Source organism: Ursus maritimus, unplaced genomic scaffold (assembly GCF_017311325.1).
Source record: "Ursus maritimus isolate PB19 unplaced genomic scaffold, ASM1731132v1 scaffold_3, whole genome shotgun sequence".
Classification (NCBI taxonomy): domain Eukaryota; kingdom Metazoa; phylum Chordata; class Mammalia; order Carnivora; family Ursidae; genus Ursus; species Ursus maritimus.
In genome coordinates, this window is record NW_024425563.1 from 92,989,159 (window position 1) to 93,060,945 (window position 71,787).

Here is a 71,787-nt window from a genome sequence, read left to right on the forward strand (position 1 = left end):
TGGGTGCCTGGGGGGCTCAGTCGGTTAAGCGTCTGCCTATGGCTCAGGTCATGAAGCCAGGGTCCTAGGATCAAGCCCCATATCAGGCTCCCTCCTCAGCGGGGAGCCTGCTTCTCCCTCCCCCTCTGCTCCTCTCTCCCCTGCTCATGCTTGCGTGCTCTCTCTAATGAAAGAGGAGACATTACAACTGATACTACAGAAATACATATCACCATAAACACTACTCTAACAATTATACAGCAACAAATTGAACAATCTAGAAAAAATGGGGTAAATTCCTGAAAACATATAACCTACCAAGACTGATTCATGAAGAAATAGAAAATCTGAACAGATCGATTACTAATAAAGTCATTGAATTAGTAATCAAAAATCTCCTGACAAAGAAAAGTCCAGAACCAGGGGGCTTCATTGGTGACTTCTACCAAATATTTAAAGAAGAATTAATACCAATCCCCATACTCTTCCAAAAAATTAAAGAGGAGGCAACACTTACAAACTCATCTTATGAAGCCAGCGTTATCCTGATACCAAAACCAGACAAAAACAACGCAAGGAAAGAAAATTATAAGCCAACATCTATGATGAACATAGACACGAGAATCTTCAACAAAATATAGCAAACCAAATTCAACAATACCTTAAAACAACACCATGATTAAGTAGGATTTATTCCAGGGATGCGAGGAGAGTCTAACATCCACAAATCAATCAATGTGATATGTCACATTAACAAAATGAAGAATAAAAATCCTAGGATTACCTCGATGGATGCAAAACAAGCATCTGACAAATTTCAACATTCATTCATGATTAAAAACTCTGAGACAACTGAGTTTGGAGGGAAGGTACCTCAACATAATATAGGCCATATACGGCAAGCCCACAGGCAACATCCTACTCAAAGGTGAAAAGCTACAAACTTCTCCTCTAAGATCAGGAATCAAACCACAATGAGATCACCTCACACCTGTCAGAATGGCAATCATCAAGAAGACAAGAGATAACAAGTGTTGGCAGGGATGAGGAGAAAAGGGACCCATGGTGCACGGTTGGTGGGAGTGCAAACTGGTGCAGCCACTACGGAAAGCAATATGGAAGTTCTTCAAAAAATAAAAAAATAAAAAAAGAGCTGCTCCAGCAATTTCATTTCTGGTAAATAACCAGAAGTTTGCAAATATATTTGCACCCCCATGTTCGCAGCTAGCAGCATTTTGTACAACAGCCAAGACACAGGAACAACCTGGGTGTCCGTCTATGGATAAACGAATCAAGAAAATGTGGCGTATTTACATGGAATGGGAGATTATTTAGTCATAAAAAAGAAGGAAATCCTGCCTGACCTTAATGGCAGTTAGAAATCAACTACATGTAGCCGTAAAGCCAAAGTGGCTTAAATAAATTGGAGTTTTATTTTTTCACACAGCAACAAATCCTGAAGGAAGCGTACGGCAATCAGCACCAAAGTCTACAAGATTCCATTGGTCTTTCTCTCGTCTCCTAAAGTTATTTAATTTAGAACGACAACATGGTGATGTCCCCAATTCTACCATCTCCTTTACATTTATTAGCTATCATTTTCCTGCAAGCGAGCCTGGCCATCGCCCACACTGACCAGGAAGAAGGCACGAGGGGGAGGAGGCAGCACAAACAGAGGTCCACTTCTGTCTCATGAGCAAGGAATTCAGGCACTTCTGGATAAAGGCACGAACGGGGGAATGAGGGTTTCCTGTCTCTACAGGACAGGCAGGCAGAGGAAGGGAGAACTGGGACCCGGCTCAGAGTGTCAGCCCATATCTGCTCTGACCCTTGCTGGACCTTTCTTTGTGTCCTCTGTGTCATCCTCTCACATTGTCCATCAGTTCACTTGTTTGCTGAGTTCTGGGAAATTTATAAAGATCGATATTTCAGTTCAGAATCTTTGCTTTAGCTTTTTCTAATCAACTCTTTAAAAGTTTGTTTCTCAGCTTTTACTTTAGTGATAGTTTTCCTATTTCTAGAAGCCCTGTTTGTACACTCTCTTTATCTTACGTTCTTTTATCATTTTTTTTATTTATGTGGAGACAGAAATGCCTTTTTCCTACTGTGATTTCCATGATGGGGGGGTGGTGGGGGCTCTCTGCCTCCCCCACCAGGACACTCCTGTCCCTTTTCTGCTACGGGAATAAAGGGTCATTTATGTGATCACCAACTTTGAGAAGACTGCCTGCGATGGGTGGCTCATCTCCGTCCTTTTTCCCCTTGGGAACAAGCTTCGCAAGGCTGAGGTGTTCTCTGCAGCTCTGCAGGGGACAAGCTCCCCTGTCACGTGGCCAGCACTACCTGGGACTGGGTAGGTAGCATCTCTCTAACCCTGGGGTTCTGCTCTCTTTCCGCAGATATAAACCACGTTCTCCAACTTAGCTATATGCCATGTTTTGTTGCAAGTGGTATTTTAGCCTCCATCTGCCACTGAATTATTCCTTTTTCTTCCCCCAAAAACATACATGTGGAACACATCAAAGACCCCAATATTGAGGAACTCACTCATGGTGGGTTTCTTCATATGTTTTTACCATGTCTCACTGAACAGCTCATCCAAGCAGAGTTTCATTTTTCCACTGGATTCTGTAAGGCTTGGGACACTGAAGTGTCCTCAAGTCCGGAATGATACCATGTATGTTTCTGTCCAGTGTCTGAGGGACCTTTTTTATATGAATAAAAATGCCTGGACATTTTTAATACTAATTTCACATCACCGGGTCTTCCCCAGGAAACAGATAATAGAATTTAGACTCTAAACCCATGCAGAGCATGAGCTGGGCTTGATTTCTCGCCTTTTCCTCCACTCAGAGCCACTAGAGTCAAATTCCCTTGCTGTCTCCCTGGGCAATGTTTACAAGATCTTCTTTCATGGGAGCTGCCCATTTTCGAAGGTTCTGGCTTCATGCAGGCCTCTCAGCATGGAAGTTAATCCCCAAGTCCCCAGGATTAAAGATGGAAACTCATCCCTGCCTTTCATCCTCCGGAAACGGGAAACGAAATTCCCACAGGGTGAGGTGTTCTCTGCCTGGGCTCCGTTTTAACTGGGATGCTTGTGCATATATTCTTAAACCGAAATTTTGCGGCAGCTTTCTTTTTTAGGTCACCATGTCAGGTTTTAGTATCGGAATTATGCTTATGTTCCATAAAATGAATTTGAAAACATTCCCGATACAGTAATGATCTGAGGTGACCAGGCTACTATTACACAAATGGGCTCCAATCCCCCACTGAGGCTCTGTCCTCAAGCTGGAGCAGGCCAGAGTTCTCCTCTTAGGACAGGGGCGGGGTGGTAAGAAGAACACCACAGCTACCATGTTGAAAACTGTCCGCCGCGCTTATGGTGTTGTGCTCCCTAGTACTTTTTAGGGCAAGAGCATTACTTGGTATTTAGAAGTAAGCAAAAACTTACCTAATGAAGCTAACTGGGCCTAGTCATTTTTTGGAGGTCATTAATTAATAACGTCAACAATTTTTTCAACAGCTATTATTTAGGTCTTCTATTTAACCCCTATTTCATTGAGATTTCCAAATTTATCCAAACAGTATATAGATACAGTGTATTTCCCTGTAATAATTTATCTTCTCCCCAGCTATTTTATATCCTTTTTGGTCTTATCTCTTATTTTATGCTTTCCGGTTTTTATGCTTCCTCGGGAACTCCTTTGACTTGTCTTTCCCCGTATGCACCGCATTTACTCTCCAAACTCACCCTTCATTTGAAAGCGAGTCAGCTTGGTTTAACTTGTACCATCAGTCACATTTCCTGTTCAACACCTCAAATTATATTGTGCTATTTTTCAATGGCAAAAATCACCAAGTTGCTGTCGATTCCCTTCTAAATAAGATGAGGATTTTTTAATATGCTTTTTCTTTCACCCACCGCTTCCAATTCTTGGTCTCAACCAGAGCTTTTACATTACACATCTTCACGTTTCATAATGTTTTGGACATTTGCTTTGCTTTATAACCATATGATTCCTTGGACTTGACAGTTTTTAACTGGTATTTAACAACATTCTCGTAACATTACACATTCTTTTTTACCTTTGCGCATATATATAATATATATATTATATATATAATTTTGCTCAGCTGGGGCGGGTCTAGGATACATGTAGGTCTTGAGTGCGTTTCTGGAGAAGGCACTACTCCTTACTTTATAGTCCAGGATCCAGTGCCCCACCACGTGTCTGTATCCACTGCCTGCATTATCGATTATATTGTTAGGAACTGTAATCACTGAATGTCTAGAAAAAGAAAGTGATCATGGCAGAACCACAGCTATGATCCCTTCAGAAGTCAGGTTCTTCAAAGAGTACTGTGGCTGTATACATTCTGGTTGGCAAGGATTCAAGTTCTTTGGTATCAATTCCTAGTGGAAAGGGATAGAAATCTACCTTCTTCCTGCTACTCCTTGAAAGCTCAGCCCTTCGTACTATGACGACACTCAATAAATTAATTACACTTCAGTTGTTCAACTCCATTTCAGACTAAGAATTCCTTGGAGCAAAGACCAATTATTCATTTTTTTTAGACCAAACTATTATAATGCTTGGTACCAAGCACCTCAGTACCTTAATAGGTGCTCAAAAAGGCCTAAGCTTAATTTTTAAGACTATACAATTTCAGTTGCAATACAAGTTAAATCCACCTCTCTAAATTGGAATCCCAACCACAGCCTTTTCCCCTAGGAAATGTGTTGAGTTAGTAATGGAATCTCTCCCAAGAGAAACATCCCCAAGTTTGCTTTTGCATTTCATTTCAGTGTTCATGGACATCCTATAATCAAATTCTACCCCCACTCCTCCCCCCCCCAAAAAAACACTGTGGCTGGAAACTGAGTTCCCTTCTCACAAAACAGTAAAGTCGGCCCAAAAGAAGAGGTCAGGCTGTGGCAATGTGTTCTAATACTTAGACTTAATGTCCCAATTTTTAAAATACGGTCAGTACGTATGTCCTTTGCTAATCAATTTTGTTTTGTTGCAAATAAAGCACCTAGGGCAACGTGGACATAAAAATTTATTTTTAATCACAACTTGTGTCGTGCAACAGGCATGGAATCTCCCACCACCATTTCACAAGAGTGAAGTAATGCAGTTGTCACTTGCCACTTGCAAAAGGAAAAGTAAAGGCAGTATTTATAAGTCAAATACTTTCAATATGGGAACTATTTGTATTTAAAAGAAAAATTTGAATTCTTTTAAAATGATTCTTATAATTCTTTTACAATTTATTCAAATTAACATTTTACATTCAATGTCCCAGGTGTATAGTAGTGGGACTTTCTTTTCACAAAGGTGTATACACAGGTTCATGGGACGCACATGACCAGTATTCACTTTATTTTCTTCTCCGTTAATGGACTCTTTGTAAACGCACCCACCAGAGTATGCTTGACATACAGCAATCAAGGAAGTTTCTTTTCATTAATAATGGCCATAACTTTATAACTGAAAACTAATTATAAACTTCGCAGTCTCAAACCACATGAACTGATGAACCAATATAACGAAAAACGAGCTTCAGCTTCCTCCAGCTATTTTACGCGAGACGCAGTATAGCCATATCCCATGAAATGCTGATTACCACTAGGGGGTTGTTACCCAACTGAATCGAATAAAAGGACTGCAACATAGCTAAAAGCTTTATATAGACGTATTTCTGTTCTCACTTGCTAGAATGTAGGCAGTTTGAGAAATCAGCTTGTCTCTTGTGCTTTTTCTACTTTAGGTTATATATTTTATAGATGACACATACAATCAACTCTACTGGTTTAAGAGTTCTAAGTCTGACTTTTACTATAGACCTTTTCTTCCTCCCCATGTAAGATGGGAAGACCCAGCCTTTGGTATCAATAACTTATTTCCATGACAATATTTAAAGGGTGTCATTAGTGTTCACTGTCAGTTGTGTAGTCTTTTGGTAAGGGGGTGGCTAGAGCCTCTTTGCTCTCAGTTAGTGCCCTGGGCTGATGGATAAACACACTAAACTTAACACCCTGGTTGTTGGCAGCTCTGACAAAACCACTATTGGCAGTCATTGTGATGGCTTTTAGTGTGTCTCCTGTCCCAAAAATTGTTAGTGAGCGGCTATTGATTTTGGAACTGGCCACTAGTCTCAAGGCACGCTCAGAAGGCTGGTCTGGCACCACATTAATTTGCTTAATCAGCATAGTGGCCCTCTCTCTCTCCCCAGGTCCTCCTAAGGTATCTAGAATAGACTGGAAGTCCTTGACAGCAGATTCACAAGCGAACAATTCCTTGTCCTTCATAAACGCCTCCAGCTGTGGTAAAACCTGCTCTTTCCTCTCTTGCTCTGCTTGTTCCGTAAGCACTTTCTCTTTGAAGATAAAGTGGCAGCCTCCATAGCTGAGAGCAGATACATAGGTGATTAAAGTAGTAATGTCCAGATTTACTCTTTTGCACACATCGACCTTAATTTCCGTTGGAAACGCAACACTCGCTAGAATATTGTCTCGGTCCACTCTGGTCACCTGCAAAAGTTCAGGGCCCTCGTCATCCGACTCACTCTCACTCGGTTGGAGCTCTTCGGGGTGATCTAACAGAGAGTTAACTGCTACTATGTCTCCTCTCACAGAAATGCCCATTTCTCGGAGCTTCTCTGCCATGGGGCTGGAGACACTGTTGTAAAATGCAAAGATGATGTGAGGGTTGCTGTACTGCACTGGCTGCTGGTGACTGGCCTGGAGGAAGTCTTCAGCCTGCTCGATGATACTTTTGTCACCATACTGGCCCCTGCCGAGCCAAATGTTATGGAGAGCTTCAGCCTTTCGGCCAATGGCTTTCACCCACGTATGGCCACCATTTGCAACTACATCCACCACAAGGGTCTGCTTTTCTCCCAAGGTATCTGTGTAACCAAAGACATGAAGAACACTGACAACTTCTTCCAAGTTTTCTGCGGATTCCACAATGGCTCTTAGGTGTGTTAGATTGGTGCTCTGTAAATGGGATTCCTTAATAGCTACTTTCCCGGCTTCCACTTTCTGTAAGAATTTTAATTCTGCCTTCAATTTGCTGCACAGCTTTGCACCACCTTCTATGCCACCTTTTCTTGATCTAGAAAGTGATTCTGCTCTCTTGATCAGTTCCTTGGCTATGGCGATTCGTTCACAGAGCATGGAGTGTGCAGACATGCTGACAGCATTATTCCTTTCCTATGAAAAGAAAAGAAACAAGGCAAATCGAAACAGTCCTCAAAAATTATGGAAATCAATTTTTCACTGAGGATTATAAAACTTCGATCTAGCAACAAAGCTTATGGAGGCAGAATTTATGAACCCAGACTTCTGCATGGCTGATTTCGGAGGGACTCCCTCCTGTGACCACTAAGGAAAGGATGCTACCTATATTTCTGAATTCGTTCTTTTGGTATGTTGGATTCTGACACACTTTTCAGACTTTCATTTCTTCAGTTCGAAGGTCATGTTCAACATGTCCCAGGTCGGGATAAAATGCAGGTGTTCGGCAATCTACGATGTAAGGAATTCCCTTATCAGCAGCTTTACTGTTTGGCTGTAGAACAATTTCAATAAAAGGCTCGGAAAGGGAAGAGAACGGGATTAAATTAAACATATCCACACGGACTAGCTGGTTAGCAAACTGTCCAAACCAAAAGTGTCTCCTAAAATGACCACTCTAATTCTTTCTAACCATTTCCTCCTTCGTGAGTGGGTCTCCTTTACCCGACTGCCTCGTGCTATCCCACGGGCACACGGTACACCCGCCAAGGAATCAAGACTGCCTCGTTCCTGCATTTGACGTCAATCCCCTATATTTTATAAGATCGAAGAGGCGCACCAACTGGCTTCCCGCTCGCAGGAGAAGAAAAAGCGCGAAGATAAACTAGACGCCCGAGTGCAGCCCGCAGCGACCCGGAGGTCGGCTGGGCCTTCCGGGCGGGCATCGGGCCCTGCAGCCGTACCGGGTCCGCCCGCACAGCTGGGCCCGGCCACGCACACTCGGGCTCCATACGCCCCCGAGACGAGCGCTGGGCGTGGAGGCCAGGACGGAGGGCGCGCGGCCGCCCGGAGCCGGCTCCCTCCCGGCCAGGCCCGCCGGCCCAGCCCCCTCCCGGCCTCGGAAGTGGCGCCCCCGCTCCCTCCCTCCCTCCCTCCGCCTCCCGGGCTCCTCACCGGCAGCGCCAGGACCGCGAACGCGAGCAGGCAGACACGTGCGCGTGCGAGGCCGGGACCCGCCGGGAAACCTCGCCGGGCAGACCCCACCCCACTCTAGCCGCCGCGGCGGCTCAGCCAGCGCGAGCGCCGCCGCCTCCGGAGCCTCCTGCGTCACGTGGTCCCGCGCCGGGTGACGCCGAGTCCGCGAGTCCCAGGCGGCGGCGTGGCCTCCCGAGCGTGGCTGACGCTAGCGCGGCCGCCATGTTTGTTGAGGGCACCCGGCTTCTCCTACTCTCGCAGCAGGAAGAGCAGGCGAATTCGTGGCCGCCTCGCCCCGGGGAAGCAGAGGTGGAGCTCTCGGGGCCGGGCATTACTCCCAGTAGGGCGCAGGCCACTCGGTCTGGCAGGCTGACCCCGCGCCCTAAACCTTAGGCTCAGTTTGGACTTTTCCTGGGGCGGAAGTCGTGCATTTTGGTGGAGAATATCTGCCGGCAGCGCCCAACTACCTTATTTCTGCGATCAAGCTCAAACCCCTACCGAGTGGCAGGTAGTGGTTGGCTTGGAAAAACTTTCGGCTCATTTTAAAAGAAGAGGAAACAGGCTGAAAGTTTGTCAGAGGTTTCACAGGCGTTAAGTGCTAAAGCTGGGGCTCCTGATTCCAAGCCAAAGCACTTTCTACTGCGCAACTCTGGCTCTCCATAGAAAGTGGACCAGAGATGGCTTTCGGGAGGGCAAATGATCGAATGGCTTCTGAGGGAGAAACTTGTATTCGCCTAGTAAGTGTCCAAAGTCAACCAAGAGGTTAGGACTTTTGATAAGGTAAAGCTAATTTTTAAAAAAAATCTTAAAAGGACTCCAAATTAACATTAATCCTATCTATCTCTGTTCCCAAATCTTGACAGCCTTAGGAAAGGAAAAGGAATAAACCCACAGAAGTAACAAGAACAAGAAACGACTGCACATGAGATGTCAACACATTTTTGGAAGACGAGTAATAGTAACACTTATTCCATGCTTATTATATGGCAGGCGTTATTCTAAGTGCTTTTCACGTACTAACTTAATTAATCCTCGTCACAAATATTTTAAAGCTAAGTCCACCACAAAGAGGTTATTTAACCCAGGCAGCCTCTCTGTAAATGGAGGAGTTTGCACAGTGGAGAAAAGTGTCTGCAGCAATGACTCACAAAGCAGAACCCCAGCAAGGCTTTGGAACTGCAGGTGCCTAGAACGCAGAAGGGAGGGGAGCAGTGAGGCAGGACTGAAAATGGGCTCTGCTTACAAGTCTGTAAGAAAAAACATCCAAGTCCTCTGTCAGGTCCAATGCAGTTGGGCAGTGAGCCACCCCTCCCCTGGCCAAAAACTAGAGTTCACTACGCTGAAGGGAGAGTCAGAGGGGCTCCAGACACATTATGAAGACTGAGTTTTCTGTGGAATGTGAAATACTTTTAGTTCCTTCCCTGCCCCTCCCAGAATACTGACATTCTTTTCCCCGAGCCCTATTTTTCTCTGGGGAAACTGAGCAAATGAAAGACCACAGAGAAATGGTTTACAGCAACATCCCCCAGTAAGGAGGTTTGGGACTCACAAACACAGCACTTCCAAACCTTCTTCTGTTTGGATTTTGAGTAAACCAGAAAGCAGAACAAAATGGTTTCCAACAGCATTATGTAACTAGCATCCTCAGATAAAAGGTATTTCATTTATGAAACATGAGGACTTTAGGACTTTTTTAAGGGGAGGTGATAGAGTAAAACAAAGAGTTTTTCAAAATTAAAAATGATAACCCCAATTTTAAAATATCAATCAGAGTAAGAAAGGGTGGGTAAAACTGTATTAAAATGTACAATAAAGACAAAAAATACAGCAAAAACAAAAAGGAAATTTCTCAAACACTAGGAAATTTACCGAAACGGAAAGATCTTAGTTTCTACAGTGAAAGGGCCTACTGAATACTCAGCACAATGTTAAGAAACCCCCAGAAAAGGACATGTCACTGTGAAATTTCAGAATGTTGCAAATAAAAGAAAAGGTCCTGAGAACTGCAGAGGGGAAAAAAAGTTCTAAAGAAAGGATTTGGCACACATACACAAGAGCATTACGTTTCTCACCAGCAACACTGGAATCTCGGAGTGATACCTGCAAAATGTGGAGATCGTTTCTGACCTACAGTTCTTAAACCCAGCTGACTGAGACAGAATATAGTTTCAAACCTGCAACTAGCTTGGAGCAGAGTAGAAAGAGGACTCTAAGCGAGAAACTTCTAGAGGTGTTTGGAAGGGAGGAAGGGCATTGGAGGATTAGGGAGAGAACCATTAAGATCAGGTGACATGATATACTGAGGAACACTATGCAAAAGGTTTTACAATCCTGCTGGGGGAATCCAGGAAGAACTGGTGACAACTACACAGAATACAAAAAAGTGAAGCAATTATCACCTCCAGGAAAATTATTTAGGAAATGTACTAACAGTATACTTACAAAGCCATAATAAACACTTTTAAACTGAACATTGTGATCTAATTAAACTGAGGCAGAAAGCGGAGATGCTATTAAGTGTTCTAAATTCTCATCTTGCAGAATATAAAGTGTATATAGTGGCTAGCCCTCAGGGATCCAGAGGTAAGCCTACTATTTAAAATATGGAGGAGTCGGGGCACCCGGGTGGCTCAGTCAGTTAAGCGTCTGCCTTCGGCTCAGATCACGATCCCAGGGTTCTGGGATTGAGCCCCGCATCGGGCTCCCTGCTCAGCAGAGAGCCTGCTTCTCCCTCTGCCTCTGCCTGCGGCTCCCCCTGCTTGTGCTCTCTCTGACAAATAATAAATATTTTTAAAAAATAATAAAAATAAATAAAATATGGAGGAATACCTAAAAAAATTAAAAGTAATGCAACTCGGAGGCATGGCCTCAAATGAAGTGTTAAAATTATCTAACTTTTTAAAATACGCTCATGCTTTGGAAGCTATCACTCGCTTGGATATCTGATAAAGCGGTGAGATTTAAGGACTGAGTCGGCAGTTTTGGTTCAACGAACATCACTGAACAGATGAAAACCCCTTTGATCCACCTTATCCTCCAGTTAGAGACCAGTGAACGGGCACTCGATAATTATAAAAATCAGTATTACTCTTTTTCCCTATTCCCCTTTTCCAGCTCCTTCCTGCCCCCACAGGTGAATTTTAAACATTTTCCATGTTTCATAACTAATAATTATTTTGCAAACTTAAATTCGTGGTTCATTGAGGAACTAGAAAAGAGAAAGGACAGAACAAGTAGAGGCAAACTTTTTAAGAGCGGGAAGATAAAAAATGAACCAAGATCGGAGAGGGGCTATGACCATTAGGAGCACTGTGATAAAACTGAAGGTTGAAAGCAGCTCAACTCCACAAGCTAGAATGACTGAAGAGTTTTGAGACATTCAGGGATGCAGTGGGTTGCAAGACCAAAGAACTGAGTTCCCCAAGAACTGGGACAGAAAGGAATGGCTTAATTTTAAGGTCAATGAAAAGAATCAACTGAGAACAAAGGTTCAATTGAATAAGGCTTTGCATTTCATGGGGCAAGAGCCACACAACAGAATATGGACACAGATCTGCTTCCGTAAATTCTTCCTCCTTTTAATCTGTGGACTTACTCGGTCAGCCCTCAGTAGGAATCTACACACTTTTCCCCTTAATATGCCTGCCTTTACCTTTCTGTTCTTTGACTTACAGAATTTTGGTATTCCTCTGGGTTTTGAATATTGGACATTAGAGAGGGCTTAAACAAATCCAAAGGCAGCTAAACCTTACAGAGTACTTGACCATGAACCCTGCAGACCTTTCATTTTCATCATCAAATTTTGTCCTTAGAAAACCCTCTAAGGCAACAAGTGGGAGAGTGAAGACCTGACCCGAAAACCACTCCTTTCCACTACTGTGTTCTCTTTCTAGTGTGCCAGAGTCTCAATTAGACCAAGAGCCCATAGGAGAGATGATCAGATACGGCCTTCAATGCAAACATCTTGACGTGAGAGGTCAAGTTGCCGTCTCTCATCTCCCATAATAAAGCTGCTGCCTACACTAAGATACAGAGCTGTCATGACGGTGAGGAGCAGAACTGCAAACCCGCGAAGGTAAGACTCTTTTCTCCTACACTCAGCTAAATCTTAAAACCTTTTGAGCCACATTCGAATCATGGAACTGCTTACTACATGTTTATTGGTAAGAAATGATGATATTCATACACTCTGTTCCGCGGGCCAGACTAATGATGATTTCTCTTATCCTAAATGCCTTAAAAACGAACAAATTCAGCAGTATGTATAATGAAAACAGAGTTCACATTATTTGCCTACTTGTATGAGCCTTAATTTGCAGCAAAGGTTCTGATTACATGAGATTACATGAATGAGGGAGACCCTTAAGCCATAGCTCAAAGTATTATGATTTTATTTCCAGCACTTATGTCCATCCTCGAGTTTAAGAAGTCTAGTAGAATCTAGGGGCGCCTGGGTGGCTCAGTCGTTAAGCGTCTGCCTTCGGCTCAGGGCGTGAACCCAGCGTTCTGGGATCGAGCCCCACATCAGGCTCCTCCACTGGGAGCCTGCTTCTCCCTCTCCCACTCCCCCTGCTGTGTTCCCTCTCTCGCTGGCTGTCTCTCTCTCTGTCAAAGAAATAAATAAAATCTTCAAAAAAAAAAAAAAAGCTTTAAAAAAAAAAAAAAAGACGTCTAGTAGAATCTAAGGGACTGCTTTTAAATACATTTACCTACTTGGGATGGAGAAACCAACAGGAGCCAGTGCACCATTTTTTATTTACTTGCATCACGGATTTCCTGTGGGAGATTCTTCGGCCTAGCACCCTTCACGGCTCCAGTGCAACCTCAGCGTCCGAGGGTTTCACTGATGCACACCTAACAGTGCCTACCAAACACCCATGTTTCCTATTGTCTCAGGAACCCAGGAAAGCCTGCAGATTCTCGCAGCTCTAAATGCAGTGGTGTTTGCCAAAATCAGCATTTTGCTTTACTGACACACAGACAACGTCTGACAAGTGTAACAAGATTTGACTGAACCAAAATTGCATGAAGACTAAAAGCGTGATTTCACCATTCTGCTCTGCAATGTAGTTTGCAGAAGTCAACTGTGATAAAAAGCAGGGAATAACTATTTTAAAATTTTACTAACTCCTAAAAAGCTGGAAGTTGGATTTAACAGTTTATTATGATTTATAAGTGTCATTTTAAAAACATCAGTCCATTAAACCATGTAGAAATAAGTATGCAAAAAGTCTGCAAAACAAAACATACTTTAAACATGTTTAAGTAGAGGGATTATCTGAAATTCCGGATTTTTCAGTCACTTGGTTATTATGCTATGGCTGCCAAGTAATCCTTAACTTCAGTCGGAGTGAGCCTCCTGAATCCGGCTTCATTGCAGATTCCAACCTCTATGTTGTCTTCTGTCATTTGCCCTTCAAAGCTTTCCTATTGAAGAGAGAGGGCAAAAGGTCAATTTTGCAAGCACTTAATTATAAACTCATTATAAATCCCACTGTTAGAAATTGTGCTAACCTTTAGGGTTAATATGGCTGTATGAATGGCATCTTCAAGTTCCAGGTCTTCATTATATCTAAAGAATTTTTTGAAAAAACAATGATTTATGGCACGACTTACATTATTTATGATTCTTTAAACCTGATAGCAGCAGCATAAGAATTTTTAAAAATCTGAAACGCTCCTAAAAATATTAAGTACAGATTAATTCTTTTAGTCCACTCATTGCAATAGCTGTCCCCAAATAAGAATTATTTGGCATGCATTCCTAACATCATGAAGTTTGTAACCCTAACAGGAGTATAAATATTTTAATATAACCAGAATATAGTGGCAATATTATAATTTTCTAAATAAAGAAATCAGACCTTTGCTAAAATTTCTTATGTTTGTTCTTACAAGGTTTAACTTCATGTGAAATGTTTGAAGACTCACTATTAATATGTAAAAGGAAAGCACTTTAAGAAAGATCTTAAAATTATTTAAGGTTACCAATTAACCCCAGGTTTAAGATTTTTAGTAATCTTCACATTATGTGAAAAACGTACTGAGATGGTTCATCTGTTGGTTCTAGTCAATTACAAACTTCTGCCATTCAAAATGTACGACATACTTTGGTGGACTAATGCTGAGTCCAGAATACAGCTGGAAATAAAAGCAGTTTGTTGTGCTGGGGTAGTGACAGCAGACTTTTACACAGTACTCCACTGTTCATCAGGCACATACATCATACACTCAATCTACCATCCATACCAGGTATTTGGCTTCACCATCTTTTTCTGTAATTGTCATAATGTAAACTGTTGTCACTTGACTCAAAACTTTCGTCCCAAATTTCTTACTCCAAATCCAAAGATTTTTAATTTTTTTTAGATTGTAGGAGGAGAAACCACGTAAAAAAAAGAAACAACATTTAGGAAACAACTGTAAGAATGTAGAAAGAAAAGTTCTTAGGAAATATATAATATTACCACTTAATACACTGAAGGCTAGGAAGCCAGGGTGGAGAGAAGTTTTTGTTTATTTTCTTTGTGACCAGGCTACACAAATGGGTATTTGATTACAAAGTAATAAAACAAACATGTTTAGATTCATGATATTGATGATTTAAAAAGAGCTGAGAACCATGAAGTAAGCTTGCTAAATCTAGTTACAGTTAGCCTACCTTTTTTCGAGGAAAGTCTTCCCATTCACATAGTTTTTTCCCATTGCTGTGGCTTTCCAGGCAAAGTAAGCTCCCTAATCAGGAAGAGAAGAGGATAAACCATATTTTAAATCATTACTCTGAATATAACACCCTGCCATTTCTTTTTTAGTTCTATAAATTTGTCTCTGACTTCTAAATTCACAGAATATTTACTGGAATGCGATGGCTTATGTCACAAAACAGGCTATTTTTAGAAAAGGTAAGTAACAAGGAGGCGTTAAAGACACTCCTGGAGGTTATGGAGAGGTTCAGTATTTTGATTGTGGTGACAGCTTTCTCAGGTATTTACACCCACCAAGACTCACCAAATTGTACACTTTGAATATGTGTAATTTATGGTATACAATTTATGTGAAAAGGTTGGTTAAAGGAAATAAGTTAGCTCCAGGCAAATAAGCAAAAGTATTATTTCAGCTTACTAGGATGGAAGGGCTCGAAAAATCTATCATATATGTGCGATAAATGGTGAGCAAGTCTTTATTATTATTGAATAAATTAAAAAGGGCATTTCGTTAAAAATATTTTATAGTTCTGATATTTTAACCTAATGTTAAATGAAAGCAGCAATATATCGTATACAACACGGCCTCATCTGTTGTAAGACATACATATGTACACACACAAGAAAAATACTGAAAGAAACATACCAAACATACTTTAAAAGAAACAACTGCCTTTAGGTAAAACAGGGAAGAAAAGGGCAAAAAATGAAACCTGGATCCCAGTGATGGTGGCTTCTGCTACCCCAGTGGAAGGAAGGGAAGGGGGCTTGTCACTCAGCTTCAGCAGCTCAGAGACGGGGTACCGTTACCTCTCAAAGTACTTAAGTTTTCTCATTTAAGTAACAACCAACCAAAATATTTTTCTTTTGCTTTTTTAGATGACAAGAGTGTGAGCTTGACACTGAGTGAACCTGCCGTTATGTAATGATCCACAAACTTGGAAAGACCTGTTCCTAATCATGAATTCTTTTCTTCCAGTTGTCCTCACAGCAAATGAGATGGTTGCAGAACAGCAGTGGCATCTGCACACACCTTCTGACTCAGAGATCAGCTTCCGCTTTAGACGAGACAAACTCACCCACTTTGCAAAACCCTGGCTTCAAGAGTTACGTCTGTGTTTGTGCAGGAAGAGTCACACGCAAGTCAGCCCCAGGATTAAACAGATGGCAAGGGGTACAGCTCTGTCCTCTAGACTCACATCTTTCGTCACATTTGTCAAGGTGACAAAATTCCACCGACTTGAAGAGACTTGATAACAACCATTTAAACAAATCGCTCAAGCATGTGAAGTTCAGGAATAAGAGAAGGCGAACAACAGAGGGCAGAACTCACGTACCCTCTGCATCAGAAGACTGTATTACCAACATTTTACATGTGCCAAGGATTATGCACTACTCCGCTCATTCTAAAGCCCCAGTGGAAAAGAGAAAAGAACCTCCTTCTAAATTTCTAACCCTCTGTGGTTACTGTCTTTATTAGGTGTTCAAACAGTACTTTAATAAATCCCTCCAACATGTCTGACGATACTTACAGATGGATCTGACTGAAATAAATACGGTCGCCCCTCATTCCAACCACAAATTAGTAGGGAAACTCCAAATGGACGAACACCACTGAAGAAGAGAAAAATGGAATGACTTGGCATCTTCACGTTGTTAAAGGCAACCTAAGGTAAGGATTTATTACTACTCTTAGGTATTAATAAAGCATATCATCAGGTAAAATGAATTAGACTCGTAAGTTCCTTAAAAAGTATTTCATACCCTTCTGAACAAATCAGTTCAAAACGAATTCTCTTTATGGTACTAAGGAACACTAATCAAATCATTTTGGTAAATGGAGAGACACAAATATTGGGGTTAATAAGTATGGAGTAACATTCTGTGTCTTAACAAAATGACAACTTTCAAAAAATGCAGCTTCTCCACTAGCTTTACACAGCAGCGACTACCTTTACACTACTTCATCCACACGCACGCACAGATTCCAGAGAATTCAAAGAACATGGATGCGTCAAAGAGTTTCTTGCTTTCATCACGTGCTTACAATCATTTCTGGTTGGAAAGATAAATTTGGAAGCAGCAGTAATTGCCTGCCCACAAAGAAGTGTTTTAATCACTGGCAAAAGAAATTATCTAGAAGCTGCTTTTGCAATTCTATCAACGGCAAGAAACCACTCTAATTTTTTCCTTAAGAAAATACTCTAGTTCCAATTAAGATCAGAAATATCCATCATAGTGATTTTCTCTACCTATTAAATAAATACAGGAATAGTAAGTCCTCTTTTTAAATACATCCACTCTTCTAAAATTGTCTTTTTTCTAATCCGTGACACATTTCAAATAACAAAATCAACTTACCCTGACTGAGTGTATTCTTGCATCACTGAAGCTACTCTCTGTACCAGCTGAGCTGTGGGAATGGGTTCTTGGTAAACGAGATAGTATTGCTGAGCTAGTTTCCGAGCTCTGTGCACGAGCACTCTGACACACAAGGAAGAAAGAAGACTTCATTAAGATCTCGACACTCTGCTATTTAACGACTCTTCTCTTCCTACAGGCATATACCTACAGCACAAGTCTTAAGTGTATCTGTGTGATAGTAACGGTCAGCTCAAAGCTAGTCTTGCTCTGACATCTGATTCCAGTGAACTTACAAGACGACACCGGAGCAACACAGAGGAGCTGAGCCACAGGGGATGGGACAAGCATAAGACGAAAGGAAGAAAATTAGGGCCGAGGGGTACCAGTCAGCTCAGCAGTAATAGATTTAGTGTATACCATGCGAGCTTCACCTCCCTCCATGGCTTCTTCAAGACTGTGTCCCCTTTCCCGAGGGCAGTCAACCCAAAACACACAAAAGGCCACACGACAGTACACGTATGTACATAAGTACGTATGTACACACACGCACACACACACACACACAACTTAGAGCATATTCTTCTCACTCTGCTTCAATCCTTTCCACAGACTGCACTTCAAAGAGTACCCTTCAGAGATTAAGGAACAGCAAGAAACTATTCATAACTTAAAAAAAATTATTAAAAAATAGTAAGAATATTCTATAGGATAATCAAATACATTAGCAAGATAAACAGATGTACCTTGTCCTGCACTGCGGGTCGGAAGCATGCACATTACCCCTCTGTGTAAGACTCAGTTTATCCTCAGCGGTCCTGTCCTCTCCGTGTATGCCACGGAGGCATCCCTTCCACACAATGGTAACAGGATCTACTGTAGAAGCCTAACCTCATCCCAGCAACACTGTTGCTTTTTCTGATTCATTAAAGTGAAACTCTGGTTCTACCTGTGTTGTTTCCCAAAAATCAGGAATGAGGTAATAATACCCCTTTTACTTGTTAAATGACAAACATAGAAAGCTGCCAGTCTCTTTCAACTTGCTGGTACCCTGATATAACAAGGGCCCTGATGTGAAACATCAGTGGCCTTTGAGAATTCTGTCCCTCTGCTAAGAACACAAATAAATATAATGGGGCTAACTCTGAATGGTAATGCTTTCTTTTGCTGCCTGATAACTTTTTAAAAATCTAGTTTATTATAACTTGTATTGCTTTTGTTTTAAAAATGCATTAGAGAACAGCCTAGCCCGTGGATAGAAGAAGAGGGGCTGTGAGAGGAAGGGAAAGATCACTAAACGGAGGTTAAGAGAGGTCTGGATCTCCTCTTTTACAACGGAGTGGCACTGAGTTATCCTCCAAGCGACCCTTAGTGTACTCCATGCGGGCCAGCTCAAAATTCAGCTGCCAATGATGCTGCTGTTGTGAAACAAAGTCCAAAAATAAAGGGTTGGGAGAGTAAAGGAAAACCATCTCTTAATTTTTCTCCTCAAGGTACAAATTACAAACACTTTGCAAAATGGTGAAAAACACAACAAAGAGTATAAAAGTACCTGTAATCTGGGCCCATGCCACTATACACCAGGCCTATATGCTTGGTAATTGGTTCCACTTTGTGCACACTTCGCTCGTCGTACAGAATGGATTTCTGTTTCTTCTCGGTTGCTAATACCACACCATTTGCAGCTTAAAAAAAAAAAAAAAAGGTGCTAAATGTTTCATCACTTAAAGACTCTGCTTCAACAGTTTTCTAATTATGGATGCAATTCACCCAAACTCCTTTATTTCCTCTTATTTATAAAACCTTTTCCATATTAAAATCACCTAAGAAATGGTAAACCCATTTTCCCCTCACTGGTCATCTATATTGTGCTAAGGAATCCCTACAGCTAAAGGCATTACCCAACATCTCTTAAAGTATTCCAGGACACCTAAGGGTCCATACATTTTAAAATAATGGACTTCTGCCTACTTGGCTACTGTTCTTATGAATTTAATCAATGATACAGGCTTTAAAAAAAAGGGGGGGTATCTTTAGATTAAAATTTATCATTAACTTTTTCTAAATTATAGAAAGAATAAAAACTATATAATTAGTGGAAAAACAAAAAAATATTCAGTTTTCTCAATGGGAAAGACTATTTGTGCGTTATTACAACTAAGAGATAAAGGAGCTACATTTATTTTGAAAAAAAATTGTAATCATCTTCTTAGATGATTACTGGCTTATTCCTTTTCTTAAACTTCAAAATACTGTAAATCAACAGAAAGAATTGTTAAAAATTATGCTGTCCTAGCTATTTATTTGTATTAATTACTAATTAATTCCAGAAGAACTTTAGGATAACTATTAACAGGCATCTGAAATGAATGAAACATTTAATTACCTTTAATTCCCACTGAAGGGGCTCCTCCAGCTACAGCAGCCAAAGCATATTCAATCTGGACAAGTTTACCAGATGGGCTTAAAAAGAAACAAAAGTATTTGCTAAATTCACATATCCTCATATATGCATAATAGAAATATTTCTGAGAGAGGGCAGATATATAGGTCAAATCCATTAACCAAATACCAAGGAATAACTGAGCTTTCACATTATAAAGCTGTACAGAAATTGAGTTTAACAGGCAATCTGAACATATTCATAGTGAAGCACTTATTTTTCCTTTCTACCCACCCCCCCCTTCTTATCTGCCTCTTAAAGCAGCAGCATCATAACTGTTGCCTTTTACCACTTCCCAACCTTGTGACTTCAGGCAAGTTACTTAACCCCACTGTGTCTCAGTTTTCGCATCCATAAAGGGAGATAATAGTACTATGCCCATTTCAAAAGATTGTTGTGAAGATTAAATAAAGTGATGCTTTTTGTTCCTGGCAAAAAAATTCGCAGTAAGTGAATACCAAATAGTACTGTTACTAAGAACATATATGTGTCTGTTAAATACCAAACAACAGGATGTATTTCGTATGGGTGGAGTTACACATTTTAGAAGGTAGACATGGCCTAAGATGTAAGACCTAGTTATCGCCCATGACAAAATATTTTCTATATAAGGTTATTTATAGAAGCTATGAGCTAGTGATACTTAACATATCTGATTCCATGGGTTCTGTAGCCAAATACTAGCCCTGAACTGGCTTTTAAGATCATAACTTTGTTTCAATCCAGTTGTTGAGTTAAAACATCACAAACTCGCAGACTAACCTAATTTTACAGATAAAGAAAAAGGTTTTGAGTAAAAGTAATTTGTCTAGAATGACACAGCTTGGTCCGTATCTCCAGTCTACTAGTGAAAATATAACTTTCAGTTTCAGAAGGTCATTTGTTTCATCTTCATAAAACTGTGGATACTCTGTCATTCAATCCTCAAATTCGCTCCAGACACAGAGACCACTCTTAGAATTCACACCCCCTTTAACAAGCTAACATCTCTATCTGGAATGCATTTCACCCTCCTCTGGTGAACTCTCTCCTGGTCATCCTTCAATCTTTAGTAGAAATGTCATGTTCTTAGAGAAGCTATCCTGACCATTCAGACTAGGTTGAATCTCATACACCATGCCTATGATGTCCCATATTTCCTCTCTGGCTAAGAGTCATCATGCTTAAATTACTCTTACGGTGTTTGTCTTCCTCAACAAAGTGTGAGAAAGCTCTGTTCAGTCAGTATTCTAACATATAACCTAGCACCAGGAGTCATAATCATTTGGCTGACAGAGACACAAATAGACCTATGTATGGAATAAGTCTAGGTGTGGCAGTTTAAAGACAAAATTAGTTAACTTGAATGAAATAACATCAATCAGTATTTAAAATTTTAAAATTAGGCTGCACATGTTTTATTAGTCACTATTTCAATAATATCATGACTCACTGGGTCCATCCAGCTTTCAATTATTGTTCAATAACTAGCTCAAATACTCCTGGGGAACATTTTAAAGGCTCAGGTAAACCTAAATATACCTTCTCTCTGTTCCCACAATCACCTGCATACACATCTACCATTGCATCTTCCCATATGATAGCTCCCTAGTCTGTGAGCTCATTGAGCGATCAACCATCTTTGTAGTCAGTCATGCCACTAGCCCATTCCAAAGTACCAGCATCTCTACCTGGGATAACTGATACAGCTAGTTTTCCTCTTTTCCACCCTACTTCAATGTCCCTAGCCAGAGTTACCATTGCACCATGTCACCTCTCACTTAAATCCTATAAAACTTCCTGGTTCACAAACTTCTTATCCTAGCCTCCAGGGCTCTCTGCAACAGTGGCCCTACCCACATTAACTCATTGCTCACTATACTCAAGCAAAATGGCCTTATTATCAATTCCTGTAGTTGAAGCTCTTTCCACATATCCTCTTTCCTCTGTCCACCAGTCTCTCTACCCCTAAATCTTCACCTTCTGGTCTCAAAATTCACCCCCAAGCACTGGCTTTTCCTGACTATCCAATATACAGTTATGTTTCTTTTTTTCTTTTTTAACTCTCTTTTAATAAAAATTCCTGAGTAAGAGAAAAACTTTTTCCAGAATGCATTAGTAGACACCAATTTGTTTACTCATCGTCACTATCCTCAACTGAATGTAATCCACAAGAACACTTTTTCATCCTATAACATAGCCTCATAACTTCCACCATTAATAGTTTAGTTCTGATTACAACAGGCTAGAAAGAAAATTTTTAAATTCAAAACAGAGTTGTACCACTATGTTAAAAAACAAGAGTTTATTTTAATAAATTCTTAAAGATGGATTCAGTCCCTATGGATAAGCTCCACTTATCTTAAAGAAAGGATTACACTTTCTTAAAGAACCAAGTTTGCTTAAAAACAGTGATTATTTAGCAAATATTGTTCTCTATCATTGTATATTGTTACAGACAATGGTTAAAAAAAATCTTCATTTATTACTAAAGACTGCCAAGTGTAAGGAAAGTATTTTAGTATTTTTAAGAAGACACCATACAGTAACAGAAAGTGTATTAATTTTGTCATCAGAAAGAACCCAGTTTGAATGTGAACTCAGCTACTCATCTATGACTTTGAACAAGTTTTAATTTGTTCGACCTGCGGTTAGCTCATCTGTAAGATGTTGAAGTAGCATTTATCCCACATGGTAGTAGAAGAAAGACATGGGAGTAGGTTAAGTTGCACCCACACAGAAAGTACTCAACAAGTTGGATCCCGCTTGCCTGGAGCTGTCAAATAGAACTGCTAAACGGGAGATTACTGATCCGTAAGAAAATAGTTAGACTAAAACATTACCGGGTCGATTTATTAAACCCTTCGCTGATGGTTACATTTGGAACAGTAGTTTATCTCAACTGTACTTTAAAAAATATACTATTATTAGTCCCTTGTTCTACCATAGAAAAGCCTACAATCTTTTGTAAAGTAAACATAACCCCCCCCCCCGCAAATGGCCAAAACGGAAATGCAGCCTAGTAGTGTGGAGCCCACAAACACTAGCTGACAGAAAGATTAGCGCTTTCATTTTTAGTCCTTAAACTTCTAACACGGGCATGGAAGAAACCGAAAGCGGGAAGAGATTTCGAAGTACCAAATGGAGACTAAGACTCAGATCAAACTGTAACGAGTGGGTTTTCCAAAGAGCAAAAAGGGACCATAAAGATTTGACCAAGATTCCAAGGTCCAGAAGCTCCCCAATCAGGCCTACTTGGGTCAGGAAGGAAATCCTGAGTTCCGAACGGGACACCCGGAGGCAGCTAATCCAAAACTGCCTTATTCTCCAGTCTCCAAAGGGAAAGTAAATCCCTGGTTAAGGCTTACCCTCCCGCAGCTTCAAGGTCGCCCTGGATCCCCAAACCCTCGTTCCCGCGGCTTCCCGGCACCGCTGCTCCAAGGCCGCGGGCGGGCCAAGAAAATGACTTTGCAAAGTCGCACTTCCATCCTTATTTCCTATTGGGTCCCCCGGAAGCATCAAGCCAGAGACTAGGACTGAAAAAAACCTGGCTGGGGGAACTCCTACAACCTCGGCTCCGCGGAGGACTTTGGGAGCCCCTTCCATACCTGAATGTAGTCAGCGAAAAGCTGTAACCGCGCTCCGCCATCTTTACCTGGAGTGCCAAAGCACATCCGCACACATGCGCACTGGAACCGGTTTATTTTCATTTCCCCTCCCCGTTCCTTCCTCTCTCTCTCTCTGATTGGAGGAGAGTCAGAGCCGCTCCAGGGACATGCTGGGCGCTGTAGTTCCAGCATCCAGGTTTGCCTGACTCTGCGTCTGTGCGCATGCTCGAGGTGGGGGCGGGACGCAGCAGCCAGGTGGGAGTGGCCTCCGGGCGGGGAAGATGGCGTCGGCCATGCTGGTGCTTGTCGTTTCACCGTGGCCGGCAGCCCGGGGACTCCTCCGGAGCTGTTGGGAACTACTACAGCGGAAACTTCAGCAGAGCGGGCCAGGTTTTCCCAGTCCTCTGTGGGGTACGTAAGGAAGGCCTCCGTGGAGGAGAGATTGGATGAGGGGGACCCCAGGCAGCTTGGGGGACACAGCTTATATTTCGTTCTCCTCCCGCGTTTTTATCCTCCGTGGCGGGAAGAGACGTTGTCCGGGATAATTCCTTGCTTAGAAACGAAAATAAACAGTTGGTTTTGCCTCCCCCAGCCCCGAAAAACAGAAAAAGTCCTCTGATTGTCCCATTCATACACAGAATGTAAGCGAAGCTTATTAGCTTAGATCAGGGTTGCCACTATTTAAATCTTGTTTCCGTATTAGTCTTCTCATCCCCTGAAGCAATTTGTCGTTTGTGGTGTTTGAGCTCTGCAGGTGAATCCTGCTGATTCCTGTGTTTTCCCCCCGGAAGCTTATTTTAGCTGGAAGTATCTTGGATGTTAAAATTGTCATTACTTTGTCATTTACATTCTACGCTTGTTTGTAAGGTTTCCCGGACGTAATTCCCGGGGAGTCTGAACGCAGAGCCCACTATAAGCCAAATACTACATGTGCTTCCTGGGAAATCTCCACACCATCCCGTTAGGTATCACCACTTTTCAGCTGCAGAGGTAGGCTCCTGAAGGTCCCAAGGTCACACAGGCCGGCCGGAGCCTGGGCTGTTAACCACTGAGCTGTGCTTCGCAATACTTGCAGATATATTGAAAAGGAATACCAGTTGCTAAATGTTAGGCAGCTTTGTATATTTTCAAGAGTTCCTAAAACCAAAAGCCGTATTCTAGGTCTGAGGAATTGCAGGGAAAGGATAAAGAAATTTCTTTGATTTTATAAGCAAAATTTAGAAAAAGCTGAAATGTTGATAGTCATATAAGTAAATATTATGCAGAGTGGTGAGCTAGTTACTTTCTTTAGAGAGCAGACAGTAATCGAATATTATGAAGAACTGAGTGACTTAAAGGGCCTACTAGGCTATATGACAAAGGAACTAACTCAGTTGGAATATAATAAAAAGGGGCCAAGAGGCAGTTATCTCAGTGCAGGTTAGAAATATATTTTGGGAATCTCAAGCTTACTTGAGATTTACTTTTAAAATAAATAGGTACTGCCTACCAAGTAGAACGTGGACAGTTGGAGTGATTTATTCATGTTTACCACTAAACCCTTGAGTTCTGTGTTTCAGAAGGTGAGAAACTCTTGGTAGAATCTTACTGATTCATTTCAGCAGGTGCCTGTAAGAAAAAAATTCTATTTGTGTTGTTTAATATTGCTTTATGTATGAGTTTTAGTGCATTTTAATAGCTAAGGCTTCTGTTTAATTTCTATTGAGTGTAATATTCTAAATTTTTTTTAAGATTTTATTTATTTATTGGACAGAGAGAGACACAGCGAGAGAGGGAATACCAGCAGGGGGAGTGGGAGTGGGAGAAGCAGGCTTCCCGCTGAGCAGGGAGCCCGATGTGGGGCTCTATCCCAGGACCCTGGGATCATGACCTGAGCCGAAGGCAGACTCTTAACGACTGGGCCACCCAGGCGCCCCATAATATTCTAAATTTTATATGTCTATTGACATATCACTGTTGATTGTTAAGGAGAATGATACGTCAAGAGTCATTTAGGAACTAGAAATCCATTCTGCATTTCCATGTTTTGTTTTTGTAGGACCAGCATTAGCAGTCCAAGGTCCAGCTGTATTTACAGAACTAGGAAATGATACCAATGGAAGCAAGGAGATTTCCGGCCTTTCAGATAGTATCTTTTGGATGGCAGCTCCTAAGAGCAGACGCAGCATTGAAGTTAACCGCTGTAGGAGAAGAAACCCGCAGAAGCTTATTAAAGTTAAGGTAATATGTTGATTTTTGTGGGTGTGCTTTCTCTCACATCTACCACTGTATCTCCTCTTAGTACTTACAGAGCCTATGGGTAAGTCATTCCTAGAGATTATACATGTACTTTCCTCTGGCCTAAATAAAATACAGCATTCACATTGTGTCTGTTTATATGTCTCCTGTCCTATAGCCTACATATTAGGACCACAGTCAAGGAGAGAGTTTGGAGTCTGGACGGAGGACTAGGTTGTGACTAACCTATGTGACTTCTGTTAGGAGCTCGTCATTTGGAATCACATGTGGGTAAACATCTTAATCATAGCAGAGTCTAAAATTAAAGTCAGAAGCAGTAGGTATATTGGATCTCAAGTTTTACTAACCCTTGCATATTTATTCTATCCTTCACTGTGACAAATAAAATACTGTGAAAGAAAATCCTTAGGTAGGTAATAAAAATAACATCTATTAAGTGCCCCTGATGTGTCTAAGTGCTTAATGTGAATTATCTCACCAAATCCTCACAATAGCCCTCCAGAGTAAATGTAGCTTTGCTCATTCTTAGGATTGAAGAAACTAAGGCAAAAAGAATTTTCCTATAGTCACAATTATTAAGTGGCAGAGCCAGGAGGTGAGCCTAGGCAGTCTGATTCTCGAATTCCCATTCTTCTCTTGAAACTTTCTGGTGTGTTCCTGTCCTCAGACAATTCCAAATCTCCAATCTCCACATGCATGCCCCCCTTCTCCCCACCCCCCGTGGATATACTCTTCAGTGATCTGGTGAACAAAAATTATAGTGCGTATTACCTTTGATTTGTTCACTTATGGTTTTAACAGCCATGATCTGAGTCACAGTTTGCTCCAGGACATTCCACAGCAAGCAGCACAGTGCAGGTGAAACTCAAGAACAGAGAACTGACTTCCGTAAACTTGCAGCTTTCAGTATCAAACCACACCCTCAGAACTTAAGCCAAAAAGTATTACTGAGTCACATTTGGAACTGGACTTAATGTCTAGAACTGAAAAGTATGTCATTAAAACAATAACATATACAGTTTGGTTGAGAGAATTTGCAACTTCAGGAATGAGAGTAAGCTGTTCCGTGAATTCCCTCACTGCGTTTCTTCCGAGGGAAAAGAGTAGCAGCCTCTGGATTCACTTGCTTCACTGAATTGCTTTTTGCTGCACATAGTGTATTATGCTGGTGCTCTGATCAGAAAGAGAGCGCCGACCGTGGGTGTTGTTCCCATACCTCCAGTTAGACATCCAATCTAGTGTCCATCGTAGCAAGGAAAATGAGAAGTTGGGTGAGGCAAGTCATTTGCAAGGTTCTTTACTCCCTCCAGATAATGACATTCTTTTTTGTCATTGCCTCACAGGTGTTTATATGTTAATCTTATGAAGTGCTTGGAATTTCTTTGATGCTCCTATTTATAATTTTTCTTTTCTACTTCAAACCTACCTTTAGAGCACATGGAAAAGGTTTCTTCAGAGGTTATAATTGTCTTATTAAAGTTGGGTAGATGTGTGTAAAAACTCATTCTCCAATTGTAGCATAACAAGGGAGTTTTACGTTAAGAAGTAATCAGTGTTCATGCGTAAAAAGAAAAATTACACCATATACCGACTCTTATACCATATACGATGGTACACCAGAGGCTTCATACAGGAATTTAAATTACACTGAGAAATGAGGGGAAGCCAACTGTAATGTTTGTCACCTTGTTTTCCCCAGAGGTAGGTTGAAAAATAAAAGTAAGTTCCCTTTCCCTTGGTCTCTTATTAAGATGCTGGCCGTATGGATCCCCCCATTGTGTTGAAGGACTCCTTATTAGATGTTTAGTATTTGAAGGTGGGGGACTAGAGTATCCTTTTACATAACATGACTGCAGTGTTTTAAGTAAAAATGTACAAGATTCATAGTTGGTAGACCTGAGTTCTAGTCCCACTTTTTCTATTAATTCAAAGCTGTTTGTCCTCAGTTCCCCTATTAAAGTGACATTGAGGGGTGCCTGGGTGGCTCAGTCCGTCGGGTGTCCAATTCTTGATCTCGTCTCAGGTCTTGATCTCAGGGCCATGAGTTCGAGCCCTGCGTTGGGCTCTGCAATGGGCATGGAGCCTACTTAAAAATAAATAAATAAAGTGAGGTTGAGCTAGATGGTATATGACCTTATGCAACATGAACAGTCCAAGGAAGTTCAAGTGTAAGCGCCATTCCTGTCCGTGATTTCATGTGCATTATTAGGCCTCTTGTTACAATATGTTTCTGTTGTGTTTTTGTTTTTTTTAAAGAACAATATCGACGTTTGTCCTGAATGTGGTCACCTGAAACTGAAACACGTCCTTTGTGGCTTTTGCTATGAGAAGGTGTGCAAGGAGACTGCAGAAATCAGAAGACAGATAGGGAAGCAAGAAGGGGGCCCTTTTAAGGCTCCTTCCGTGGAGACTGTGGTGCTGTACACAGGAGAGGCACCGTCTGAACAAGATCGGGGTAAGAGAATCATTGAACGAGACAGAAAGCGACCATCCTGGTTCACCCAGAATTAAGACTAAAGGTGTTTGAAGAGGATAACTTCATAAAACATTTGTCTTGAAAGAGGAAAATTCTTTGTTTTCATGTTGGTTTTGTGCTTGTTTTTAAATCATCAGCCTAGTTTAAAACGTTCTCTTAAAGCAGCTGGTTTTGTGTGGGTAATTTGAAGACTATACCGGGAGTAAACTCTGAAAATATTTGTTTATACAGAGGCACAGTGGATTAATATGTCTGTTTCCGTTACACTCTACGGTTTTAACTAAACATAAAATTTCCAGGACAGAGAAATAAAACAAATGATTTAAAATCGTAACAAGAATTATGTGTTTTTGTCCTGATTTTGTTTGCCAGTGGTTTTTCTTACACAGAAATACCCATATATTTTCATTTAAGTAACACCTGGAAATGGGTTATTTGAATTTTGGGTATTGTTTGTTAAGATGGTGGTTGTGGCAGTAAGAAAAGGTTTGTTCTCTGCAGTTTTGTTTTGTTTTAGCAAATTAAAATTGCCTTTGGTGGAATTCACTTTATATGGGATGTATTATGTTAATTAGAAAGAGCTCTTCACATTTTACGCTAAATCAAAATGACATTCAGAATTCATTAGATGGCTCATGAGATTTGTATTTTATAGTTTGGGGAGAAATTTTTAAAAGGAGATGTGAGTAAATTCACTAGTATACAGAGCATGTACCAAGAATGTTGTCTTTTGCATTTTCCTTCCAGTATATCCTTTTAGCTTATTTTTCATTTTATCATCTTTATTCTTTGCAGCAATGGCCTTTTTAACTTAAGGTAATTCATTTCAAATTTCCCTCTGCCTGCCCCATTTCTTATATCTATCCTGAACCTGGAGTTTGCTATTTTATGTGTTTCCTGCCTCATTCCCCAAAAAAAGTGAGCTAAGTTATTAAAACACACTGAGGGGGCACCCGTGTGGCGCAGTCCGTTGAGCGTTTGACTCTTCGCTTTGGTGCAGGTCATGATCTCAGGGCCCTGAGATGGAGCCCCACATCAGGCTCCGTGCTCAATGGGGAGTCTGCTTTCTCTCACTCTGCCCCTCCCCCCACCTGTGTGCACCCACTGTCTCTCTAAAATAAATAAATTTAAAAAAAAAACCACACACACTGAGGTAAGTAAGGGAATTACAGTTAAATGGAAAATCAGTAGGTAAAATAACATAAAGCCTAGAGATAGATTTAAATAAAATGCGTGCCACATTAGCCTGAATACTCACTGGAAACAGGCAGTGAATTCAAACTCAAGTTTACTTTCCCTTGAAAGAACCTATGTGGCTAAATCTACACAAGGTAAGACACGTTCCAGAAATACACGACTATCTTGGTACAAAAACCTGAGGGCCATTTCTCCCATGGGACTGCATAAGGACCATCCTGTGCTGGAGTAACCCGGGTTGGTATTCCTGGACGCAGAATGAATCCATTTCATGAGGTACAGTAGAGACCAACACTGTTGTGAAGTACAATTTGGTAAAAACAAATCCTTAAAACTTCCAAAGTATTGGAATCCCAGTAAATAATTCTTCCAAGGTCTGGCTCGCTCTAAGCGCGAAGTTGAGATTCTGGAGGAATTGGTTATCTGGGTATTTACACTAAGGCAATTCTCGGCGGATAATTACGTCTTAAACTCTGATGAGCTTTGGAAGTGCTGTGTGTCAAACCTAAGATAAATATACCCCAAGTACAACCCATGTATCATGACATCTGAGGCCAACCACGTACACCCTTGAATCTTCCACTGCTGCTCCGCATCCCAGCTGCCTATGGAGCAGATTCGTGGCATCGTGCGTCCCCAGCTAACGCCTTGTCCTTTGAGCAGCGCGCTCTGCATGCGGGGAGACCTCGTGAGCGTATGTGGGCAGGGCCACTTCTTGTTTGGACAGCCAACTGCTATATATCCCCAAATTAGCAAAACCAGATGTCTGGTTTCTGTGAGGAAACAGTGCCCTAAAAGAGTGCTTATCATTCTTTTTTTGGAAGAGGTTGTCCCCTGAAAGTCATCTTTGAAATACATTTTAATACTTCCTACCACCAGTGTTTACGATCAGGAAAAAAAGCCATCATGAGTTTGAATTAAATCACGCATGTAACTGATTTGTTCATTTTTCTGAACATTGGAAATGACCCCCCTCCCTGCCTGCCCCCTGCCCTCAAGACGTTGAGGCATTATTCTCTTTTGGAGAATAAGTCTCTACAAGGGTTCACGTTAAGTTGTGGTTGGGAGAGGCTGGTGAGGAGGCGCGCGTCCCCTCCGAGCGTACCAGCGCTCCCCTCCATCTTCCTGTCTCCTCTTCCACCAGGTCCCAGCAGATCATCAGGTGCTGAAAATCTGGGGTCTGACTTCATTCCATCTCCCAGCCAGTGTCCTCATTCTAACCCCCTCATCTCTCTCCTGAGCTATTGTTACCCTGCACTTTCCAATTACTAGTTTCCAGTCTTCTCCTTTCTAATTAATTTCCTTTAATAGCTTTTAAATTACAAAAGTGATAACATGATTGTAGTTAATGAAACAATGCAAAGTATATAAGCAAAAGTTACGAATCCTTTCTCCGCTGCTACACCTATCCTGGTACACCTGCTTCTGAATGTCACTGCCACAAGGTAGTTTAAAGCACACTTGGGATTGTGCCAATCCCCCGGCCAAAACCAGGCTCCTCCTTCAACCCTCTCAGGCCTTCGCAGTCTGTCCAAGTCTTTGCACCTGCCCCCTTCCACAGTGCGCTCAAAGGCACTCAGCAGGCTTCACTCCTCTCTCAGTGCCTTCACTAGGTCCTTCGGACTCCCTTACTGTTCCTCCTCTTTTTCCTAGCCTTTAGAGTGCCCAAGGCGCCATCCCTGGTGATCTCATCCAGTCTGATGGCCCTAAATAACACTATAGGTTGACTCCTTCCAATCTGATGTTTCTGGCATGGGCCTCTCCCCTGAATTCCAGACTCACGCTCCATTGCCCACATGGCATCTCTAGTCGAATGTCTAGCGGGTATCTTAAACTCAGTATCTCCCACTCGGAATCCCTTCTCTCCCAGTCCTACTTCCCCTACTCCCTAGACCTTTCCATCCCAGCTGATGGCAACTCCATTCTCCTAGTTGCTCAGTACCAAAACCTACCGCAGTCATCCTTGACTTTGCTATCTCTCTGTCTCTTCCTCTCTCACATTCAGTCTGAGCAAATCTGCATATCCCACCGGTTCTATACTTAAGAATATACTTAGAATCTGACCACTCTCCACCATCTGCACTGATGCCACCCCAATCAGAGCCCCTATTATCTTGTCTAGAATATCAAAGTCTCCCACTAACTGGTGTCCTTGCTGCCACCTTGGTCTCCTATAGTCTGTGCCCTACACAGCAGCCAGAATCGTTTCAAAACAGGGCAAGTCATGGCTCTCCTTAAATTCCTTTATTCAAAACCTTAACTCCAATGAAACATTCAGATACAGACATGAGGACTTTTGCATTATGTAATATCTATATTTTTTTGTAGGTAAACTGAGTTTTGATAACCCCCATTTAAAGAAATCGTGATAAATCTATTAAAAATATGTATCGTTTTTTTCATCATTTGTGAGCTATGACTTGGAATTCAAGATTTCTTTTATGAAGTACAAAAATAGGGGACTTTCGGACATTCCTGGGTGGGGATCACTAACACTCCTTTCACAGTGCTCTTCCATCCCAGCCCCCACCCTCCCATATGCAGTTGGTAGGTTTCAGGGACAGGATTAGTCCCTCAGAATTTCTAAATCTGTGCTCAGGAACTCTAGTATCTATGATGAGTGTTTCTTTCCCTGGCAAACACACAAAAATAGATGTTCTGCCTTTACCGCAGCACTCAAGGAGCCCTGTCATCCCGTGGCCTATATATTGCATTCCGATCCAGCTTGGGCCTCTCTTAATGGGAGTGGCGTCCCTTCCAGGGGCTGTCTTCACTCGTCTCTACAGCAGAGGGCAACAGAGAGCGTGTCCTGGCGCCCGGGGCTATTTATACCGTATAGGAAACACTTCCTGCGGTGGCCATGCCCTTGTGTCACCCGCTCCTCTCCTGTCCCGTTGACCTCCTTTGCCTTCCCCTCCTTCTCCATGTTCGTGAAGTTGCTCGTGAGTGTTAGGGATGCAGTTTGGAGCCAGGTCGGGAGCAAAGCTAGGAGGCCAGCACGATCCGGTCTCCCGGACCCTGTTACTGAAACTCAGAGCCAGCTTGACAGTTTCAGCCTGGAAACCAAACCCTGAAGTGCCACAATTTACCAGGCGTCCCGAGCCGCCTCACTAGGGGGCAGCAGGTGAACTGCATTGCCTCTTCTCCGGACAAATAACAGCCCTCCAGGTCCTGCAAGGAAGGAGACATTCGTCTGTTTCTATCAAAGCCATCTATTTAAAGCATGGAAATGAATGAGATGATCCCGGGCACGTACTCAAGAGAGCGGAGAGAACCGTAAACTGAGGAGGGAATCAGGAGGCTGTCCAGCCACAGATTCCAGGAGAGGAGAGCATGTCAGGAAGAGGCAGTGCCCATTCTGTCGAATGCAGCCGGATGAGGACAGAAGAGGCGCCATGATCATGACAAATCTCATTCGTGACCTGGCAAAACCCATATCATTGAGTGTTAGCGGCGGAAGCCAGATTAAAGTGGGCTGAAGAATAGGGAGACTGGGGAGAGAAGCAGTTTCCTAGATAGTTCTTTCCAAAAGCTTTCCTCTGCAACGGAGTAGAGAAATGAGGTAAAAGCTGGAGGAGGATAGGGCATGACGGGGCCAGTGTAGGCACACACGTGTGCGCCGTGCAAACCTAGAGCTCAAACGTGTTTATGCTCATGGGAACTATCCAGTAAAAGAGGAGACTGCTGATGAAATGATGGACAGTCAGACAGACAGAGGTCTAGTTCTGTACTCTCTGAGACTTTGCGCAAGAAGTTAACCCTAAAATTTGATGAATTTGGCATAGTCTTTCTACGTAGCAACATGGTATTTTTCTTTATGTGTTCCAATCTTATTTCCTAGCCTTAATGAGGGTTCTTTGGTTTGCCACACCTAGTCCCACACATTCATTGCAAGGGCCACCCTCATGCCCTTGACTCAAACCATTGGCAGTGGAAAGAGATTGTGTCCTGTGAGTTAGCTGGAGTGGCTTTCACCTCCTTCAGTAAATAAAACATTCATTGCATGTTTTATTTACTGAAGTCGCCCCAGAGGCTGGAAGAAATCTGAGAAGCCTGATTCATTTTCATACTTTTCTGGAATATTCCTAGAAGCCTACGTCTCTGAATCTGCCCTTGTCTCAGCCTCATCTATACTTTTGCTTTTCCGGTTTTCCTGCCATTAGATTTAGGTAAAGCAAATAATTCCATTCAGTCCAGTGTATTGATGCTTTAATGGCTGGTGTTATAAGTCAGGTGTCATTTGGGAGGCTTAATGGTTATTTTTGCTGATACTATTTTCCAGAACATGAAGGCCAGGGACATCTAATTGTACACTTTGAGTTAGCCTAGGATATGGTTTATAGGAGGTAAAAATGAGCAATAGGAAAGACAAATTCTTAAAGCTTTTAAAGAATTATGATTTCCAGTTAACTTCCTCGTTTAAGAACAATATTAGTCTTTATATTAAGCTCAAAATTATTTTTCTTCAATATGACGGATGCTTATTGAACGTGTCAGGCATTTTGCATATGTTATAAATACCCTTTAAAATAACACTATAGAGCAGATACTGCTAATTACAGCTGAGTGTGTCCGATGCATAAGGTGCAGGGCTGAATGTTTTATATAAACTGCTAATTAAAATTTTACAGCATATATTCACATTTTACAGCATATATTGCTGTAAAAATTTAATGTTTTTTTCTGTGATACTTCCTGTATCTTTTGGCCTTTATCTGATTTGGGGAGCCAGAACATTTTATTTACTTTCTAGAAGAAGGAAAAGCAGAAAGAGAGAAAAAAAAAAGACTTTTTTCAAAATCTTGGCCGTTAGGGGAGAAAGAGAAGAATTAAGTCAGGAAAAATGATTAGGGAAGACACATATTTATTTAGTAGGTTGGCTGCCCTGCCCCAGGGACCAGATAAAAAAGCCCTGGGGCCAGAGAAGAGGAGGGCAGGAGTCTGAGAAAGTTTTCTGTGCCCTGCCCATCCCACCCAGTCCCCAGTGAAACTCTACCCCTGGAAGGAGGACTGGAGTTTGTTTTTTGGGGTACAGCCTCAGGGAGGCAGAAAGACTCCTGGAAAGAAGTGTCTGTGTGGTGTTTTTAGGCAGCCAGGGCCTTTTGTGGTATCATGGAGAGGTGAAGAACCACAGAATGTCTTGTCCTGACAGGGTCTGGCAGACGGGGACCAAGGATGACTCTCCAGGTTGCACGTACGTATGTGGTGGAACAAAGTGGGATCTGTTCACCTTGAATTGTGTCTGTCACCTGGTAGAATGGAGCCTCACCATAGAAATTCAGCCATGCTGTGAGGTAGACTCAGGCACCCAAGCCAAGCCTTGCCATTGTCAGAGCAGCAAAAAGGCTAAGGTCTGAGATTAAACCAATTCTAAATCCTAAATCCTAGGGACTTCAGCACTACGGTAGACGGCCTTGGGATTCACAGATGGCGACCATGGCACAAACCTGCCCCCAGCCCAGAGCTTCTGGAGGGGAGCTGGTATCTCAAGCCAGCCTGGGCTCCCCCATGTGTCTCGTTGCCTCCTTGGTGTTGGCACGTGCTAATGTAAAAGCATATGGATATTTATGGTAGAAGAGGTTGTTAGAGCTTGAAAGAAAATGATGTAGTCCAGTGGCTTTATTTTGGAGCTCAGGAAATTGAACCCTAGATCTTACCAAGATCACAAAGCTAGCCAATGTTAGAGGCGGGTCTAGGACTATCTACTCAGACCACAATCCCAGCCATACTTGACTTTTTTAAATGTTTGTTCTTTTTTCTTTTTAAGATTTTATTTAATTATTTGTCTGAGAGAGAAAGAGAGAGAGACAGAGCACAAGCAGGGGGAGAAGCAGGCTCCCCGCTGAGCAAGGAGCCCAATGTGGGACTCGGTCCCAGGACTCTGAGATCATGACTTGAGCCCAAGGCAGACGCTTCACCGACCGAGCCACCCAGATGTCCCTTAAATGTTAATTCTTTAACAATATAAATACCAAGATTCATTGAATATTGAGATAATCACACATTCTCATTGTAACTTCTGGAAGTAACATTACTTTTCTCAGGGTTATTACCAATTTATACAAAGAGTAGTAATCGTAATAGACCTTGTGAATTTCTCCTGATAGTAAGATTACCATATAATCTGTCATCTAAACCACGTTGCTTTTGAAAGTGAAATGGAGGGATATATAAATCATTATACTAGGACAACGGGCATACACGGGACTGTCCCAGGCCAGCCCTACTTATCACCCTACCCTCCAAACATCCGTTGCACCCAAACCCCATGACAGAGCAGCCATTTCGTTCACATCCAGCCTGGGGAATCTGGGCTCCGATTAGTTTAAGAGCTTGAAGATTACCTCCTCATCCTTAAAGGTGAAAAAGTTCAGGAATNCCCATCAGAACACGGGAATTTCCTGGTTACAGAGATTCTGCATGTCACTCGGTGAGGAGTAAGGCTAGGTTTCCAGAAGACTTCTGGAAAGAAGTGCTGGCCCTTTGGGATACCTTGCAAGGGAGCCTTCTCTCCTCTCCTACCTTGTTTGCAGACATGAGGCCTAGAATGCCACAGCTCATGCTTTCCTCTGTGTCTGTATCTGTCACTCTAGAGCTGTCACCATGTCTTTCTCTGTCACCCCTCACCCTATGCCCATCTATTCTCAGATTCTGTGTCTTTTTATTTATCTCATTATTTCTATATCTATCTCAAAATTTTTCACAATTTTCTTAGTGTCTAAGAAAAAATTATAAACTAGTAATCGTGTATTCAATTCATAGTGACTGTCTAAGGATTATCACTAAAACGGACAAGACTACAAAAGTAAATTTTGTTTTTGAATAAAAATAAATTGAAGAATTAAATCTTCTTGATAAAATATAGATCTTAACATTTTTACTGGAGAAAGAAGGACTTGGAAGAAAGAACGCAAAAACGAAAACAACATACACGGTGGTAGAAGCTATGATGTGTAAAATTTGGTAGAAACAAACAAATAAAGCCTAATGAACCAAACATTTTTTTTTCTAAAATACTACTGGAAAATAGTTCATTTCTGTGAAAATTATTTTAGGAAAATAAAAATAAATACTCGAGTAACTGGCAATGGTTTGACTGTGGTTGGTAGCCGCTATCCAGTTGGTAGCAATGAGCCACACGTGTCTATTTACACTTAAATGAATAATGACTAAAAATAAAATTAGATGAACAGTTCACTTTCTCAGTTGCCATAGCCACATTCCAAGTCCTCAGGAGCTGTGTGGCTAGAGGCTACAGTATTAAGTAGTACAGATGTAGAATACTTCCATCATCTAGAAAGTTCTATTGGTCAGCACTGCTGGATAGAAATTGATCAAGGAATTAAGTGGACCTAATGGAGTTGACTCTGAACACTATCAAGTATCTTCAAAATGTTCCTAACGTCAAAATGTTGAGGTCAAAACATCTTGTACTCATTTCTCTATTTTATACATAAGACAATATTAGTTAAATGAATGATTAACTTACAATTTCCCAGATTTATGTGTGAAATCATCTCACTGTTAACATCACCAACCCTGAGTGTATTTTATAGATGTGTTTGTTTTGTTATGTTTTCTTTAAAAGAAGCAACTTCTTTACTTATTTATAAAATTAACCCTCTTTTGTTTGTCCAGTTCATTAATCAGAGTTTTACCTTCATTATTTTGTAACTATCCATCCATCCAAAGGTTAGTAAAATGAGTCAAATCTAAATATGTTTTTAATCTGTTGTCACAGACTAGGAGTAATGTCTTAAAGCTTTCTGTGACAATTCAGTTTTAGAAGTTTGCTCCTTGTATTTTGAATATTTAAAAATTTCTTGGGATGATATGCTATTTTTCACCTAAATATCCAGGAGGCTACTATTTTTATTTTGAAAAAGTTTTTCAAATATAAATTAAAAAATTTTTAAAAAGGAATATAACCACTCCCCCATATGCCAACAAGTATCAAGATTTTTCTATACTTACTTCACTTTTCCTTTTTTGAATTAAATTTTTTCTTAAAGTATTTCAAACAAATCCCAGATGTTTTATCATTTTACCCTTACAAATATGGATATTTTTATTAATGGTTACAATACTATCACACTTAACAAAACATACCAATTCCTTGTTATCCTCAATTACCCAATCCAAATGAAAGTTTCTCTGCTTAAAGATATTGCTTTAGGGGCACCTGGGTGGCTCAGTCAGTTAAGTGTCCAAATCCTGATTTGAGCTCTGGGCTTGATCTCAGGGTCATGAGTTCAAGCCCCATGTTGGGCTCCATGCCCAGCTTAAAAAGAATAAATTAATTAATTAAAAATATATCATTTTATAGGTGAGTTGTTTGAGTTAGGAAGCAAACAAACCCACACACTACATTTAATCATTAGATCTCTTACATATCACTAATCTGGTGTGGTCCCCACCCCCATCTTTGTCATGCCTTGGTTTATTGTTCTGTAGAATGTTTCACATTTTGAATTTTTATGTTTACTTTCTTATGTTGTTTAGCTTGTTCCACTGTCCCCCTCCATGTAAACAGGAAGTGAGCCTTAATGATTGATTGGATGCAGATTCAATTGTATTTGACACAATTACTACATAGGTAGTTCTGTGTCCTTGATATATTACATCGGAAGGCACATAATGTGTGTTTGACACACTCTCGATGTGAGGTCTGATCAATGGGCAACAGTCTGATTCTTCTACTGTCAAGTTCCCTGTTAACTTTTCATCTAAGGGTTTCATCTATTGGTGGAGCTTTGTCTGAATCAATTATTTCATTAGGACTTGCAAAATGATGGGTTTCTAACTATCACCCACTCATTTTTAGTAGTTGGAATTATCCTTTCCCTTATCAGTGAGGATAAATATTGGCATACAGGAAAAGCAGGGTAGATATGGAATTCCTTCCCTTTCCTGGCCAATTTTTAGGACATGGAGTTGGTGTCCTAGTTAGCAATAACGGGGACCAGTCTTAAATCATTTTTTGAATATCATTGTAACTACACAGGATTTTATATATTTAACATGTGTTTCAATCAACGTTTGGCTCTTGCATCCTTTCTTATTCAAGATTTTGTCTTGAGAATTTTTAAACCTAAAGAGAGTTTGGAAGAATTGTACAGTGAACACCCATATACTCATCGACTAGATTCAGCCACTAACATCAGTATCCTTGTTTTTTCACATGTGTCCATCTATCCATGTTGCATTGGTCCACTAGTCCTTGCTATTTTTCTAGTGAATTTCAAAGTAAGTTGCAGAAATCAGTACACTTCCCCTTAAATACTTCATTGTGGATATGTTAACTAGATTTCAATATTTATTTCTAGTTTTTTTCTGATGTGCTTTAGACGGTAGTTCATAATATTTTAGACATTGGTGCTTAGATCGGGTAGCTTCTGCTTCAACTGTCCCAAAACCTAGGGGCTGAAACTAACCAATGTTTTAGCTTATGGATCTGTGGGTTGCCTCTGCTGAGCTCTCTCATACATCTGTCATAAACAGTGCAGGTAACTAGGTGATTTAAGATAGTCTTATTTGCATGGAGGGCCAGGTAGGTTTGTGACCTGTTCAGGCACACAGAGCCCCATGCTCTGAAGGGCCTCATACTTAGCCTCAGGACTCTGCTGTTGCTGGTTTTTTTTCTTTTTTTTTTTTTTAATTTGAATTTTAGGTAAACATGCAGTGCGATATTGGTTTCTGGAGTAGGATTTGGTTATTCATCATTTACATGCAACACCCAGTCCTCATCATAACAAGTGTTCTCCTTAATATGTTTTAAACAAAGGGCCCCACATTTTCACTTTGTACTAACCCTGAAAGTTATGTAGGTGGTCTTGCTCACATGGCAAGCCTTTGGTGCGCAGTAGGCCAGGACACTAGGGGCAAATAGGCTATATTTCTCTCATCCGGTCAGTTCTTCATATGTTGACGGTCACAAAGTCGCCAAGAGCAGCAAGAGAATGAATCTCAAGGAGAAAGTGCTTTCAAGTCTCTGCTTGCATCACATTTTCTAATGTTCTATTGGCCAAAGCACGTCACGTGGCCAAGACCAGTCTCCAGGGGAAACACTCAAGCTATGAAGACCAGAGGAATGGTTGTGCCCATTATTGCAAACGATCTATCACCAGAGTGAATAATATTTAGAGGTTCTGATCTGTTTGCTTGGAGTGCTGATTGCTCCCAGGTTGTCACTGCCTTCCGGATTTTTAAATGGAAAAAAACTAAGAAATACATTGTTTTTGAAAGGAAAATAATAATGACTTCATACTGTAATTTTCATTTTAAATGCAGTGCTACAGGACTTTTATTTCTTTGATTTTACACTTGCAGCTTTGTTGCAGAATGTTGAGAATTTTAGTTCCTAACAGTATTAACGTAAGTATTTATTTGCTTTAACTTACAATTTAGAAAAATGTATTTCATAGCCATACCATTATTACTAAGGATGATAAGTTTACTGAATAACATTTAAGATTTCTTCATAGCTAGAGCATTTGTCTGGCTCAGTCAGTAGAGCACGTGACTCTTGATGTCAGGGTTGTAAGTTCAAGCCCCACATTGGGTGTAGAGATTACTTAAAAGCAAAACCTTAAAAAAAAAAAAAGATTTCTTCATAGCTTAATTTGCCTCTATATTTCACTAAGGACGTGCAATCAAAATATTTGTTCTAAAGTTATTTGAAATAATTTTGTTCTTCCAATGATTATGTCACTAACTTGAACTCAATTGAATCATTTGATACAATTTGCTTTCATATTTAAGGAATAGTTTTTATTCTTCTGGATTTATTTTGATATTTAATGAAATATTCATAGATTTGCATGCAGTTGTAAGACATAGTCCAGAGACATCACACACACACTTCACTCAGTCTCCCCCAACGGTAACATTTGTAAAACTATAGGATAATATCACAACCAGAATATCAGCAGTGTTCAATCCACTGATCTTGTTCACCTTCTGCCAGTTTTACTTATACTCATGAGTGAGTGTGTGTGTGTGTGTGTGTGTGTGTGTGTGTTTGGCTCTAAATAATTTTGTTGCTGTCAAGATACTGAACAGTTCTATCCCCGGAAGGATCTCTCTTTTGATTTACTTCCATATTTTGAATATGGGAGATAATTACATGATTCAAAACTGAGTTGAGTAACATACGGTTGTATGTTAAGGTGTAACATACAAGTCAAGGGAATCTGGCTTCTCTCTGTGTCCTCTTAACCCTTTCTTTTTTACCATTTTCAGTAATTTTTTTAAATTAGTTTTTGTGGTATTCTTCCACTGCTTCTTTCTTTCTTTCTTACACTGTTTCTTCTAGCAATTGTGCCTATCTATTCATATTCCTCCCCCTTCTTTCATATAAGGATACATGAAAACCAGTTTCCTTACCACTCACCTTTTCTACTTAACAATTGCTAGCTATCAGGATAGGCTGGGGTCTGCCTGTGTGCGCACATTTGCCTACAACACCAAGGCCTCAGTAGTTTGAAACACAAGTCCACTTGTGTCCACTCAGGGTCCCTGTCCCTCTCCCGTGGCTGGGGCTCTGCTGTCATCGCTGTGCCCCCTCTGGCCCAAGCTGAGGGAGCAGCTCTACCTGGGGAGTTGCAGAGGGAAGGGAATGTGCTGGAGCCTGCTCTGCTTTTCAAGGGACTCGCCACATTTCACTCACATCTCATTGGCTGTAGAAAATATGGCCATAGCTATTTTCAGAGAAGTGCAACTTTATTATATGCTTGGGAAGAAAGAAAGTCAGCACACCTGTGAACAGCCGTAATAACTATCACAGCCCACTTTTCTTGGCAGTAAATATTTGCTTCAAGTTCTTTCCTGCATACAAATACACTTGTCTAACCTGAGGTTGTTAACCCATTCCTGGCATTAGTCTCCAAGTCCAGACTCCTTGGATGATTGGTCATAGCCCCTACACTGAGGGTCGGGTGTATGTCTCTACACTGATCCAGACGTGGCTTTTCTTATTTTGTTTATATTTTATTTTGTTTGAAATTTTCTTGCTGAGGTATAACAGAACACTTCTAGCATCCCGGAAGTTTTCTCTGTGCCCTTTTCCCAACACAGAGATAGGTACTATTCTGATTTCTGTCAATATAGTTTGCCTGTTCTTGAATTTCATATAAATAGAATCATACAGTATATAATCTTTTATGTTTGGCTCCTTTCACTCAACATCATATCCATGAGATATTGTTACGTAATAAGTGTTCATTCCTGTATAATGTTGAATACTATTCCAGTGTAAAAAAAATCGCAATTTATTTATTCATTCTACTATTGATGGACATGTTGACTGCTTCTTTTTTTTTTTTTAAAGATTTTATTTATTTATGTGACAGAGAGACAGCCAGCGAGAGAGGGAACACAGCAGGGGAGTGGGAGAGGAAGAAGCAGGCTCCCAGTGGAGGAGCCCGATGTGGGACTCGATCCCGGAATGCTGGGATCATGCCCTGAGCCGAAGGCAGACGCTTATCGACTGCGCTACCCAGGCGCCCCCAACTGTTTCTTATTTTGGATTATCTTGGAGAAAGATGCTGGACTGTCTTTTGGGGGTTGTATGCATTCTTGGGTTTTTTTAAATCTAGGAATGAAATTGTTGGGTTATGGGATAGAAATATATTTTACCTTTAATAATTCATATCATATTTATATTTACCTATTAAATAGTTCTCTCAGGTCTTGTGTCTATTCACATTTGATGTGCTTCCTGGATCCAGAGACTCACGAGCCAAAATGACAAGTTATCTGACCATCTACCCACCACACACACACTCATACACCCAACATACGCTGAAGGGAAGGAGTAAGATTGTCATGGTGGACATTCCCATTTAGGAAGTGGACCAATGGGAGGAACATAGCAATCTCCGTAGCAACTCTGAGATCCCACTGGGCAGCAGTCATGAGGACCTCTACCTCGGGGCTGTTTCTTGAGCAGGACTGCTCTACTCTCTGCAGGGGCTCCCAGGCCATTGTTTTTATGACTCTTGGGCTTTAACCTCAGGAAGGTCCTTCTCTACCCATTATCCTCTTTGACCAAATGTGACCAGATGTTTTACCACTGGTTTACCACTTCCAGCTTCCACCTAGTTTCCAAACCCTCTACAGCTGGGCCTTAGACAATATCCCATCCTACTTTTTTTTAACCACTACATCCTTCGAATCCCACAAGTTTATGTATCTGCTAAGATACTGTGTCTTGCTGCACAACGAACTGACACAAAATCTCAGGGGCTTCATGCAGCAGAAGTCTGTGACTCACTCATGTTACACGCCCCTTGCCAATCAGCTAGGGACCCTATTTTGTGTCACTGTCATCCTGACTTGGGGACCCAAGCTAAAGGAGCAACTACCCTCTGGGACAGTGTGTGGGCTCAACAGAAGGAAAAGGAGTAAGTCCAGTCGCACACTGCCTCACAACAGCTCCGCACAGAGGCGGGGCACGATGCTTCCACTCACACTGAGTTGGCAAAAGCAAAATCCAAGTGGGCGTGGAAGTGCACGGCTGTCACTGTCTGGGGAGAGAGAATCCCCAAATGACCCCTACAGCCATGTGTCCCGGGAGCCTCTCCGCAGCAGGATGGAGGGATCAGCCTTATAGCAGGAAAGGCCTGAAGGGCACGCAGTTCGGCACCCTGTGAATGTGCCACAATCCACCCAACAAAAGTCGTAGTGCTACACACCTGGTGTTTGTATTGCTTTGGTATTGTTAATGTCACGATGAACGACCTTGTGTACAAATCAGCTTACATACTCTTTTTTTTTTTTTTAAGATTTTATTTACTTAATTCGACAGAGATAGAGACAGCCAGCGAGAGAGGGAACACAAGCAGGGGGAGTGGGAGAGGAAGAAGCAGGCTCATAGCAGAAGAGCCTGATGTGGGGCTCGATCCTGGAACGCCGGGATCACGCCCTGAGCCGAAGGCAGACGCTTAACCGTTGTGCCACCCAGGCACCCCCAGCTTACATACTCTTAACTTTTCTGTGGTACATTATTGTGTTTTCCTTTGAACGAGCATTTTTAGCCTAAACTGATATTTTTGCATTTTAATAATGTTGATTAACTGACTTGTACTTACAGTCAGATTAGTACATTTTCTCTACTTCTGGTGCCTGTTAAAGTGTATTAAAACATTGTTTCCTCCTTTTCATTCTTCTTTGCTGTATAATTTGTTTTCTATCTGAGATGTGTTTTTGTTTATTTTCTCTTTTGAAGTAACAGATATTAGAAATCATGCTTTTAATCATTAGCTTAATACCATGTACTCTTAAGAGTATCAAGTAAATAGGGGCGCCTGGGTGGCTCAGTTGTTAAGTGTCTGCTTTCGGCTCTGGTCATGATCCCAGAGTCCTTGGATTGAGCCCCACATCGGGCTCCCTACTTGGCGGGAAGCCTGCTTCTCCCTCTCCCACTCACCCTGCTTGTGTTCCCTCTCTCGCTGTGTCTCTCTCTGTCCAATAAATAAATAAATCTTTTTTTAAAAAAGTATCAAGTAAATAATAAACCATATCAGGATAATACAATAAATTTTGCTTATTCTTTAAATATAAAGTTACCTTTAATTCTGTGATTCACTATTTTATTTCTAACTTTCAGGTCTGGATTTTTGTTGAATGTCCCCTTCTTTATATCAACAACTGCCCATTCCCCCAAATCTTTTTCTTCTTTCTTTCTTTCTTTCTTTCGTTCGTTCGTTCTTTCTTTCTTTTTTTTTTTGCCTCTGCATTCAATTTGTTAACCACACCTTCAATGATCATTTTTACTTAACAGTAAAAGACTTGCCAGTAGGCTATAACTTCTCCTTCCCTGATTTTTTGGTTTAGATTGACCAACTGCAGCATATTTTACAGGGTTGTTGGTTTTCTTTTGCTTTATTTTTTCTGGGAGCGGGCAGGCAGGTGATACCAAGCGTCAGTCACATCGCTGTTTCTCCTCTGACCTCCTGAAGTCCTCTGGTTTCTATGTTCTTTCCCCTCGTAGGTCCATATCCTCCAGCGTTGTGTCCTTTACCCTCTTCCTTCCTCCTCCTTTGGGCAGTCTCTTCTATATCCAGGACTCCAGCTATTTCCCACCTCTGACAAGGACTCTAATGCCTCTATCTCTAACCCAGAGGCACCTCCCAAATACCACATATGTATTTTCCAAGGCTTTCCAGATGTCTGTCCAGAATAGTCTGAGGATAATGCAAATGTAAAATTTCATTCTTTTCTAAATCTGCTCTTGGTCTTGTTTTACCCTCATTTTGGTCACTACCATTCTTCAGGTCTCTCAAGCCTAAATCCCTGAAAAATCCTTTAAAATCCTTTGGATCTTTCACTATATCCAGTCTGCTCCAAAATCCCATCAATTCACTCTTTGGTGTCTCTCAAATCTACTAGTTCCTTTCTGTTTCCGCTAGGCATCGTATCGGATCCCTCTTTACCTTCCCTGGACCCAGCAATAATCTGTTTGGCTTCCCTTTCCCCACTTTTTCTCTGATCTAATTTTTAATATCTAGAGCTCCAGCTAAGACATTCACATAAAAACTTTCCTGCCCAAGGCACTCCTGGGTGGCTCAGTCGTTAAGCATCTGCCTTTGGCTCAGGGTGTGATCCCAGCGTTCTGGGATCGAGCCCCACATCAGGCTCCTCCGCTAGGAGCCTGCTTCTTCCTCTCCCACTCCCCCTGCTTGTGTTCCCTCTCTTGCTGGCTGTCTCTCTCTCTGTCAAATAAATAAATAAAATATTCAAACAAAACCAAAAACTTCCCATCCTGACATTCAAGGGCTTCCACATTCTGGTGCTCACCTGCATTTAAAATATATATATTTCAAAAGCCACCTTGTCCAGGAAGCCTTTCTTGACACCATTCCTGGACAGATGTGGTATTTCCTATACACATACTATTCTATCATTTTTAAATGTATTTTTTATTTTAGAATAGTTTTAGATTTCCAAGAAAATTGCAAAATTAGTACAGAGAGTTCCCATATACCCCTCACACAGTTTCCTCTATTACTAGCAATTTACATTAGTGTAGTGCATTTGTCACAATCAATAAACCAATATTGATACATTATCATTATTAAATCAAGTCTGTACTTTACTCAAATTTCCTTACTTTTGCCTAATGTTCTTTTCTGTTCCAGGATCCTATTTAGGAAACCACATTACATTTATTCATCATGTTTCCCTAGGTTCTGTGATGGTTAATTTCATGGTCGAACATTATTCTGGGTGGTCTTTTTGTTTGTTTGTTTGGATGGTTTTATTTTTGCTTTTCTGTTTGTTTTTTTGTGCTGAAACCCCAGAGCAAACCAACTGGGTGTTTCTGTCAAGGTGTTTTTAGGTGAGAATAACATTTAACTCAGTAGACTGAGTAAAGCAAAGTGCCCTCACAATGTGGTGGGTCTCACCCAATCAGTTGAAAGCTTGGATATAGCAAAAGGATGACCCTCCCCCACGTGGCATAGAATTGCTTCCGCCTGATGACCTTTGAATTGGGGCATCAGCGCTTCCTGGGTCTACAGCAGTCTGCCATGCCAGCCTTTGGATGAACTGGGATGTATATTGGCTCGCAGATCTTGGACTTGCCAGCCTTCATAACTGCAAAAGCCAATTCTTTATAATTATTTCTTTTATATGTGTGTGGGGGTGTATGTGTGTGCACGTGTGCATGCGTGTGTGTGTGTGCACACACATATATACACATATGTGGGCTTAGTCTCGTCACATTGCTGTAACAAAATACCTCAGATTGGACTGGGTGTCTTTTTTTTTTTTTTAAGATTTTATTTATTTATTTGACAGAGATAGAGACAGCCAGCGAGAGAGGGAACACAAGCAGGGGGAGTGGGAGAGGGAGAAGCAGGCTCCCAGCGGAGGAGCCTGATGTGGGGCTCGATCCCATAACGCCGGGATCATGCCCTGAGCCGAAGGCAGACGCTTAACCGCTGTGCCACCCAGGCGCCCCTATAGCCAGTTACTTCTTGCTGTGTCCTCACATGTGGAAGGAGCAAGCGATCTTTGCAGGGTCTCTGCTTTAAGAACACTAATCCCATCCATGCAGGCTCAACCCCCATGACGTAAGCACCTCCCAAAGTCCCCACCCTAATACCATCATCTTTGGGGGTTAGGATTCAACATGAGACCTTGGGGAGGACACAAACATTTAGACCATAGTATCTTGATTCTGTTTTTGTGGAGAATTCTGACTAGTACGGACTCTTCTTGGCTGTGATAGTTTCTCAGACTTTCCTTCTTTCTGATGACATTCGAGGAGTAGAATGCCCCTCAGACTGGCTTTGTCTAGTGTTTTCCTCATGGTTAGACGGGGTTATGGGTCTTCGGAGGAAGACCGTTGAGGTCAAGTGCCTTTAGCACAGCAAGGGTACATGTTTTCAATATGATTTGTCACGATGGTGTTACTTTGATCCCTACCTAGCTGAGGTGATTTTTGCCAGGTTCCTCCACTGTCCAGCTACTTTCTCCCCTCTTTCCATACTCTGCTCTTTGGAAGCAATCGCTAAGCACACCCACACTCAAGGGGCAGGGATTAGATGCCGTCTCCTTGAGGGGAAGGACCTACATGAGCTATTTGGAATTCTTCTGTATGTGAGGTTGGTCTCTTCTGCCCATTTATTTACTTATTCAAGTATTTATTTATGTCAGTATGGACTCAAGGATATTTATTTCATACTTTGGATTACAATCCAGTGCTATAGTATTTATTTGGTTGCGCAAATCGTTCCAGTGTTGGCCATTGGGAACCCCTTCAGCTTGGCTTCTTATTCTATTACTTTTGAAAAATACTGTGTTGCATTTTATCTTGTCCTTACCTATATACTTGACTAAGCCTCACTATTAATCATTAATCCATTGTATGCAACTTTGTTCCCTGCAGTGTATGTATGTATGTATTCATTCATTTATTCATTCGTACAACTGTCTCCCACCACGTCCCGCATTCCAGGAATAAGGATTCTGCAGCGATGAGCTTCAGTCTCACAGAGCTTACTCTCTGATGGAGAATAAACACACATAGAGAGAAATATGTGTTATTAGAAATGGTAGGGGCACTGGGTGGCTCAGTCGGTTCAGCGGCCAACTCTTAATTTCGGCTCAGGATCACAGGGTCGTGAGATCAAGCCCCGTGTCAGGCTCCACACTCAGTGGGGAGTCTGCTTGAGATTCTCTCCCTCTCCCTCTGCCCCTCCCCCTGCTGTGTGCTCTGTCTATCTAAGATAAACAAATAAATCTTTTTTAAAAAAAAAGAAATTGTAATTAGTGCTGTGTAAGGAAACCAACAGGGTGTGATGAGAGAAAATGGTGAGGGAGCCTGCTCTTGGAAAAAGCGTCTCTGCAGGCATGGGAGGTAAGCTGAGAGTTGAAGGATGAGTGAGAGGTGGGCCATGAGCAGAAGAAAATTCCATGCAGAGGACAGATAGGAGTTTCCCAAGGCAAAAAGGAACTTACAGTGTAAACACTTAATAAATATTTTCCAAACTGAATTGTTCTCATGTAAGCTTTATTTTAAATGGTACCATCCTCTGGTTTTTTTAAGCAGTAGATGAGAATCTTGGTCATGGTCTATGTTAGTCAGGCTGATTAATGCCAGTCACTGATATAATCCATGATGTGTCTGTCATATCCCAGTGAAAGAGTTATATCTCACACACATCACAGCCTAACAAAGTTTAGTTAGTCAGGTCTCCAGGGTGATTCCTCAGGAACCTCTTCTCCAAGTGGTGAAACTGGACATTCTGGCTCCTCCTATTGTGTGGCTCCAGATTGCAAAATCTTCACTCCCAGCCTTGGGCAAAGGGGAATTGGAGGATCTCATAGGTTTTTGGAGGCGGAGAAGGTGGTTACATCACTTTCATCTGCATTCCGTTGGCTAGAAGTCACATGACTCCATTTCTTTTGTAGGTATATTAACAGAAAAGTCCTACAGTTTTATTTCTTCTTGGGCATGCCTGTGGTGCGGCCACAGCAGCCTGTGATCTTTGTGTGCTGACCTTTGACACAAAGTCCAAGGTTGTAAAGGTAAATTATGGACAATTAAGAAACTTACTGCAGGGGCGCCTGGGTGGCTCAGTCGGTTAAGTGTCTGCCTTTGGTTCAGGTCATGATCCCGGGGTCCTGGGATCGAGTCCTGCATCGGGCTCCCTGCTCAGCGGAGAGCCTGCTTCTCCCTCTCCCTCTGCCTGCTGCTGCCCCTGCTTGTGCTCTCTCTCTGTCGAATAAATAAACACAATCTTTATTTGAAAAAAAAAAAAGAAAACAAAAGAAACTTACTGCAATATGGGGCTACAATATGGGAAGCGGTGTAGCCCTCATGGGCCCAAATCTTCAGTCAATCCAGGTCTTCACAGAGCTTGTTGTCCAGACCATTGGCCTGACCTAGCTGTATTTTCTATCCATCACCTCCTAACTGTTCAAAAACCAGTCTTGGATCTGGTACTGGTATGGATTCTGCATAACGGTGATCATATGTTCCACCTCAGCCTCCGTGAACAACATTAAAGCGTTGCTGAGGTTGACATCTGCTTCCCTCAATGGGGAAACAAAACAGGAGCATATCTGGCCCCATACTCTCAACTGCAATGATGGCAAAGGCTATTTTCCACCACCCATCGGTGTTGGCGTTGAGTGTTCGCAAATGCCCTGGAGCTTCTAAGAGATCCCCCGAGACGGGGCGGTGGCACCAACAGCAATACAGAGACCTCTGCGGAAGAGAAAAACACTGCCTGGGAAGTGCAGTTTTTCTGTACTAGGAAAAAAAGGAAATGGATGGGCCAACTCACAGCACTGTCCCCGCCATGTTTCACAGTGCAACATACGCAGAGAATCTTGAGGAACACTCCTGTTAAAATACTTTTGAAACAACTGAAGAGTTAGTTGCATGCATTTCAAGCTGTTATGGTTGTTAGGGATGGAAGAGAACTGTTTTCCTTTAACCCTGAATATTTCCCCTGCAACTTTCTCTGGCACTGAGAAGGCCTCCAAACAACTGGTCATTTCTTTCCAGTCAGACTTCACACTTGTCTCAAGGTTGTGTCTCCCAGGACACAAGTTTAGCTATTTCTTTTAGAAGGTACGGTGAATCATCTCCCTTAGCAAATATGGAATGCACTATGCCCTCTGCAACTATCCTACCGTGTCTGCTGCCGAGCCAGAAGCAGGAAGGCCAGAGGGTGCGAGTACTTCATTTGTAAGCACCCATCATTATTTATCCCAGACCTAATGGTGGGAGTCAGATACAGAAAATAGCTCTGCCAGCTATGTCTGGGAAAGATTAGTGGCTTTAGAGCTGAAAGAATGAATTTGGTTTTGGCGTCTCTACCTTGAGTGACTTTGAGCAACTAATCAATACAAAGAATGTATTAAGCACCTACTGTAAGCCAGGTACCTAAGAATGGAGCTTGTAAAGGTAAATTATGGACAGTCAAGGAACTTACTGCATTGCAATATGGGAAACGTTTTCCCATTCCCCTGACGTGTCTATCTTGGCCCACAGGGGAAGGAACTTCTGTCCCCTCAACCTTGTAGCCACTGCCAACTTCAACATCTGGACCCTTTTGCTGCTGCCCTCACCAGTAGAACTGATACAGGAGCCCATTTCTTTTCATTGTTGACTTTCAAATTAAGGTCTCGCATGGATGAGCTGAACTGGGGGCACCTAGATCATAGGTCTGTGGTTTAGTTGTAAAGGAGGCCTGGAAAAAGAGAGTGCAAATTCTTAAATTCTCCAACTACTGGAAAGGCATTTAAAATGTGCCAGGCAGAAAATATGGACATAAAAAGATTTCAAAATGCACTGAAGAACCATTTGATCATTTATGGAGGCCATGCTTTTGTTTTAGCATGATTGTGAAATCACTCTCAGCTGTGATTTGCTGAGCAAAGCCAAGTGCGAACATAGACCAGGGATGGTTTGTTTGGTCCTAGGTATGCCATATTGAGATAGTGGCCAGAAGAACAAGGCTACTAGATGTCACGCGGCCTAGAAAGAGGTAGATGAAATAATGATGTTCTCAATGAATTGGAAGAGCAGGTGGTAACAAGAGCAAGAGCAGTTTCCTGGAATTTAAGATCTCAGACATTGTGCAGTTCTGGGTAATCATCTCATATAGGAATGTGGGTAAGATTCCCCTCAGATGCACTGTGCTGGGAAGAGTTCTAGTACCCTATCCAGGTCAGGGGAAAGAACGATACGATATCTCAAAGATCTCAGGCTGCGGGAATTTTGGCAATAATGTCACATGGTTGCCATCCCCAATGCAGGTTATGATCACAGGAATGGTGGCTAATGAGGAATGGTAGTGAAAACAACACAAAGTTCAGAGAACAAATGAATGCTGAAGTTTTCCAGTGATAACAAGCCTTGAGCTGGAAGATTCTGGTGCCTAAGTCCTCAGTGAATGAGGGAGAGTGGCCAGGAATCTGCAGCAGGGAGATAGGGTTAAGTGACAAGACCTCAAAGGTGGAGGAGGTTAAGCCTATGGAGGAAGAGGAAGTAACAATGCAGAGATGGGAGAATGTGCCAGGCATGGGCATGGAGAGAATATTCTTGGAAGAAGTTGAAGATGAAGGAAAGTTATTGGGATGGAATGAAGGATTCAGAAGGTGATGGGTCAAATGAAGGTCATAATTAGGAAGAATTATGGAAGAAGACACAGCATAGTGAACGAAAATTTAGATGATAAAAGAGGTTTGCACTGCAGGCCACTGATGGCTAAAGGGGGTGGGATTCTGAGCAGGTGCAAGTGGAACACACATCTTCTCTCAGAAAAGGTGACAAGGCTTTATTCCCTGTGGAGCTGGCATTTGAGGTTGTCTATGGTAGTAAGGAGCCTCAAATCCCCTGCTTAAATAGCAGGGGCAAGAATAGTCCTGGGTGGGATGGTGTCCAGGAGGGCCCAACATATCATGCACATCTGTGAAAATGCTGGTCATGAGACCACATTTCCTGGTTCTGTAACGCAGGATACAATTAAGAGATTTTCATCATCACAGAATCCTTTCCCTGAATGCCTCTCAGCTCTCTATCTCATTTTTCCTTACAGCAAGATCCTAGAGGAGCTTACATTCTGCCACAATGTCAACAGAGTCACCCTTTTGTACTCTTGTGACCCCTCTGTGTTCCACAGACACCCCAGTGGTCCTACTTGTCATGGTTGCTGTACCCAAAATGGCCCCTGGTGGCCTCACTTTGGTCACCATCCACATCCTGCTTGTTCACTTGTCGGAACTCCTCCTTCTGTGGGACTAGTCTCTCGTACACTCCAAAGTTTGCCTCCCTGGGTAAATATACTTGTTGCTGTTAGACTCTAAGCGGGGCAGATCTTTAGTTTTCTGGCATCTTCTGAGGTACAGCTCCTTCACTTGACTTGTTCAGCTTATTTCAATCACTTTTTCCTTAAGAACTAGGCCTAAATCTCTCAACAGTTGGTCCAAAGACACCTAAGTGACAGCGTAAGGTTCTGCATTCAAAGCTCTCTATTCCCGGGACAAAGGGTTACCAGGCAAATGCAAAGGGAAGTTAGCATTCAGAGGAGAGGAGGCTATCAGAGCAAAATCTTGTATGGACAGTTTTTATGGGGGGGGGAGTGCACACCAAAAGGAATATAGTAAAGGACGGTAACCTTTTCAGAGCAGCACCTCATTAGAGAGTGAGCGTTCCAGTGCCAGCCTCTCTGAAACTGGATGCTCTTTCTAATGTGGAACTGATCAGATCACTGGGGATAGGCTGACAATAACTAGAACCACCCGAGACCAGGTGTAAAATCATGCCACACCATCGTGAGGATACTGTAAATTCTCCATATGCCTCAAAATGTTCCCTTTGCAGTCAATCCCTCCCCAACCCTTAAGCCCTGACAGCCGCTGATGGCTTCTTTATACCCCTAGTTTGCCTTTTCCAGAAAGTCATATACATGGAATCATGTATTCTTATGTTGTCTTTTGAATCTAGGCTTCTTTCACTTAGCGATATGCACTGAACATTGATCCATGTTGTTGAGGGCATCGGTAGTTCTTCCTTTCCATTCTGGAATACCACGTCGTTGCATGGGTGTGCTGCAGCTGTCGCCCAGGTGGGGGACGAGGAGGAAACTAGTGGCAGCCATTTTGGCAAATAATCCATCACACATGTTAATTGATTCAAATTAAACACAGTTCTGTATCCTTGGTACAAATAAATTCAAACAAATAGAGAGGATAATACAATGATTCCCCATAGAGTCTTCATTTAGCTTCAACTGTCATTAAGATGTGTTTCATCAAACCTGTTTTGCTTTTTTTTTTTTTCCTTTGCTATAGTATTTTAAGGCAAATTGCAGACATGCATAGTAAAGGATATAGGGATTACTCGGTTTGCATCTTCAAAAGTTAGGGATGTTTTCCAAATAGCATCAGTGGATGAGCATTTTTTTTTCTGTAAAGGGCCAGGTAGTAACTTTTTGATTTTGTGAGCACGGTGTTCTTTATTGTAATTACTCGACCTCTACTGCCATGGAGAGAAAGCAGCCTTAGACAATACATAAATGAAGGGATTTGGCTGTGTTTTACTAAACTTTATTCATGAAAACAAGCATCAGGCCATAGTTTGCAAAACCCAATCTAATATCTAGTCCATAATCAAATTTCCCAGATTGCCTCAAAAATGTCTTTTTACTATTTAATGATTCTGACACCAATGCTGATGGGGGTTTTCCCGCACCACCAAGCAATTCTGGAACATGGGCTGGGTGTCTTACAATTCAACTCAATTCTGACACTATTGACCCAGAGATAGTATCAGATTCCAAGGCCAAAGGCTCAGTCCCACAAGGCTGCCCTCCCCTTGGATGTCAATTACAATGTCAATTACCTGTGCTTCTGACCAACTAGCTTTAGATTACAGGTTCCAGTGACTCCCTTCAATTAATTTGCTAGAGGAGCTCACAGAACTCAGGAAACCAGTTTTCTCCCTAGATTGTTGGTTTATTATAAAAGGATACAACTCAGGAACAGCCAGATGGAAGAGAACCATAAGGCAAGGCACAAAAGCTTCCGTGCCCTCTCCAAGTGCTCCATTCTCCCCAAATTTCCAGGTTGTTCACCAGCCTGGAAGCTCTCTGAACCTGGTCCTTTTGGGTTTTTATGGACTCTTCACTACATAGGCATGATTGATTAAGTTATGGGCCATTGGTTATTGAACTCAATCTCCAGCCCCTTTTCCTTCCCCGAAGATTGGAGTTTGGCCCAAAAGTTCCAATCCTCTAATAACATGGTTGGCTTCACTGGTAGCCATCCCATTCTTGGGTTTTATAGGGGCTTCCCCAGAGTTGCCTCATTAACATAACAAAAACATCCGTATTGCTCTCATCAGTCCTGAAATTCCAATGGTTTTAGGAGCTCTGTGCCTGAAATGGGGAGGAAAACCAAATACATAATTCTTTTTATAAATTGCAATATCATGCTGGTTTTTCAGCTCACATCAGGATCCAAACAAGGTTTTGAGTCCAGTCTTTATGTGATTTTAAAGTTTCTAATGATAAAATTAATTTGTATATCAGTACCCACAAAATAGAGGCCGTCCCAGTCTGCTGACTCAAGTTACAAATCTTTTTTTTGTTTTGCTTTGTACTGACAGTTTTGTTTTATAATATTTTTATATTATGTTAGTCACCATACAGTATATCCCTAGTTATTGATGTAAAGTTCCATGATTCGTTACTTGCGTATAACACCCAGTGCACCATACAATACGTGCCCTCCTTAATACCCATCACCAGCCTATCCCATTCCTACCCCCCTCCCCTCTGAAGCCCTCAGTTTGTCAAGTTACAAATCTAAACTGAAGTCAGCTGCAGCGCTTACAGGAAATGCCTCATTGTCAAGGAAACCCAACCTACACTAGTGAAATCCTCCAACTTAGCTTTGGCTAGCCTACTCTATCCTAGAAAATAGGACCTCCTAGCCAACTGTTTCCATATTACCTCTTCTAGCTGTGTACAACTTGTTCTCACCCTAAATCCCTTGGGGAGATTGCTCCACTGTCCAAGACACTACTTTCCCCCATCCATGGGTTGTCTTTCCTTAAATAAAGAACATCAAACTCATTATGAATTGTTTTAGTTTTGTCATCTGACACTAACACAATAACTTGAGTAACTATACTCTCCAGTGTATATAATTTCTGCTGTCCCCAGACTTTCTTCCTTAAGAAATAACTATTTTAGGGGTGCCTGGGTGGCTCAGTCATTAAGTGTCTGCCTTCAGCTCAGGGCGTGATCCCAGAGTCCTGGGATCGAGCCCCACATCGGGCTCCCTACTCTGTTGGAAGCCTGCTTCTTCGTCTCCCACTCCCCCTGCTTGTGTTCCCTCTCTTGCTGGCTGTCTCTCTCTCTGTAAAAATAAATAAATAAAATCTTAAAAAAAAAAAAACTATTTTATAAAATAAACAATATGTATTTATCACTGAGAAATTAGGAAAAAAGCAATAAGCAAAAGCTAAAACGTAAGTCCCTCTAATCCTATCAATCAGAAATAACTATTGTTACCCAATGTTAATATTTGGGTGTATATGCTTCAAAATGTAAATCTATTGATATAGATCTATACATAGATATAAACCCACAGTAAATTTTTTTAAAGATTTTATTTATTTGACAGAGGGAGAGAGAGCCCAAGCAGGGGGAGCAGTAAGCAGAGGGAGAGGGAGAAGCAGGCTCCCCTGCAGAGCAGGGAGCACGATGCCGGGCTGGATCCCAGGACCCTGGGATCATGACCTGAACCAAAGGCTGTCATCCAGGTGCCCCCACAATACATTTTTAAGTTAACAAGGGATCTGGTTTATATATTATTTTATAATTTGCTTGTTTCACTTCTAATGTTATGAATATCTTTTCTTGTCAGTAAAGATCCTTCTACAACTTCTGTGGATGATTCTGTGACAAGTGTGTGCCATCATTTTCTTATAATTTACTTACTATATTATGCTTTTGAGATCACGTGGATTTGAAGGAATTAAACATCGTGAAGGCAGCTCTCCACTGATGCCAAAACTTATCTTAACAGAGTTTAGTCTCATGACTGAAAAGAAAAAAGACCCTTTTAATGTGGAGAGTTACAAGACGTGGGCTTAACCATAACTGAGCAACAATTATCAGGTAGTGAGGCACTCACAGGGACACAACTGCTCTCTTTACCATCCCCAATGGGTACTGTTGTCATGTGTGCTTTCAGGGACTGGTATGTGGTCAGGGCTCTTAACAGGGTCTGATTTGGGCCAACCACATACTTTGGGGTTCTCAAGTTTTTAGTGAATATCCTGGTAGATGTGCCAAGGTTCCATAAACCAATGAGGTTTAAAGATGACGACAGCAGAGTTTGTACTGTCCTAATTATTATAACTTACTGGCTCTGAGTCTCAGTCACCAATTGAAGCCATTTTAAAATGTCTACAACTCTTTGTCAATCTCCCCCTCAAAAGATGGAGCTCAATTTCTCTCTCTTTGCATATGAGTGGGACATAGAGACTTCCATCTAATGAATGGAATGTGACAGACGTGACAGCAGGTGACTTCTGAAACTAATTGTAAGAGATATGATGGCTTCATTCTCGTTCTCCTGAATCACCCACTCTAGGGGAAGCCAGCTGCCATGTCATGAGGCAACCCTATGGAGAACTCTGTGAGTGAAGAACTGAGGCCTCCTGCCAACAGCTACCTGAGGGAGCCATTTTGGAGGTAAGTCCCCTAGCCAGCCCTTCAGATGACTGGTCACTATCTTGACTACACCCTCAGCAGAGTCCCTGAGCATAGTAACCTCCCAGTTAAGTGCCCCTAGATTCTGAACCTTGTGAGATATTAAATATTTATTGTTTTATGCCACAAAGTTTTGGAGTAATTTGTGTAATTAGTAATTTGATAACTAATACACCAATGAAGAAGTATTTTTCAGGGGGAAATAAAGAGTATGGGTCTACACTGATGGGGTCATCATAGGGTCTAAGAGGAGAGGGGTATGAAGAGGTGGCATTTCACTGGCAGAACCTCCCAGAATGCCACATGACTGAGTCCATTTCTAAATCAACGTTTCCCCTGCAGTGTCTCAGTTCCTTAGATTGCATTTTCTCCCTAACCCAGAGATCTGTTATGATGATCTCAGGACTGGCAGACTGATGACGACCACAGCTCTCACTTGTAAGCATTTGCTCCATGCTCAGGATTGTTCTAAACACTTTGTTCACATGAAAACATTTAAGCTTCACCACAGCCTTCTGGAGGAGGTTTTAGAGGTGCAGAAGCTGAGTTACAAAATGTTAGGTAATTTCTTCCACATCACAGACCGAGTACGGGTGGGTTCCTAGGTCAGGGAGACAGGTTCCAGAGACTACACTCAACCACAGCTTTATTCAGCAAACAAGACTCATCTGTAAGAAGAATGGCAGTGTATTAATTAGTGATTATTGTGAGGTGGGGAGCCCCATTTCAAGTAACACAAATACTTCTTCTGCAATTTAAGGCACTCCTTTTCTCAGGAAGAAGACACTGCTGGTCCACTGAAGAACACGGAAGCTGGGTCCTCAGTCCGAGCAGTGGTAATGTTGCTCTTTCCTGCACCAGAGGTCACCTCTTCAGGGACTAGGCTATCTGTGTTCTCCAAGTCAAGGGTCTTTCCCCCTAGGACTGAACTTCTGTCCATGTGTTTCTTCCTTTGATGCTGCCACCACCTGCTCTCCCTGGATGCCCAGGAGTAATGGTCTCCTCCCACTGAGTGAAGATCAGACCAGCTCTTGGATTTATAGAGGTGCCCTCTGAAGTTGAACACATGGAGCCTTGAACAGGTGGGATGGAGTCAGATTATTCAGAAACTTAAATGCCAGCCCGACAACTTCAGACTTTATTCCATAGGCAATTATTTTTCTCGATAAGAATCTCTCGTTGCTCAAAAGGTAAAGGCTCCCAGTCATACTGCATATGAAGCATATGAAGAGAAAGGGAGAATTTGCTTTTTTCCAAAAGAGTTTTCTAGTTCCCATATCAGTGTTCTAGGAATACCTGGTTTGTGGCTTTGGGGCAGGAGAGTTCAGACGGTGTATTCCTGGGGGGGAGGGGAAGGATGTGGGAATAAGGGAAGAGAAAAAAGTGAGACAAAACTCAGACATAAATAGACTCAACCTTAAGGTTAGCAAGATCTACAGATGCCGAAAGAGGCTTGGTTCACATTTCAACCTGTCCTCAGCTCTGAGCTTCATCTCCACCCACATGTCCAACAACCTTCTCTAAGTTAATATCTCCAAAGGAGAACCCTCAATGTCTTCCTCCCTCTCTCTGAATGTCTCTTCCTTCAAGTTTCTCTCTTTCAGTAAACACCAACTTAATTCATGGAGTTCTGCATCCCCAGTCCTTGGGGTTCTTCTGTCTCCCAATCTTCCAGCAAAGCCTGTTGGCTTCACCTTTGGAGCACAGCTTGAACCCATTCCTGTCTGCCTCCCCTCTCCCACCCCATTCTGGTCCAACTCCCATTACCTTTCGTGGGGTTACTGTGTAACTCCTTCCTGGTTTCCTGGCTTCTACTCTTACCCCTGTAGTCCATTCTCCTCATCACAGTTGGAATGACTCTATTAAAATAAAGGTCCGATTATGTCTCCTTGCTCAAAACCCTCCAGTGGCATCCCAACTTTATCAGAATGAAATTTAAGCTGCTTTTTCAGCCCACAGGCCTTAGATGAATCTGTCCCTCAGCTCTCTATTCTCAGCCATTTTCCCAATGCTCCTTGTGCTCCAGATTTTGTGTCCTTTTTGTTCATCAAACATGCCACCCTTGCTCCATCCTGGGGTCCTTGACATGTGCTGTTCCCTATGTTTGTTTGGAAGGCTCCCCAGTAACCACAGAGCTTGGTCTGCTTCATTCAGGTCAACTTCTTAGAGAGGCCTTCCCTCACCACTGTGACCTCAGTTCCCTTCCCTCTCCTCATGAACCCCTTGCCCCACCTAGTGTTGTTCCCCTGCATAGCTTACCAGCAGACTGTTCATTGGTCCGTCATCCTTTCTGCTCCTTGCTTGTTAGCCACCTGAGAACAAGGATTTTGCCTGTTATCTCACTAATGTCCCCCATGCCTCAACTGGTATCTGGCAGCCAGGAGACGCTCAGTGAACCTGGTGCGAATGAACAAGTGTCATCGTTCTGTACTGTGAGCCGTAATGAATGTGAAGTGATACAAAAGAATAGAGACTCACATTAGGTCAGCTTAATAGCTACTCCTAATTCCCTGATGGATGCTGGAAAATGAAAACTTCTGGATGATGAATTAAAGCCACTACATGTCATTTATCATGATTCTTGTCCTAACCAGCTCAGCAAACTATGAGTCGCTCATGGTACGTCTAACTGAATGTGGGCAAACCAGGCATGTAATGACACAAACTTAAAGCTGGTGGGCTGGAGTTAATGCAGAAAAAGTATAGTATTAACTAAAAACAAGAGAGCCCACAACACATTCTCTGCACTGGCAGATCTAGGCACCATAATGCGGAATGAGGAAATGAAATCAAAGGGAGAAGAGAATGAAATGGGGAGGGCGTGACTGGCACCATGTAAATCTGGGCCTTTCTGTTTTACCTCCTAATTGTGACCTAAGGTTTTACATCAAGATCATAAAAGCTGATAAATGCATAAACGGAAGAAAGCAGCAACACAGATCTCTCTGGCAGAGACTTCTCATTACTTTTCATTTTGTTTCCTGGCACTCAAAGACAGCAGTGCAGTTTTCACTCATCTGAGAGGTTGCAAAGGAGACAGGGCCTGTGGGCAAATAATAATAACAGAAGTGGAGAAGAGGCCACAAAGAGAAAGTATCTGTTAGAATGAGAAGTTTCAGAAGGGTTCTACATGATGCTGGAAATCGTGGGCCCTTTGTGCTTACAACACAGCTATGTGGGGTGCACGCCCTAGCTCTTACAGGGAGGAATGACTGTTCCCAATGACAGTGCATTTTGGAGGTTTTGACAGAAGGGTCAGAAATTTAACCACAGTTGGAAGGAATTAGTCTCCAGTTTGGGAGATTTCTTGCTAAATATCTACCTCCCGAGGTCCTAGAGCCCAAAGGGAAGGCACTCTAGATACTTAGCCTGTCCCCCTTCCTTTATTAAAATGATACAGATGTTAGGGGAGAGTGAAATCCTCACCAGAGCTCTCCTTGGTCCTTCCTCAGCTTCCCTGGCTAACAGGGACTGTCTGCTAATTTCTACTAAAGAGCGAGTAAAGTGATCAAAACCCTGAGAAGGCACAGGAAGAAATCAAGCCTGAATAAGGCACACGCTGGAACATCTATTTTGCAGAAGTCAGCAGTCAGCGGAGACCCCTCGGTTTCCTCCTGTTTCCAGAGCAAAAACAGAGAGGACCTGCCTGCGGGACTCACTCTTTCATACCCGGACAGCAGGTTCATGGTGCTGTGAAAGGTAAACCACTGGGGCAAGGGAAAGGGGTGAACTCGGTCCTGCCCCCCTCCCTTGCTTGTGAGTTCAGCAATATGAGCCTCAGTTTCCTCATCTGTCAAGTGTGCACAATTAAATAATGTATAAATATGCTTAAGCTGGTGCACGCTGCCTAACAGGTGCTCGGTAACTGCCAGCTTTCTTACCTCCCTGTTACCTCTCCTTAGGCACAGAAGGAAAGACCTTAAGGATTCAGCAAAGTGAATATACTTGCTCATAAACACATCACTAGATGTGCCATAGAAAGTCACTAATAGGGAGATTCAAAGCTGGAGACAATAGCTAGAGGAATCAAAGAAGCCTTTCAGAAAGTAGTATTCCAGAGTGGAGCTCAGGGCCCCTCTGCCTGAACTTCCATTCACCTTCTTTTGCCTCCCAAACTCAACTTCAGCTTTCATCCTTGACTCCACTCCATCTTCACTTCTCCAAGCACTTAGTCCTCAAACTTCCTTTATGGGCCCTGGATTATCCGATTGTTCCGTTCTCCGATTTCCCCCTTCCTCTTAGGTGGTACTTTCCTGCTCCCAGCCCCGAGTCTGAGAGACCCACCTCACTCTGGGCAATTGGCCCCACTCCCATACTCCCTTCAAGGTAATATCTTCCAATGGTTAAGATAGAAGCAAATAGAAATACAAGGTAAAATAGAGCGAAAGACAGGGTCTCATCCCCAAATCATGAATTTGTCTTTGCATCCACTGCTGTGACCATATGAGTGTAATAGCCATATTAGAGACTTGAATGAGTTTCATTTCCATAACTAAACTCATATGATTTGAAATCATCATGGTCCTTTGACTGTTTCGGATTTTAAAAAGGCATTCTATTAGAATCGGGTAATATTAGCTAAGGCATGAGTTAACCTTCAGTCAAATGCAGAAAGTTTTTCGGAGGAAAAATATTACAATATTATTACAACTCAAACATGCAAAACCATCTCAAGTCAGCAACCTTTCACCTGTTTCAGGTTAAAAAATTAATTCTGTTCTCGAGACCTGTGAGGAGGATAAAGAAACAGAGTAAGAAAATGTTGTTCATCCCTGGACATGGTCATGAATAGAGAGAAAAAACACTGCCTGGCTGAATAGTGTTAAATTATTTACTACCGTGCACATGCAGTGGGAGTACGTGTGAAATGTTGGTTGTGTTTTTTAAGCCTAGAAAAACTTAGTGATTAACATAACCCCTTATGGATTCTCCCTACTGAATATTAAGAAAGCAATTCAACTTTGTAAATAAATCTCTATACTGAGAATCAAATGCATGTTGAATTAAAAGCCATGGAAAAGCCTGTCTCTGGCACTCAAGCTGAATATATCCCAAATCTAAGTCTTGATCTCAGCTCCTCTCAACCAAACCATCCCAACCTAATGGTTAATCTACTAGTATGGCTCCATCGTCAAACCAATCACCCTCTTCAACTTGGAGGGCACACCAAACTCCATGTTTGCCATTAGGGGTCTCTTAACTAAAACCACTGTTTCTCCCTAGATGTTGACATTGGCCATCTTGCAGAACACCAAAATCTTGATTCCTTTACCATTTTTGGTAGAAAGGGAAGCACTGATCATTTTAGTCCACTTGGGAGATCTTCTTTACCATAAATCCATAGATCTATTGCTATGCTAGGTGACCCCACTCAGACCTCCTAGGGAAAACCCATTGCCCAAAGTTCCCGTAATTATTTCATGCCTACTTTTGAATTTCCAGTGTATAAAGAAATGTTAGAGATCACTCAACATTCCAGTGGTTATATGTCACATTCATTGATTTCATGTCTGTTTCAAAAACAGAGTATCAAAATGTATACTCTTGGAAAAAAAAAAAAAGCAAGGGTATTTGGTCATGTTCCAGTGAAATATTCCCAAATATAAATCTTTTGAAAAGAGTACTCTTCCTAAGTACCTTCTTTTCAAAGTTCCTTTTGGTTTCCTAAGATTATTCCTACATTGAGAAAAGGAACTTGTCCCTTTATCTCATAATTGGTACCAGTTGTAATATTTAGGGTTTTTCTAATCTCAGACATTAAGGAATCTTTTCATCATTTTCCACTTAAAATTTTTACTTTTTTTGCCCTATACAGTTGTGAACTGGACTACTGTTATGTGAGAATATGTACCCAAATGCTGCAGGCACCGGGCTGAATTCCAGCAAATATGCATTTAAAATACAGTAACTCTCAGGGCACCTGGGTGGCTCAGTTGTTAAGCATCTGCCTTCCGCTCAGGTCATGATCCCAGGGTCCTGGGATCGAGCCCTGCATCGGGTTCCCTGCTCAGTGGGGAGTCTGCTTCTCCCTCTCCCACTCCCCCTGCTTGTGTTCCCTCTCTTGCTGTCTCTCTCTGTCAAATAAATAAATAAAATGTTAAAACACACACACACACACACACACACACACACACACAGTAACTCTTAGTAGTAGATGGGAACTTTTTTTTTTTTAACAGAGTCATTAAGATAAACTTATGAACAAGAAATCCCAATTTCATAGGGACAAGAGACCATAATCTACACCAGAACTCCCTTTCCTTTTTGATGTCTTTAAATACATAGGAACTGATTTTAAATGAAACCCCTTGTTTTCACCTGTAGTGTTAGCTGGACATTTTTCTTTATTGCAAGTCAAGAACATTAAGCATGGAATAAAAAATACTGTTACTTAACTTGCATCAAAGCTAGAAATATTTTAGGAGGAGGGGGTGGCTGGAGCATTGATACTTCAGTGGCTTCTTTTTTCTCCCTTTTTTTCTGGTCTGCGAGCTATTTTGAACATCAAAGTAGTTCCTAATAAACTTAATTTTGTATCAACTCATGTTTAACAAGACTGGAGCTCTTGAAAAGCAACACTGTAAAAAAGATGCTAAAATACGATTTTGATCAACTATCTACACACTTTCACAACTTCTCGTGAATTAGAATTTTAGAATTAGAGTCAAGCCCATTATTGGTATTCCTAACAATTCACTCACAAGGACAAATTTCTATTGATAGGAAACCTTCTCCCCCAAAAGAAAGTGAGATTGCCCCATGAATTATGAAGAGGCTGTCTCAAATATAGTATCTGACGGGCTGCTGCTCTGAAGTCCTCCTAATGCATTTGCTCCTGAATTAGTAATAGGTTTCCAGCCTCGTGTGCTTTCCTCCAATGTTCAACCTTTTATTATACAGCCAGCTGATTCAAGATACAAGACTAACGTGGCTTCCCTCTTCTTTATTTCTTTATTACTTTGTTATTTTTCAAAGAATCATCCGAGGATGCAACCTGAATTTATAATGATCGGGGTGAAAATGTCTACTTACAGTGCTTTAGCACGACAGGGAAGGTTTTCACTCTCCCCCTGATATCTTACTTTGAGTTTACTTTGACGTTAACTAGGTTTACAAAACCCATTCACTGAACCTTCTCGTGTCTAAGTTCCTCCCGTGTTTCTGAGTTCTTTTGCTTTTGAGAAACATCCAGATGAAATATGAGAAAGGAAATCTGATTCCCTTTATAATTTGGGGTGGGGGGATGAATTGGTTAACAACAAAACGGATATTTTGGAATTTGAATACCGCATAGGGTCATTACGTTGTTCTCAGCCAGGCTGGGAATTAATGCTACCAGAAGGACTCCGTAAATCACCTCTGGAATAAAAAGAATTTAAGGATGCTTCTACTCCACCCTTGAGATTCTTAGGCAGTAAGCCCAGATTGCAATTCAGGTATTCAACTGAGGAATTCTGTAAAAAAAAAAAAAAAAAAAGACATACGGGCTATGTCCAGGAGAAAAATTTGTTCTCCTTCTCTCAAAAGAAAAGCTAGAGGGTGACATTCTGGAACAAGGAAATATTAAGAATGGTTTGGATCAGGGTGTTCTGTTTATACAGTTATTAATTTTTTTGTCCAAATTAAAATTCACCTGCAAAGTGGGATACAGTCTCTTAGCAAACCTTATTTCTTTATCTTTAACCTCCTTCTATCTTTAAATTAATAAACACAATACTGTTTAGGTTTTTTATACTTTCAGGTTTTTGGTTTTTTTAATTTAATTTAATTTTAATTTTAAGCAATTAATTAACATATAATGTATTAATCGTTTCAGAGGTAGAGTTCAGTGATTCATCCATCTTATATAACACCCACTGCTCATTACATCACGTGCCCTCCTTCATGCCCTTCACCCTGTTACCCCATCCCCCATCCACCGGCCTTCCAGCAAGCCTCAGTTTGTTCCCTATGGTTAAGAATCTTTTATGGTTTATCTCCCTCTGATTTCATCTTATTTTATTTTTCCCTCTCTTCCTCTATACTCCTCTGTTTTGTTTCTTAAATTCCATATATGAGTGAAATCATATGATAATTGTCGTTCTCTGATTGACTTATTTCACTTAGCATAATACCCTCTAGTTCCACCCAGGTCTTTGCAAATGGCAAGATTTCATATTTTTGATGGTGGAGTAATATTCCACTATTTAGTTTTATATTTAGGTTTCCCTTATTCTGTAGGTTTGGCAATATAGATATTATAACTGGATGCATGTCATTTTTCCTTTTGTCCTATTTTATGTTTCTTACATTTTATTTAGTTTTATTTTTATTTTTTTAAAGATTTTATTCATCCATTTGAGAGAGAGAGAGAACACAAGCAAGCAGGGGGAGGAGCAGAGGAAGAAGGATAAGCAGACACCCCACTGAGTGCTAGCCTTACATAGGGCTCTATCCCAGGACCCTGAGATCATGACCTGAGCAGAATTCAAGAGTCCAATGCTTAACCAACTAAGCCTCCCAGCTGCCCCTGTTTCCTACATTTTGATTATTGTTAGTTTCATATTAGTGACTTGGAATGTCTTTTATTTCTAGTTTACCTAATCAAGCCCCTGGACATTCTACTACTCTATGACTTACTGGAAAATTTTTCTAGAAAAGAAATTTTTTTTAGGAAAAAAAAAAAGGAGAGAGGGAGTCTCACTGCTCTGTGCAAAGGTTCAGCGACCATCACCTCCTTGTTTACCCCTAGACAACTAAAAAAAGAGCAGATCACCTCTCAGGGTGGTAAATGTCCATTGTGTCCAGGGGTTTTCTGTTCCAGTCCGGGAATGATATTACAGCAGTGTTGTGAACTTTGCCAGCTGCCCAGGAATGGAGTGAGGGAGGGAGAGTACCCTGGACCACCAGAGCTTGCAGGGAAACTGTCTCCCAGGTGACTTCAACCTTGATGACAAAGAAGGATGAAAAGGGAAAGTAATTTCTCAGGAACAGTGACTTCCTCTACGTCTGTTAAATTTATTTGTACCATGGGGAATGATTTGAGAAACATCTAGTCTGGAGTTCTGAGGCTCTAAAATATTTCCCTTTCATTCTCAGCATAAGTTACCCAAAGGACATATTTATTTTAGACATAGATTTCTGAAAATGAGTGCAAGCCGGCCTGCCATGAATGGTGGGTTGTACTCAGAGAAGAACTTCTTTTCCTTATCTTTGTTTTATTCTGTATCTGTTCCCCTTTACTAATACAGTCTGCCTGGATCTCGCCATGACTCTTAAACATCTGATTATGAAATTAATAAAGACCAAACTCATTAATTTTTTGAAGCATCACTTGAATAATGCAAGAGCTTTTTCTAAAGCCCCCACTTTCTCACTGTCACCCTACATGAAGTTCTGAGCGAGCTCCCTGCTGTTTGTAAAGCAACCGCAAGGGCCTCCAGCCTTGGAGCAGCTCTGGGACGGTCGCTGTCCATGGTCCATGGGCTGAGTTTCTCTCAGGCCTCCTGGAGGCCTGGGCTCCTACTTCTGTTTCTCTTGGGTCTACTTTCTCTTATATCCATGTATCTAAATCAGCAGCATAAAATTCCCAGTGAATAGCATGCCCCTGAGACGTCTTTCTCGTCCTTAAGGGGAATTTGTGGAAAATACGGAAAATCTAGAATCTGTTAGTACAAATTATTTTTTGGCTTTTGTTCTGACTTTTCATTTAAGCTGTATCAAATTCATACTCTCTTGATGACTAACTTTATAGTAATTCATGATATGAGGTAGTGTAAGTCCTCCACTTTTGTTCTTTTTCAAGATGGCTTTGGATGCTCTAGGACTAGGTTTTCATAATCATTTTGGAATCAGCGTGTTAATCTCTGCAAAAAAAAAAAAAATCCTGTTAAAATTTTGACAATTTATTTCACTAAAAATATATCAAAGCTCTTGATAATTAGTGAGAAAGTCTGGGTTCCTTGTCTGATTTCTGCTGGTAACTAGGTGAGTAATATATTTGTGAATTGGGGGTGTGTCTTAGGGCTTCGGATGTGAGGGTCACAGTCAGATGGCCCAGGGTGCACACTAGCTGTGTGATAGGGACACGCTATTTTAGGCCCAAGCCTGCACTGCCTTATCTGTAAAAACAAGGATAATAATAGCACCTAGTTCATAAGGTATCTTTAAGGTAGATGAGTTCATGTATGGAAAAAATTTTCCTCCAAGTTTTGATATGAAATATTGACATTTACCTTGAAAGATTTTCTGATTTTCATTATTCTTTTCTCTTTAATTTCAATTTAATTTTAACTTATTGCTACATTTCTTAGCTTTAGATTATTTGTAAATGTTTTCTTATTTTCCACATGTTTTGCTAACTATATTTTAAAATTTATTTCTGGGGGCACCTGGGTGGCACAGCGGTTAAGCGTCTGCCTTCAGCTCAGGGCATGATCCCGGCGTTCTGGGATCAAGCCCCACATCAGGCTCCTCTGCTATGAGCCTGCTTCTTCCTCTCCCACTCCCCCTGCTTGTGTTCCCTCTCTCGCTGGCTGTCTCTATCTCTGTCAAATAAATAAATAAAATCTTTAAAAAAAATAAATAAATAAAAATAAAATTTATTTCTAGCCTCATTGCCTTATGATCAAAGAAGATACTGTATGCTTTTAATCATTTGTAATTTGTAGGGACTTGCTTTATGATCAATATCTGTAACTGCTCCATTTGCTTTTGAAAATAGTGCTTATTCTGCGGTTGTTGGGTGCAGTGTTCTATGTACGTCCTTTAGGTCTGATTTGCTGATTGGGTAATTCAAACCTACATCATTACTGATATTTTGCCCTTTTGTTTTATCATTTACTGCTAATTGTCTATTTATCCCTATATTCCTCTCTCTTTTTCTTATATATGAGGCTTGTTTTTAGAAACATACATAGTTAGAATTGCTATATGTTCCAGGTGAATCAAATACTTTATCATTTTGAGGTGCCTTCCCTCCTGTCTAGTAGGGTTTTTTTTTTTTACCTTGATGTCTACTTTGATATTAATATTGCCATTTCAATTTTATTTTGGTTTGTGTGTATATGAAATATTTTTTCTATTCGTGTATTTTTTTCTCTCTCTGTATTCTTGTGTTTTAGATGTATCTCTCCTCAATTGCACATAGGTTTTCTATCTGTCTTACAAGCTTTGCCTTTTGAGTTATCATTCTTTTATATCGAATATATCTGTACATTTGAATATAGATCCATAACCTTGGTATATAATCTCTATTTTTCTACTTATTCTATATTTTCTTGTCACTCCTCTCTTAACTTTTCTTCGGATTAAAAATAAATGATTCCACTCGTCGGCAGTTTGGAAGATATGCGTGACACATGTTAGGATTCTTCTACCAATTGTTCTTGAGATCACAGCACAGTTGAACGTTACACGTTCACCTTCCTCCTGGGCAATGCAGGGACATCAGAACGTTTAATTCAGTGTTCATCAGCTCCTCGTGTCATGCAATTTTACCTCTGCCGACAATATAAAGCTTATGAAAATAATAATGGACAGTCAATATTTATTTCGATTAATCTCTATATTCATCATTTTCATTCCTCCCACATCTCAAATTTCCTATTTGGGAGAAGTTTTCTTCTGCCTGAAGAATATCTTTAGGTTTTCCCAGTAGGTCAGATCTGCTGAACTCTTTCAGCTTTTGTTTGCTTAAAAAACATTTAATTCACCTTCATTTTTGAAGGACAGTTTTGTTGCAAAGTAGGATTCCAAATATTAAAGATAGTATCTCACTAACGTTAGGCTTCATTACTCTTTTGAAAGTAATCTTTCTTTTCTGAATTTTTTTTTTCCTTTATTCTCTCTTTTCCTCCATACTCCTCTCACTTCCCTTTTACTTGCATATTTTTAGGTGTCAATTTATTTTTATATTCTGGCTTGGGTATTTTTGGGAATTCTTGACTCTGCGAATCTCTATGCTTGTCATTAATCTTATAAAGTTCAAAGCCATTATGTATGTCAGGAATTATAACTGTATCCTCTATACTTCTTACCCTCTCCTCTGTGTGTTTCATCCTTTTATTTTGTGCTTTCTTCTGGATATTTTTCTTCTGATATTTTATCCATTTCACTAAATTTATCTTTAAATTTTTCTAACCTTCTGTAAACCTTAACATTGAGTTTTTAACTTTTGTTATTTTTATTTTTATTTAGTTAGTTTTTTAAATTTTTATTTTATTTTTAAATTTTATTTTATTTTATTTTTTTTATTTTATTTTTATTTTAGTTAGTTTTATTTAGTTATTTTTATTAGTTTATTATATTTTTATTTCTATAATTATATATATAATATTTATTTATTTATTTATAGAATTACATTTTGTTATTTTTTTTTAAGTAACTTCTATGCCCAACGCAGGCTCGAACTCATGATCCCTAGATCAAGAGCTATGAGCCTGCTTCTTCCTTTCCCACTCCTCCTGCTTGTGTTCCCTCTCTCGCTGGCTATCTCTGTCGAATAAATAAATAAATAATCTTAAAAAAAAAAAAAAGAGTTGCATGCTTTACTGGCTGAGCCAGCTAGGTGCCCCTATATTTTATTTTTAACATTAACTTTTTCTAGTTTTATGCAGAAATATTCAATCTTGTGTTTTAGTTCCTCGACCATATTAAAAGAGTTATTTTAAAGTCTGTCTAATAATTGCAGTGTCTTGAGCCTATAGATCTGTTCTAAACACCGAGTGTTGTTTCTGCTGGGTCTCCTTCATGTAGTACTGACTTAACTGATTTAACTCTTTCTTTTTGTGGTGTGGATACAAGCATTGTATCTGAAATTTGTAGAAATAATTCAAAGCACAAAGTCATGTCATTTTCCTCCAAAGACAATTTCATGTGCTCTTGCCACACTCCTGTGGGGGCTAGCAATACAGGCTCACGTTATTCCATTTTTAGAGTTTGACGTCTCCTGGGCCACTCAGATGATTTGAAGTTGGGATTCCATCTGAATGAGCACTAGTTTACTTCCAATTTTCCCTTACTCCTAAGGTACCAGTCTTTTAGGACCCAAATCTAGAGCACATTGAGTTTACCAGAGGTCTCATCTTTAATGGTCTTGAACTTCACATGGCTTTGAAAAATGCAGATTGGATTCTCAGCTACCTCTTCTGAATTGGCAATTGTTCCTGGGGAGAAATATGTCCAAAGTGATAGGATTATCTTCTGGGTTTTTTGTTTGTTTGTTTGGTTGGTTGGTTGGTTGGTTGGTTGGTTGGTTTCAGTGTTTTGTTTGTTTTGGTGTTGGCTTTGGTTGCCTTCTCTCAGACTTAACCAAGTAATGTTCACCTTCTGTTCAGGCCTCTGATAACCTCCAGTAGATTTATTTTATTATGATAAAATATATGTAACATAAAACTTACTATTTTAATCATTCTTAAGTTCAGTGGCATAAAAACATTCACATTATTGTGCAATCATCACCACTATTCATCTCCAGAAAAATTTCATCATCCCAAACTGAAAATCTGTAACCATTAAACACTAAGTTCCCATTCCCTCCTCCCCAGCCTCTGGTAATCACCATTCTACTTTTTATCTCTACAAATTTAACTATTCTTGATTCTTCATGTAAGTGGAATCATACAATATTTGTTCTTTTATGCCTGATTTATTTCATTTAGCATAATGTCTTCAAGGTTCATCCATGTGGTAGCATATATCAGAATTTCATTTCTTTTTAAAGCTGAATAATTTTCCATTGTGTGTATATACTCCATTTTGTTTATCTCTTCATCCATCAGTGGATATTTTGGTGGCTTCCACCTTTTGGCTATTATGAATAGTGTTGCTATGAACATAAGTATACAAATATCTCTTTGAGATCACGCTTTTCATTCTTTTGGGTATATATCCAGAAGTGGAATTACTGGATCATATAGTAGTTTTCTGCTAATTTTTTGAAGAACCTCCATTTTGTGTTCCTCAAGAAGTGCACCATTTTACATTCCCACCATCGTTGCACAAGAATTTCGATTTCTCCACATCCTCCCAACACTCTTCTTTCTTTCTTTCTTTCTTTTTTTAAATAGCCATCCTAAAAGGTATGAAGTTACATCTCATTGTGGTTTTCATTTGCATTTCTCTAATGATTAGTGATGTTGAGTATCTTTTCATATGCTTATTGGCCATTTGTGTATCTTCTTTGGATAAGATGATAATCCTCCTTTTGGATTTTTAAATGTATTTTGGATATTAATTTCTTAATCTATATGTGACTTGTAAATATTTACTTTCACTCTGTGGGTTGACTCTTTAATCTGTTGATAGTGTCCTTTGATACATAAAAGGTTTTAATTTTGATCAAGTCTGATTTTTCTATTTTTCCTTTTGTTGCCTGTGCTTTTAGTGTCATATCCAAGAAATCATTGCCAAATTCAATGTCATAAAGTTTTTCTCCTATGTGTTCTTCTAAGAGTTTTATAATTTTAGCTCTTATTGTAGATCTTAAATCTTTGATCCATTTTGAATATAGTATAATGTAAAGGTCCAACTTCATTCTTCTGCATCTAGATATCAAGTTTTCCCAATGGCACTTGGTGAAAAAACAGCCTTTTCCCATTGAATGGTCTTGGCACCCTTGTAGAAAACCATATATATGAGGGTTTATTGCCGGGGGGGGGGGGGGTGTCTATTATTCCATTGGTCTTTATGCCAGTACCACACTGTTTTGATTACTGAAGCTTTGTAGTAAATTTGGAAACCAGAAAGTGTGAGTCCTTCAACTTGTTCTTCATTTTCAAGATTGCTTTTGCTTTTCAGGGTGCCTTGAGATTCCATATAAATTTTAGGATGGATTTTCCTATTTCTGCAAAAAAAAAAAAAAAAGTCCTTGGGATTTTGATAGGGATTGCTCTGAATCTATAGATTGCTTTGGGCAGTGTTGACATTTTAGTAATGTTAGGTTTTCTAATCCATGAACATGAGATGCCTTTCCATTTATTTATATCTTTAATTTCTTTCAGCAATGTTTTGTGGTTTTCAGTGTATAAGTCTTTCACCTTGGTTCAGTAAGCAGATTTTTCCCCAGCACTTTAACTCCATTTAGTATAAGAATTTGTCTGAATTACCTAGAATTTTTCCTTTTTTATATAACACCTTACTGTTTCATAATATTTTATTAAATCTCTGCATAGAATACACACATATTTGCACACACGTGTATGTTCACATTCACATATATGTAATTTTCTCATGATCTTTGTGCTGTCATTATTTCTTTTTTCTGTTTGGGTTTTATTTCTATTTATAATTAGAAAATTATTTTCTCAAATGACTACTTCTCTTGGGCTATACATTGTTTAAGAGTGACACACATAAAAATTGATCACAATCTTTTTATGTGCTCAAATCTTGTCCTTTGTGAATTTCTAAGTGGAGTAATCTGGAGGGAAAGGTGCAACTTTTGGGAAAGTGGCTTCAGAAAGAACCTTGGATTCTAAAGTGCAGTATGATGGACAATTGACCTTCAGTACATCCAGATTTGCAGTAAAATTTAAGAATATATTGGGGTTGCTTTGCAGTATTGACTTCCATTTGGTGATTGTGTGGACTTACAAGCAGTTTGTGGAACGCTGAAGTGGAACTGGGGAAAGCAAATGGTGTCATCCTTAGTTTGGCAGAATCCTTACCTCATGCATGGCAAATGATAATGGCAGCTGTATCTTTTATAGAACACTTAGGAGTCCCAAGAAACCTTCATGTCCACCTGGGCTCATGCTATATTTTCCTCTGCTCATGTAATTTTCTCTCTGATTTTTCATACTTTCCATTAGTGAAATTTAAATGTGTCTCTCTGTCTTATATCAATTAAAATAATGT

At 40.9% G+C, this 71,787-nt stretch overlaps 3 protein-coding genes across 3 annotated transcripts; 1 reads left to right on the forward strand and 2 right to left on the reverse strand.

The window, feature by feature from the left end:
- Nucleotides 1–5,030: 5,030 nt before the first annotated feature.
- CUNH7orf25 (chromosome unknown C7orf25 homolog) lies at nt 5,031–8,343 on the reverse strand. The gene is made up of 2 exons (XM_040644427.1): nt 8,180–8,343; nt 5,031–7,201 (listed from the first exon to the last, which is right to left on the reverse strand). Exon 2 carries the CDS (start codon nt 7,178–7,180, stop codon nt 5,915–5,917), a length of 1,266 nt encoding a protein of 421 aa, XP_040500361.1. The 5' UTR covers nt 7,181–7,201; nt 8,180–8,343; the 3' UTR covers nt 5,031–5,914.
- Nucleotides 8,344–13,345: 5,002 nt separating this feature from the next.
- PSMA2 (proteasome 20S subunit alpha 2) lies at nt 13,346–23,450 on the reverse strand. Its single transcript, XM_008703499.2, has 8 exons — nt 23,296–23,450; nt 19,652–19,728; nt 18,818–18,950; nt 17,266–17,388; nt 16,437–16,518; nt 14,862–14,935; nt 13,715–13,772; nt 13,346–13,627 (listed from the first exon to the last, which is right to left on the reverse strand). Exons 1-8 carry the CDS (start codon nt 23,334–23,336, stop codon nt 13,511–13,513), a joined length of 705 nt encoding a protein of 234 aa, XP_008701721.1. The 5' UTR covers nt 23,337–23,450; the 3' UTR covers nt 13,346–13,510.
- Nucleotides 23,451–23,553: 103 nt separating this feature from the next.
- On the forward strand, nt 23,554–28,340 carry MRPL32 (mitochondrial ribosomal protein L32). The gene is made up of 3 exons (XM_008703498.2): nt 23,554–23,706; nt 25,334–25,515; nt 27,790–28,340. Exons 1-3 carry the CDS (start codon nt 23,577–23,579, stop codon nt 28,042–28,044), a joined length of 567 nt encoding a protein of 188 aa, XP_008701720.1. The 5' UTR covers nt 23,554–23,576; the 3' UTR covers nt 28,045–28,340.
- Nucleotides 28,341–71,787: the final 43,447 nt, after the last annotated feature.

What these genes read in the sequence shown, in the direction of transcription:
- CUNH7orf25 (XM_040644427.1), bottom strand. Translation starts at nt 7,180, where the DNA reads ATGTCTGCACACTCCATGCTCTGTGAACGAATCGCCATAGCCAAGGAA.
- PSMA2 (XM_008703499.2), bottom strand. Translation starts at nt 23,336, where the DNA reads ATGGCGGAGCGCGGTTACAGCTTTTCGCTGACTACATTCAG. An exon ending in TATTTCAGTCAGATCCATCT is followed by an intron (nt 14,936 to 16,436) that starts GTAAGTATCGTC and finishes CTTCCTGATTAG; the next exon opens with GGAGCTTACTTTGCCTGGAA. An exon ending in CAGCCATATTAACCCTAAAG is followed by an intron (nt 13,628 to 13,714) that starts GTTAGCACAATT and finishes TCTCTTCAATAG; the next exon opens with GAAAGCTTTGAAGGGCAAAT.
- MRPL32 (XM_008703498.2), top strand. Translation starts at nt 23,577, where the DNA reads ATGGCGTCGGCCATGCTGGTGCTTGTCGTTTCACCGTGGCCGGCAGCC. An exon ending in TTTTCCCAGTCCTCTGTGGG is followed by an intron (nt 23,707 to 25,333) that starts GTACGTAAGGAA and finishes TTGTTTTTGTAG; the next exon opens with GACCAGCATTAGCAGTCCAA. An exon ending in AGAAGCTTATTAAAGTTAAG is followed by an intron (nt 25,516 to 27,789) that starts GTAATATGTTGA and finishes TTTTTTTTAAAG; the next exon opens with AACAATATCGACGTTTGTCC.